This window comes from Ambystoma mexicanum, chromosome 1q (assembly GCF_040938575.1).
Source record: "Ambystoma mexicanum isolate Mex_15411 chromosome 1q, UKY_AmexF1_1, whole genome shotgun sequence".
Classification (NCBI taxonomy): Eukaryota; Metazoa; Chordata; class Amphibia; order Caudata; family Ambystomatidae; genus Ambystoma; species Ambystoma mexicanum.
In genome coordinates this window covers 1,410,999,726-1,411,071,814 of record NC_090922.1, presented here as the reverse complement: position 1 = coordinate 1,411,071,814, position 72,089 = coordinate 1,410,999,726, and positions in this window count along the sequence as shown.

Sequence of the window (72,089 nt, the reverse complement as noted above, 5' to 3'; positions counted from 1 at the left end):
CAAAATACCCATGGAGAAAAGTTGAATAAACAATTACAGTTCAAATCCCCAGCTAGTAATACATGACCTGAATCATTAGCCAACATCCACTCCAAAATAATCTGCGAAATAAGAGACACAAACAGCTTAACTTCACCAACCCCTGAATGCCAGTAGATGTTGATAATTAGTAATTTTAGTTGGCCAATACTAGAATTCAGAACTACCCCCAGTGCCCCATAGGGGAGACCCAATAGAACCTTGCCGGCTAGCCCAAGGCAGTTATCCACTGCCACCAGTAAACCACCCGAAGGTCTACCCCTCAAATTATATTGGGCCGTCTGATCGAAAATTTGGAAGCCATCTAAACAAGGGGTTGAGGTCATCCAAGTCTCGTGAATACATATAACATTTGCATCTCTCAACTGTTGTAGGCACTCCAAATTCGAGAAAAGGTGTTGATTGCCTCCGGAGTTCCAAGATTTTATACAAAGGTTCGACTGAGTATCAGAGGTCAGATTTGGGGGGGTAAGCCTACGGCACAAGTTTTTGCCACAGGGTGGAGATGATGGCGGCCCAGTCAACATCTTTGTTTTGTTGATTCAGTGAGATTGTTGGTATGGGCAGAGAATCCAGGCCACCTGCGTGGGCCCCTATTGGTTTAACTGCTGATTGTGAAAAAGAGGGCCCATTGGTCGACAGTTCCCATGCTGCAGCCGCTTCAACTCTGAATCCCAATTCCTTCAGGGAGTCTTTTTGGGTAAGAATCAGTTCTTTGACAAGTGGTGACGCAAGGAAAATCATGCTCATATCCAAAGAATTACAGTCCAGGAAGGCCACTCTATCAATATCCTTAGAGGAGATGAGAGCGAGAGCTGGGATTTCAGAGAAGATAGATAATACATTATGCCGGTTCAAACAAACAGGCTCATCCAATTTCAGCAGGCTTATAATCTTTATCAAGTGTAAAGATTTCGGTTTCTTATTGTTCGTAAGTTCTTGGCGTGTTAAAGTGCCCACTGATAGATTTTGAGAACCCTTCATGGTTAAATCAAGATGTTTGACAGCAGCGGGGGGCAGAGGTCTGGCCTGTGGTTTATGTAGGCGATCCACCAGGTTGCGAATCCCGGCAGAGATTGTGGGGTGGGTAGAGGCATGCTGATAGTTGGTATCCTGAAAGAATCCCCTCTCCAATCCCCGATCCAAGGGAAAGGCAGGGAGCAGGGGCTGGTTAGGTATTGTGTTCGTAAGAGGTTGCAGTTGAATAGGGCCCCATTTTACCGGGATTTGATTAGGCCTTAAGGCCGACGAGCTCTGTAAGATATTTAGATCGATAGCTTGAGTCTTAGCATGGGGTAGAAGAGTTACTTCGAAGTTTGTAAATTTTCCAGTACCACACCCCTGTTGTGATTTGGTATGTTTTACACCTTGTGGAATCGGAAGAATGATAGGAAGATCTTCTCGGATCTTAAAATTGCCAGTGCCACTAGCCAGAGCCACGCCAGGAGCCAACAGAGCTGCTTCGTAGGTTTTGAGTTTACTAGTATCAGCTCCAAGTTGTGATTTGCTGGGGTTTGCAGCTTGTGCAACCATTGGAACCATTAGAGTTTGCTCACTGGATCTAAATTTGCCTGTACCACATCCTTGTTGAGGTGGTAACAGAGGGCACAGTTTTGGAATAGGGGATGCATGTAGAGTCTCACTTATAGACTGATTTGGGGGGGCCAAGCAGAATTTTGAAGGGTTTCCTGACCATATGTCTGAAACGTAAGTAACTGAAGGGTTACAACTATCGGTTTGAGCCATAGAATCAACCAATTTGGTCATTGGAGGCTTAAAGACATTCGGTGAATTGCCCTTAGAGATGGAGGCAGTATTTGAGGAAGTAGAGACCTTTGCAGTAGATTTAGTGAAAAGAAAGTTGGTTTGCTTTGTAGCCAATTTCCGCTTGATAAGGCGCGTTTTGCGTGGGGCCGACATTTTCTTGAGGACTGGGAGCTTAGAAGCATTGACTTGTGTATGTTTAAACACTTGAATTGGGATCAAGCTTGTTATAGGGCTGGGCTCAGTCGACTGAGTAAATTTTATAGTATTAAATAGGTCCTCAGCAGTATTGCGGGGAATAGCCGGTGAAGTGGGCTTAGTTAGTTCAGAAAGAGTTTTTTTACTAATAGCATTTACTTTATTAACTGGGGGCCAAATAAGGTTAGATTGGCCCGGATTGGGGATCAAAATAGGCAAACTTTGGATAGGGTCGGCCATTAAGCCTGTAGAAATGACAGGAGTGTCAAGACCAACAGGAATTGCTGGTAAATCCTGATCATGAGCAGCAGCAATATTGGAGGGTTCCACTGGTAAGTTGTTATCCGATATCTCTATAATATGGGTATTGGCAATGGGTGTTTGGCTAAGGGGGGTTGGAGAACTTTCGCCCTGTGGAACTTGCACCGGCCACCTCTGAGAGATCTCAGTGCCGATCCAATCCACTTTATTATTAAGATCCACTAAAATATCTGTACCAATACAGTCAATTTTCAGATTCAGTTCTGTCATTGCAATTTTGACAGATTTAAGCTCGGACCAAACATTGTCATAAAGCTCAACAAAGGAGCTCAGAACGACGTTGAGGGCTGAGACTGTCGGGTGCGTCAATCGAATCCGTTCATCCACGTCTTTTAATGTATGGTGTAATTGTGGGGAGTTTACTTGGTTCTGATTGATAAGCCCAGGAGCTAGGTCCGGATCATAATCCGCTATGTTGTTTTCAATGCCTTCCATAATGTTAGTTAGGGCGGTGGGTGTATTATCAGCCATTGGCACTTGAGAAGAGGATCTAGAGATTTCCGGAATTCCAGTAGTAAGTGGCAGAATCAACGCTTTATCCGCACACTCAATTATGCTAAGATCAGTGATATTATTATTTCCACCAAAAAAAGCTTGTGTGGTCATTGCTGAGTGATCTAGCATAGCATTGCCTCTAAAAACTTTAGGAAGTTTTATTTCTGTACTAGTTGAGGTTGCTTTTAAGATATATTTGTCCATGTATGTCTGCCCAAGTACTTGTTGGTGTAGTTTAGGCTTTCTAGGAGTGTTATGTACTACAATATCACCTGCTGCAGCAACACTGGTAGTAACATCTGTAGTCTCAGGGTTATGGATCATAGCTTTATGAGTGACTAATGGAATACTAGGTTCCAGGGTGTTTAGCATAATAGGCTTTATCGTAGTGAGGCTACAGGACATGGCATTATTTAAAAAAGGGGTGGAATCCACCGGGCATGAAGCAATGCTTAAAGACTTAGAAGTAATTGAGGGCACAGTATAAGGTAATTTAGCCATGATACAAGTAGAGTCAACCTGTGTAGCCGGATCCACTAGAATAGCGTCTGATAAAAATAGAGGGCCTTTTTGGCTGCGCAAACCAGATCTCATCGTAGGGTTAAACAGAATCAGTGTTTAACACTGAGATAGCGTTTGTAGAAATAGAACTTTGCCACCAGCTACCCCCAACAGTAATATATTGAATTAATCTTAGGTGTGGGGAACCAGAGAATGAGTGTGGCCAGATGTTAAAAAATAGCAGTCGATATGTATGTTATTGATCTGCAATTCCACTGTCTCTAAAAGCACAATTACCTATTGTAAAGAGATGAAAATAGTCAATGACGGTAACTTTATAGTTGATAGTATGTCGGTGCGAAAAAGCAGCCCGACAGAGTGATAAGTCTGGAAGAGAAAAGGTCTTACTAGTTGTTATTCGCCATCCACACCGAACAGCAGAACAGCGTCTCCAGCCCTTACAGCCTCCAGGGCTTAACGCCACAAGGGTGGATATGCCGGCAGTAAATGCTGGAATCAAATCACGTGATCGCTCACGTGAACGCGAAAGTCCCCGCCTCCTCCAGGAAGCAAGGGAGCAGCAAGAGCTCGGCTCGCAGTGCTGCTAGGCTCGGAATGGGCTGCAAGCAGTAGAAAATGCTTCGTTCATGAAGCGCACCTCCAGGTAATCAGAGACACACGCCACTCGGGCGGATATGCCGGCAGTAAATGCTGGAATCAAATCACGTGATCGCTCACGTGAACGCGAAAGTCCCCGCCTCCTCCAGGAAGCAGGGGAGCAGCAAGAGCTCGGCTCGCAGTGCTGCTAGGCTCGGAATGGGCTGCAAGCAGTAGAAAATGCTTCGTTCATGAAGCGCACCTCCAGGTAATCAGAGACACACGCCACTCGGGCGGATATGCCGGCAGTAAATGCTGGAATCAAATCACGTGATCGCTCACGTGAACGCGAAAGTCCCCGCCTCCTCCAGGAAGCAGGGGAGCAGCAAGAGCTCGGCTCGCAGTGCTGCTAGGCTCGGAATGGGCTGCAAGCAGTAGAAAATGCTTCGTTCATGAAGCACACCTCCAGGTAATCAGAGACACACGCCACTCGGGCGGATATGCCGGCAGTAAATGCTGGAATCAAATCACGTGATCGCTCACGTGAACGCGAAAGTCCCCGCCTCCTCCAGGAAGCAGGGGAGCAGCAAGAGCTCGGCTCGCAGTGCTGCTAGGCTCGGAATGGGCTGCAAGCAGTAGAAAATGCTTCGTTCATGAAGCGCACCTCCAGGTAATCAGAGACACACGCCACTCGGGCGGATATGCCGGCAGTAAATGCTGGAATCAAATCACGTGATCGCTCACGTGAACGCGAAAGTCCCCGCCTCCTCCAGGAAGCAGGGGAGCAGCAAGAGCTCGGCTCGCAGTGCTGCTAGGCTCGGAATGGGCTGCAAGCAGTAGAAAATGCTTCGTTCATGAAGCGCACCTCCAGGTAATCAGAGACACACATCATAGATCTATTAAAACTACCCCTGTAGCTGTAACCCCCTATAATTCCTTCCAAGTATGAAAAAACCAGTGTGCCAAAATACTTTTTGTAAAGGAGACACAAACTCCCCTTGAAGGGATGATCATGTGCGGATCTCGAAACTCATGTCGTCTTTGTGATGCTGGAAATGCACTGGAGGGACAGGGCCTCCTTGTCCTTGTATTATACCTCTTTAAACTGTGTGTTATGCTCTTTTCTGCCCAAGGGAGTCCAGTTTGGACCCCTGTAAGTGCAGCTCTTCATTTTGTTCTTGGTGGACAACGCCCCATAGGATACCCTGTCAGCATCCATGGGTAAGGGTACACCACTGTACCCCTAGTGTAAAGTTTTAGGCACATGTGTGTTGCCCACAGAGCAGGGTATTGGCTGGTGGCAGGTACATGCTGACTTGGCAGTGGCTCTGGGCATCCTTCATTTTTGGGATACCCAGGCCCTGCCGTAGGAATCAATTAATTCCTACAAAAAGGCAAGATGGCCACTGGTGGCCTCTTGGTTTCCTTTGCCTTTCCCCTTTGTTTTCAAAGTCCTGAGAAGCGCTGGCTCTGTTCCCTTCCCCTGAATGGCTGTTGGGTGGAAGGACCATACATGGCTCTGGGGCTGGCTCCTGACAGACTGGCTGGAGCCTTCCCAGGGACTACTTGTTTTGGGTACACCCTGGGGGGGCAGCATGAATGAATGGAGTAAGTAGTCAATATGCATTTTGTGTTGTGAGTGTCTGATATTGGTTGTGCGACACAATGCCTGAGACAGCCCTGACTGAAACTGGAATTAATGCAGTGTGGTGCACTGAAAGGCTATGCATTAGCCCCCAATCCGCATTCTGTGTTGTTGTCTGGATTCTGGTGAATGGCCTGAAATCCTGTGAGCCTGATTGGGTGCCGCCTGCATGAATGCACTTTTGTTTGATTGGCTGCCTGAGCCTGGCTCAGCCTGAGTGATTGGGGAGTGTTTTGTTCAACAGGAGGCCTCACACTCACCTCCTTGTCAGAAGCTGAAACAAGAAACCTGAAGCAGAAGCTGAAGTCATTGTAAGTTTGCATCCCAGAATCCAGCTGGAGGATGAAGTCTGCGACTACGTCTCTTCATCTGATCTGAAAGCTGTCATGCTGTTTCAAGGACTTATTGTAAAACAACAGAAGTAAGAAAACCTAATTTTTCCATTAGGTACTTCAAATCCCATGATTCCATAGGTACTGGAAAGAAGAAGAGGGCTGAAGAGATGCAATGTTATAGGGGTGGTCAGCTCATTAACCTGAGGGAAACAGAGAGGCTTAAAAGACCCCCTCAGGTTGTAAAACCAGATATTGTATGAAGAAGCCTGATATGTTATCATTAGAGAATCATTACCCATTTAGGGATTCATTTATCCATCATTTCATCCTGAGTATGTATCCATCATCCATTCTGATCAGTAGTGACATTAGATTATCCATTATCCACATATTATGTAGCCATTTGCATTTGCTATAGAAAGAGGCCTGTTATATTAAGTGCCTTGCTAGAGACATGTAGAGATAGACTGACTGTTATGTATTATGTATGCATTGTAGAGACATGCATGAGTGTGCACTTAGAAGTATGCATTGAGCTATGACATAGCGCTTGGGGTTGCGAGAGAGAAGGAGTAAACGCTAGAATGATGAGGCCTATGGCATTCTGAAGCCATCCTGAATGAGACAGAAGAGAAGCGCCACTTGGTTCTGCGGAAAGATGTTATGGTACACTGTGAGCGAGGAATGTGTAAACAGTTTGGTTGTTCAGACAGAGATAACGTGACTCTTGCTCGAGTGGAAGCAAAGAAGCTGGCTTTATTATCAAGCCCTGTGGTGCTCGCCGACAAGAAGGTGGGGGCAGCAGGGAGTGTGTGCTTTGCACAGAGACACAAAGAGAGGGATTTAAATGGAGTGAATAGAGGACTATGGATGGATATGGGAGGATGGTAACACGTAACACAGATAGCATGGTACAAGATATGATGTACAAATGTCACGATGACAGAACACGCATGCATCACAGACTTTCAGGCGCTTAGCAAGAGAAATGCTGGTTTGACAGAAACAAGTGAATGCTTTATGTAAGCATAGAGGTTTATGTACGTCATTGAACAGTTTATCCAGAGGTGAGGCTTTGGGAGTTTTTAGATTTAGATGGAGATGAATCTGAGATTGAAGGTAGGTGTTTGGTGTAGCATTGATGGAGGCTTCGAGAAGTGTTTTTGGAGCAGCAGAATTGGATGGCTTTGGGAGTTCGGAAACTTGGGGAAGCATTCTGATGAGAGCTGATGCAGATCGATCAAGCAGGGAGACTGGCAGAGAGTTGGCAGGAATACCAGACCACTGAGAGGCCAAGGAAAGGCCCTGACTGACTGGCTTGTTGCAAGTAAGCTGGCAAGGAGAGAGACGAGATTGGGAAGCTTGCACATGGCAGAAGGGGAGTATTGCTGATATAAGGCCTAATTGATCTGAATAAGACACGTGCAATGGGGAATTAGGACAGACACTCACACAGAGCTTTGGGTTTGGAGAAGGGGAAATCAGACAGGGATTGTCTTAGAGATGAAGTGTGAAGTGTGGTGTGGATTGGAGAGGAATGTTCAATGCTGATGCTTGCATTAGGCTGCATTAGACATGATAGATCCAGCAGGACTGGGTACATTGCTATCAGATGGCTTAAATTAGAAGCCTGTAAGGCTTACAGTTATTGCATTGCATTGTAGATTTGCACCCAGAGCATAAAAGGGTGAAAATTCAGGATTTGCATTATAGTAGTGTTTGCATCATGTCTAAAAGTGTTTTTATTGTTGAATCAATTCAATGTGTTTTCTTTATGTCTTGTATTTGTGTGTCGCTAGCATAGTAGCTTAGGTGTAACACAGTGCACAATCGCCCTGAGATACAAGAGCAGGGGGGGGCATAGTGATCCACACCCCCCGAGGTAGATTAGGAGAATAGAAATAGTCGCCCATGTGGGGCTAGACCAAAGGTAAGTTTGTTTAGAAACTAACAAGGTGAAGGTCATATAGATGGTGTTGTTGGTGAAGTGCAGAGGAAGTGAGAAGCAGAAGCAGCAGGGCTCGTGTTGGCAGCCCAGGCAAAAGCTGGAGGAGAGAGAAGATGCTGGGACCGCTACTTGGCAGTTATTAGCTGCCAGCCCTGAGCGGGCCTGATCCCCCAGAAATCTGAAGAGATCATGCAGCAGGAGGCTTCCCCTCTTGTGACCTCTTCTGCAGAGGCTGCGCAGCAGGAAGCAAGAAGGAGAATGTTTCAAGTGGCTGCCATGCACCTGAGGGCCCGATGCTTTCTTTGGTGGCTGAGGTGCACCACAGGACCTCAGGAGCAAGAGGTGCTCCAATTGGAAGTGGTGTGGGTGAAGGCAGACTTACAAAAGCAGTTTGACGGGTCACGAGGACTCACAGCAGCAGAAGGCCTGTGAGTGGCGAGGGGGAACAGAGGCGCATATCTGATCTGTTGAGTTCACAGGTTGTCAGTGACCCCGGAGCGCTATATCCCTGCTCGTGTGTTTGAACAGGTGTTCGCGAGTAAGAGGTGCTCGCATAGAAGCAGAACGCATGCAAAGCAGCAGAAGCAGCACTCGCGTGTGAAGGAAAATTATTCACACGGTGCTTTTGAATTCCTAACTATTGTAAAACAGCAGAAGCAGCACTCATGTGTGGGTGAAAGTGATTCACAAGTTAATTCTAAATACCGAACTAGGGAAAAGCAGCAAAAACCTAGTATATCAAGCCAAATCACTGTAATCTTGAAAGTATGAGTTTGTGGAAAACCAAACCAACTGTAGGGGCGATTTTGTTAAGAATTAATGCCAATAAGCATTGCCCAAGCCAAGAGAAACTGAAACCAAGGCAAACACAATCTAGCCAATATTGCCAACAGCAGAAGGGGGCTGATGCAAAGTCTATAAATTCGGAAACTGGTTGCCTATATTGTGTACAACATCTGGTACAAGTTGGAATACCCACACATAAAACCAGACAGAATAGTTCCGATAGATGGGGTAGATGTAAAAATGCTAATTGATTCTGGGTCAGATTATACCATTTTAAACAAAGAAACCTGGGAAAACAAGGTTTGCAGGGGCAGTTTGAGACCCTCACATATCAAAGCAAATAGGTATGGTGCTTCTAAGATTACCATGCTTGGGGTTTTTGTTGTCAAACAAGAATGCAAAAACAAATTCACCAAACCAAATGTTTACGTGACTGATTAAGGTGGATGCCTGTTAGGTTGGTATCAACAGAGCGACATGGGGTTGACCATAAACCCCAACATACCCCCCAGTGTAGCCACTGTTGAATGAGGTCATTTTTAGACAGAAGCTAGGTTGCCTCAAAGGAATTTGCCACAAGATTATATAAATAAACTATGCCATTCCAGTATTATCCAAATTAAGAAGTGTACCCCTCGCCCTGAGAAAGGAGGTTACCAAAGAAACCAAAAGACCAGTAGAAATTATATGATATGATATGGCATTCATAAAGGACCTGTACACAAGTGCTTCTAGGCGCCACAAGAGAGGGAAGACATAGGGAGGACAAGACAAACAATCTCTCTACGCCTTGTGTCATTTGGATCGTGCAAGTGTGACAGTGGAAGTGCAAGGTGAAGGAGAAGGGGGGTGCAAGGGAGAGGGCAAATCGGAAGTGCAATCAGGGCAGCATGGCTCTGAGTAAGTGCAGCCAAGGCAGCACATCTTTAGGTAAGTGCAGGATGCAGGGGGGCTGCAGGGGTACTTCTACAACTGAGGTGGTGCAAGGAAGTCTTGTGGTGGAGGAGCCAGGAACCAAGAGAGACTCTGAGGGAACCAAGCAACACGTAGGCGCAGCAGACAGGTAAATTAGCAAGTGAGTAAGAGAGAGAAGGCAGAGGTGAAAAGGAGGGTCTTGAGCTGCTTCCAGAACTTCAGGTGGTCTGGCTTAAGTCTGAGAGGGGCACAGAGGCTATTCCAGAGATCTGTCTCCACGCTCTGCCTGGAGAAGTGTCTGACCCTCAAAGAGTTAGAGGTAGCTGAGCGAAGGGCTCCAGAAGGACAGTATTTTGGAAGAGAGAGTTGGATGTAGTGCAGGCCCCGGTCCCAGAAAGACTTGTGGACAATGCTTGAACTTGATCCTTCCATCCGCCGGGACCTAGTGGTGAGATTTCAGGGCTGGAGAAATACAGTCCCTGGGTTTGAGGCCGAGGATATGTCTCGCAGTGCTGTCCTTTTCTGGGCGAAAAGTAGAGCTAGGCAGATGGAGAAAGAGGCTGTTGCAGTAGGCCAGCCTAGAGAGAACCAAGGCTCTGGAGACAGTGTGCTTCTGGATGAAAGCGAGGAAAGGTAGAATACCTCTGAGGAGGTGCAGCTGGAAGTGGGCCTTTTTGGCAAGGTATGTGATGTGAGGAGAGAAGGAGAGGGTGGAGTCAAAGATGATGCCTAGCTTTTTGCCTCACAGGACGGTGAGGGTAGAGGGCCCAAGGAGGACGGCAAGAGAGAGATAGGGAAAGCAGGAGCAGGGATCCCAATTAAATGGATCTCCGTCTTACTGGCATTAAGGCAAATTTCGTTGGAGGCGCACCATTCCTGAATCACAGATAGACAGTCAGGATTGACCGAGGGAGGAGACGGGGATGAGGGTAGCCTGAAAGAGAGCTGAGTGTCACCCACATGACACTGAAAGTTAGAAGAGAAGGTGGAGATCTTGTGGGCCAAAGGGGCCAGATAGACATTGAAGAGCCAGGGTGAGAGGATAGAGCCCTGGGGTACACCACAAGTGGAGAGAGAGGTGGTGGAGAGAAAGGACCCAAGTTGGACCTGGGAGGGACGCTCCAGAAGGAAGATATCAGCCACTCCAGGGCCTGATCCATGATGCCCAGGTTAACACAAAGTCTGTTGATCAGGGTGGCATGATTGACGGTGTCAAAAGCAGAGGTAAGGTCAAGGAGGATGAGGAGAGAGGGAGAGCTGGAGTCGAAGTTAGAGAGCAGATCATCATGGATATTCAGGATAGCAGTTTTGCGTACCTATGGCTGCTCTGAAGCCAGGCTGATGGTCATGGAGAAAACCAACAGATTTGGTATGGAGGGTAAGTTGGGAGATGGCTATCTTTTCCAGGAGTTTGCCCAGGAAAGGAGTGATAGTTAGCCAGACATGTCGGATCGGCAGAAGGCTTTTTAAGAAGGGATGCACAAGGGAGTGTTTGAGGGGAGAGGGCAAAAGAGAGGTTGCAGAAATCGGCCAAGGCTGGAGCGAGGGTGGTAATGTGGTCCTTGATGGTTCTAGAGGAGCAGGGGAGCAACTGTTTGGATGACACTTTCATAGATCAGACTTGTCTAGAGACACTGCCAGGTGTAGTCAGAGTGAAGGAGGAGAAAGGAAGAGGAGAGGGTGAGGTGGCCAAGGCCAAAGGAGGTCTGAGAGTGGAGAGGGAGAGGAAAAGGAAAACTAGGGCGGGATGTCCTGAGTTTTAGCCGTGAAATGAAAGGCCAGGGCCGTACACAGGGCCTGGGAGGGAACAGGATACGTGAGGCTGCAGTAGGACTGGCCAGCTCCTTGCAGATTTTAAAGAATTTGCCATGTTGTTAGAGACCGCCGGTATGCGTCGCTTGGATGTGGACCCTCTTCTTTGAGAGAACGGAGAGTCTGTATTGCATTTGGAGCAGGCAGTAGGCCAGTTTGTTAGGAGATATGCCCGAAACCCCCCACTTCCTCTCAGCAACCCTGTACTTGCCTTTCAGGACGGTGAGGTCTGAGGCGTACCAAGAGTTGCACTTGGAGGTAGGCTTCCGATTGATTCTCATGATAGGGGGATGAATGTCCACAGTGTTGGAGATAGAAAGATGCAGGTTAGAGAGGGCTTTGCAAGAGAGCAAGTCAGCTGCAGGAGTAGGAGGAGCAGAGAAAGTAGAGGCAAATGTGTCCACCGACGCCAACTTCATTGGCCGAATGATCAAGAAGGAAGGTGGCATTGCTGGGGTAGGCTTTGATTGAAGGTCATGAAGTTTCAGCTGCGAGGAGAGCACAAACAGTGAGTCCAAGAGAGATGAATGGTGAGAGGGTTAGAGAGATGTATATCCGAGGAGATGGGAACATTTGTGGTGTGTCCAGCAGAGTGTGTTGGACCTGAGGGTACAATGGAAAGGGAGAGAGAGTCGCATAGGTTGCAGAAAAGCCCAGAGGAGGGATTAGATGTATCCAAGTGGAAGTTGAGGTCTGCGAGGAGGAGACGTTGAGAGGTTGAGACAAGGAGGGAAGAAGAGAGGTCTGTCCATTCTGCGAGGAAGAGGGTGAACTGGCCAGGTGACCTGTAGATGGTGGCCACAGTCAGTGAGAGGCCAAGAGAGATACAGAGCCTAAAAACAAGGCATACAAAGGAGGAGTAGGCCTGCATAGGAATGACAGATGCAAGTACCCATTCCGGAAAGATCAGAGCCACTCCACCTCTGGGCCGGTGAGTTCTGGGCTTGCAGAGGTTCTTGTAGCCCTCAGGGAGGAGAGTGTCAAAACTTGTGACAGCAGAGCAAGCGTTGAGGGTAGCTATGTGGAGCAGGTTGCCACATTTGAAAGTCTTCCGGGATGGGGTGCAGGGATTTGGCAGACCTAGCAAAGGTGGTAGATGGGTCCACAGGCAGTAGACATAGGTGGCATAGGGGCCAGAGAGGTGTTAGAAGGAGTGGCAGGAGAAGGGAAAAAAATTGATGAGATGTGGCAGATGCCTATCAAGAAGAAGGAGATTAGGTTGGGAGCCCTGGACCATGACGGTACCATTTGTATAGACATTGATAATGGTCTTGGAGAATTGGAAGGGGGCCATGAAGACCTCCCACCGGGTGACAACATTAATGGGAGAGGAGAAGAAAGGAGAGAGAACAGAGACCATATGAGGGGTCCATAGATTTGGAGAGGGAACGACAAAGAGGATGCTGGTTAGAGTCTGCCTGGAGGAAGCGCTGATGTGGGAATCAGTGATAGGGAGGCCTGGGTTTCAGACCAGGATATTCCTCTTGAACGCATTCCTTCCAGACTTAGTGAAAGGGATAGGATAGGAGACAGAGTAGCAGTGTGAGAAGATGGGAGAGATTGAGAGCACCACAGTCGGTGCGTGGAGGCAAGAAAGGAGAGTGAGGGAGAAAAGAAGCACAGCTCACAGCCGATCACCACAGGAAGCACCAGAGGGGGAGGGTTCACACAGAAGGAGGCACACAAGAGGCAACAAGCAGGCAACACAGCACAGGGGAACGCAGGAGCAGTGTGGACGGAAGACCGGGGGGAGGACAGCGTACTGCAAAACACCTACATTAGACTTTCCAAAAAAGAGCGAAAAAGGCCTAGTTTCAACGCAAACAGCAATGCAAAAAACACCTAGATTTGACTTAGGGGAAAAAGGCCTGGTTTTAGTACAAACAGCAATGCCAGAGGAAAAATCGACTTTACAAGAGAGATGTGAGAGATGGCTGACCATGAACCACCTGCACTTCCGTCGCTTGTTAAAAACTCTGCTCTTTCATTAGTATCCTAGATTGATGTAGTACGTCTGTGACTTTCATCACACCAAGATGTCTTTGGATGTACGTGAGCGTTATAAATCTGAGTAACATAACATAAAAGATGGCCAAGCAATATAGTTCACTGAGATGCTTATGAGTGGTGCGATAAGGAAAATAGACTACAAAGGGCCTGGTGCCCAATCGGGTCAGGGGCTGGAAGAGGTAGCAGGTGGAGGAACAAAGAGGTGGGGAGGAAGGAAAGGAAAGAGGCCATGAGTCAGCAGATGTTAAAACAAACTAGTTTCAATTTGAATTCAATGGTATGGAACAATCCTTTCAACGCGAGGCGCAAGATGTTAAAACAGACTAATATTTAAAAGCACTGGAATGGAACAATCCTTGCAACGAGCAGAGAGCTCGACAACCTCACTATGTGCTTTAGGCCAGCTGATGGAGTACGCTGAGCCCAGCACCACGGTCACTAGATCAGGAAATGTTCCACAACGGGCAAGTGCCGAATCAGGGTCAGTGGCAGGCGGATGGATCAGGAGGAGGAACAAAGGGGTGGGAAGGAAGGCAAGGAAAGAGGCAGCGAGTCGGCCGATGGTGAAACAAGCTAGTTTCAATTTAAATGCAATGGTATGGAACAATCCTTGCAACGCGAGGCAGCACATGTTAAAATACTTGGTTTTCTGAGGACATCATTGTGGCTAGGCAGATCAAAAGAGCCTTAGAGAGAGCTTGGCGAAAAAATCCCAATGAATCAAGCCTTATGGAATACAAACAGTCTGTTTAGAAATATATCACTTCCACTAAAGCTACCTACTATAATAAGAGAGTTATAAATGCTCAGTCTAATGTAGGGGAACTCTTTAAAATGCTTGCTGAATTCCAGGACTCTCCTCCCACCAACAGCGACCTTGTCAAAAACTCTGGTTTCAAGAGATCCACAATGGCTACATGTCATAAATAGCATGTCATGAAGAAACCATCTTCTCGGTCATCCGGCCCATGAAGTGTGTATCAGTTGAGGCCTTCGCCGCCACTTTCTCACCCCTCCTCCCCCTTTGGCTGACTCACACCCTGACACAGCCCTTTCCATGCTCCACTCTGCTATATCCGAGACTCTCTTTCTTTCCTCTCCTTCCCCCAGAAGCTCACTGTCTCCAGATCTCTGGTTCTCTCTAGGTTGGACTATTGCAACAGCCTCTTTCTAAATCTGCCTGCTTCTAATCTCTGCCCTCTGCAACTCATCCAAAACAGGACTGCAAGACCTGTCCTTGGCCTCAAGCCCAGGGATCGTATCTCTCCAGGACTGAAATCTCTGCACTGGCTCCCAGTGGTTGCGAGGATTAAGTTCAAAACGTGCTGAATTGTCCACAAAGCCTTCTGGGGAATGGGGCCTGAATACCTTCAACTCTCTCTTCCTTCTCGAGATCTTCGCTCATCCGCCTCCAACTCCCTCAGGGTCAGTCGGTTCTCCACGCAGCGAGTTGGTGATAGATCTCTTTCTTCAGCTGGGGCCTCCCTTTGGAACAGCCTACCTGCCTCCCTGAAACTTGAGGAGAACCATCTCCGGTTCTGGAAGCACCTCAAAACCTTCCTCTTTGCCTCTGCATTCTCTCCTCCTCTCCCCTGCTGAATTCCTGGCTAAAACTGAAACTGTGCTGGTTACCTGGCCACCCTCTGATATCGGGCCCAGGCCACCTCCCCTGCCAGTTGCACACCTGCACTGCCTCCCTGGGAACTCACGCACTTGGGGACTGTTTTCTGTATCCCTACAGCCCCCCTACCAGCTCTTATACCCTATGTCTGTACTTACCCTTGCACTTTCCACCAGCTGGCCTTATTATGTTTTATTTATTGTTATATTTCTTCTATGTATCGCATGTACTGCACTGTCCCCTCCCCTTTGCCCCACAGTTTTCCCCTTCCCCCTTCCCATGCACTTGTGCGATCTGAATGACACCTGGCCTAGTAAGATCGTTGTTTCTGTCTCCCTCTGTTACCCCTCCCTTGCCTCATCGAGCCTTGAAACACTTGTGTATAGGTGCGTTACAATTGCCTTATCATATCATATCATATCTAATTGGATAGCTTCCTTCTTGGGACCTCAGACTGTTCAGGTTTTTTTCTGTGGATGATCACTCCTCACCTGTTATCCAAACATGTGGTATCACCCATGGCGCCTGCTTGTCTCCGCTCTTATTTAACATATACATCCGGCCCCTGCTCAACCTGTTAGGCCCCCTGGGTGTCCGGTATACCAACTACACCGATGATACCCAGGTTGTTCTTCAGTTTAGTGGACATTATGAGCAAGATCTTTGTACCCTAAATACCATCTACAATGCCACCCAGGATTTGATGGCTTGTAACTCTTTAGCACTCAACTGCAAAAAGACCGAACTTTTGATTGTTGCTTCTAAAGCAGGTCTGAACAAGCGAGCACCCGAATATTCCAACTTTCAAATTGTGGGCAACACTATTTCAGTCTCTAAGTAGGTTAAAACCTTAGGAGTAGTTCTGGACAAAGAACTATTTATGAGGCCTCATGTGTCTTACATCCGCTCCACATGCGGTCTCATTACCAAATGTATGCACTACATTCGCCCCTTCAACACTGCTGAAAACTGTGCATTGCTGTCCATGGCTCTCATCAACTCGAAACTCGATTATTGTAACAGCTTATTAGCAGGGACTACTGCTCTGAGCATTCAAGCTCTGCAAGTTACCCAAAACATCGAGGCCCGAGCGACTTTAGGTCTCTCTCGTTGCGCACGTTTCTATATCAAGGAAAGCTCTGCTTTGGCTTCCCATTAAGCAAAGGATTACACACAAAATATTGACATTGGCTTTTAAATGTCTCTCTCACCCCTGTCCGGCTTATCTGTCTGATCGCACTAAGCTTAACATCCATACGAGGAGCCTATGATCCTCTACGGCACCTACATTTGCCCAACCGAGATTAAAACTAGCTTGCTTTGGTGGAACCAACTTTGATGCACCTCTTCTTTGGAATTCTCTTCCTGCCTCTATGCATCTTACCAGCAGTCCCTTTTCATTCAAGAACGCAATTAAAACATATCTCTTCAACCTTAGTATGGACTCATTTCTCTTCAGTTGACTAATCTGGTATGATTCTTTTCTTATGCTTTCTTGTCTTGTCATGTTTTTTGTGTGTTCTGAGGCCCATGGGCATGCGGCGCTTTATAAAAATTCAACGAAATAAAACACACTTGTTACAATTTAGATGCAATGGTGTGGAACAATCCTTGCAGTGCGAGGCGGCAGATGTTAAATTACAATTTCAATTACTGATTACAAATTACTAATTGCTAATTACAATTTAAAAGCACTGGAATGCAACATTCCTTGCAACGAGCATGATCGCCCGACAACCCCACTGTGTGCTTCAGTCCAGCTGATGGAGTACACTGAGCCCAGCTGTGTTAGGCAGAAATCTGTGCAGTTCCCTTGGGGAACACTGCAAAAAGATTAAGACTACCGGAGTAAGCAGTAAACCCAATTGGTAGCAGTTTGCACCACCCAGATTTACTAGGCAGCTGTGGCTGAGCAGTCAGACCTCTCTCAAGAAGAGTAGGGCAGTATATAGAATATACAAAATAGGGCTAAAAACACAGTAGAGCAAACAAAACCTGACCAGAGCTTTGTATAAAAAGTATATAATTATTTATTTACAACACACTTTAGGCAATATACTAGCACTCTAAATCAAAAGCAAGTTAAAACGCAGTCAGGTAAAGTATACACACCTCCCTTGATAACTATCAGATAAGTCAGAGTTAAAACACCAAGATTTGTTAAACAGATGTGAGCACATAACTTGATGGCACTCCAATAGTTCAGTTAAAGGGAGAGAAAAAGGCAGACATAGAAATAAAAGAGGTCCCAACACTTTTAGGAGTTCTCAACAAGGGAATAAAGGCAGTATATACTGTAGAGCCAAAGTTCATAGGCCAGGCCCATTTTAAATGGAGCAAAGCAAAATGTGCCCAGGATCACACGGTTTAAAATGTACTAAAAGTCTTTGCAGAATGTTCAAAGGAGGTTGGGGTGATTCAAGAAGGTAAAGTTAGAAGATCTGGGGACAACCCAGTTGGAAAGCCAAGGATTTAAGGGTCACCTTGGGCAAACCGAAGAAAGGGAGGCCAGGCAGGACACAGTACCTTAAATGGAGAGGAAGCTCCAGCGGTGGCAGTTATTCCTAGCAGTGGTTGCAGTTTATTGTTTCGACCAGGGGAAGAGAGGATCTCATCGAGGAGGAAATGTGGAGTCGTTGCACTGCACAGGGATGAAACCAGCCGCAGAGTTCATCGATAAAAGGTGCGTTCCTTTTATTCACGGTCAAAGTGGTGAAGCTTGGCTATTCGGCCGCCGGGGTGCTTGGCACAGGCGATTCGACCAAGAGACGTCTTTGGAAGGTGAAAGGGCAAACTGGTTGGTCCCACCAGCTCAGAGGAAGAAGACCCGTCCAGCAGAAGATCTTCTCTTGTCGTTGGGAAAGTGGTGAGTTTGTTGCAGCAGGACTCGTTGCAGATGGATCAGCTTCTTCCCTCTTCGGATTCTTAGGTCCTGTGGCGACTTCTGAAGTTCCAGTCCCAAAGGCCCTGCTTTTATGCAGAAAAACCCCCATTCAACAGCCTAGCTGTCACTCAAACATGCTAAGTGGTGAGCCGGGTGGCTCACCACTGGGCCAATCAGAATAGAGTGCGACTTGAGTTGCTAAGGCAACACAGTCCAGGGTGCAAATTCCCCTCCCCACCCATCCTGTGGAACCCAGACAGAGTGGCACCATTTAGAGGGCTTCTATGGAGAAGCCTGCTAAAAATTGGAACAAAGGGCTCGACCTTGGTCAGAGTTACAGAGACGGACACGAACGCCATTTTAGAAAAGTGTTCTGGCAAAAAGACCCAACCGTGAATTTAATATTAAATAAATAAACCAGTGGTATCTTTAACATTGCACCAAAAAGTGGTGCGTTTAAAATCAATGGGAAAATCCCATAGAGTAAATTCTGGTGGAATATTTTGCGTGGTAACAACTGCCACCAGCCAGAAAGTCGGCAATGGGGGACTGGATCGTGCCCCCTTGAAAACAGACCCAGGGGCAATATAATTAACCCCTTCCAGCAGTTCCACAATATGATGGTTTGTACTGGTTCTGTTCACAATTTAAGACCAGTAAAGTCAGTGGTGACTTTACATGCCCTGGGAGACAGTAGTCAGTCCCAGGGAATGGAGTCTATATTTGGGAGTCACTATGACACCCCTGTGTTACTGCACCGAGGGTGCTGTGTAACACATACACAAAAAACAAATGATACCCTATGGAGTAAAAGACCCCATAGCCCAAAATAACACAAACAGTCAGAGACATACCTCAAATCATGCCTAAGAGTGGGAGTAAAAGAGTCTCACTCTCAGCAGGAGAAAAAAACAAACCCCAACAATCCAGCAAAGCTGCTGGGGGACTCACTAGATTTGGGAAATTAGCCTTATAAGAGAATTCTCCCTAACAAGCAGCATGGTCGCTAGATCAGGTAATATTCAACAACGGGCCAGTGCCCAATCAGGGTCGGAGCAGGCTTCAGGAGCAGGAGGAGGAACAAAGGGGTGGGGAGAAAGGTAACGAAAGATGCTGCGAGTCAGCAGATGTTATAACAAACTAGTTTCAATTTAAATGTAATGGTATGGAACAATCCTTGCAACGCAAGGCGGCAGATGTTAAAACATACTAATTACAATTTAAAAGCACTGGAATGGAACAATCCTTGCAACGAGCAGAGCGCTCCACAACCTCACTGTGTGCTTCAGGGCAGCAGCTGAAGACATTATTGAACCTGTTGATTCAACAGAGTGGAGCTCGCCTATTGTAGTAGTACGTAAACCCAACGGCAGTGCACGCTTATGCATTGGTTTGAGAGCGCTTAGTAAGCATGTTAATGTTGATCGCTTCCCACTTCCAAAAATTGGTGAAGTTATAAGCCTCACTGCTGGTGCCAACGTTTTTTCAACTTTAGACTTGGCATCTGCTTACCACCAAATAAAATTGCATCATGATTCTAGAGATTTTTTGTGTGATATATTTCCTTCATTTTTCATAAACAAAACATAACAATCAGTTACAGAATAATGTAAAATATTCATGTACTAACAATAAATCAATCCATAACTGAAAATCCTTATCATTTCAGGAGTATTCAACTAAGCAATTAACAAACTAAACTTATATTCAACTAATCCATCAAATGATTACCCAAGTCACCAAAAGACAAAACACAAAAAGACACTCATCCATACACATACACCACAAACTACCCAACATTCAGTAAACTCAACCATCCTTCATACTCATAATCAAACTCCAAGTTTAATAATACATGACGTTAAAGCAGATTCCACGTTTCAAAATATCTCTGTGTCATATCTTTTCTATCAAACGACTCCTTCTCAAAACTAGATAAGACCTGCAGCTCATAAATCCAATCCTATACCTATGTTTTTTTTGCATCTTCCAGACCTTCATTACTTGCATATCTGCCACCACCAATTACTTATCCATCCAACAACCATTAACCCTGACACAGCAAATCTACTAGTCTTTGATAAAAATCCGGCTGGCAATGGCAAGAAACGAAATGACATACCCATAAACAAATCCAACTTCTTTCCAATAATCGCGCACCCTCACACATTCCCACAACATATATAGCAAAGTACCCACCTCCAAACCTCAAACCCAGCATATATTATCATCTATCAGCCCCAACTTATGCATGTGTACCAATGTCCAGTATAGACGCCCCACTATCTTCTAATGTATTAACCTCACATTCAAGTCTAGCATTGCTTTATACACAGCCCTCAATCTAAATTCCTAGTGATCCGATGTGACCTTGCATTGCAGCTCCACTTCCCACTCATGATGCAACTTATCCCAGTGCTCAACATATGCTGATGGCACATGCATCAGTTTTAAGAAAGTCAAAGCCATACACAGTGGGTTGTCAAAATAATTACATAAACCATACCTCCTCTCAAGTGGATATTGTAACAAACTTAATCTGTGTTTCACTAACTTCCGGAGTATCCTATATCTATCATGTTCCTGCGACCTCAAATGAAATATATTTATGTATTTATTTATTTTTTACATTGATTTCAGCACACTGAACACAGGGGCATCTGGGTGCTAGTTACAGGAAGTGCATAGTACATTGGTTACAGGTAGGTAAGGAATGACATTGGCATGGGTGCACAATTTGGGAAGCCTCACCTCGGGGTACGGGGTGCTACATCAAACATGCAGTTACAGATAGGTAAAGTGTGACAATGATTTAAGAGCATAGTTTGGAAAGCCTCACCTGATGGTGCAGGGTGCTACATCAAACATGCAGTAACAGGTAGGTAAAGAGGGACAAAGGTCTAGGAGCAAAATTTGGAAAGCCTCACCTCATGGTATGGGGTGCTACATCAAACATGCAGTAACAGGTAGGTAAAGAGGGACAAAGGTCTAGGAGCAAAATTTGGAAAGCCTCACCTGATGGTGCAGGGTGCTACATCAAACATGCAGTAACAGGTAGGTAAAGAGGGACAAAGGTCTAGGAGCAAAATTTGGAAAGCCTCACCTCATGGTACGGGGTGCTACATCAAACATGCAGTTACAGGTAGGTAAAGAGCGACAATGGTTTAGGAGCATAATTTGGAAAGCCTCACCTGATGGTGCAGGGTGCTACATCAAACATGCAGTTACAGGTAGGTAAAGAGCGACAATGGTTTAGGAGCATAATTTGGAAAGCCTCACCTGATGGTGCAGGGTGCTACATCAAACATGCAGTTACAGGTAGGTAAAGAGGGACAAAGGTTTAGGAGCAAAATTTGGAAAGCCTCACCTCATGGTACGGGGTGCTACATCAAACATGCAGTTACAGGTAGGTAAAGAGCGACAATGGTTTAGGAGCATAATTTGGAAAGCCTCACCTGATGGTGCAGGGTGCTACATCAAACATGCAGTTACAGGTAGGTAAAGAGCGACAATGGTTTAGGAGCATAATTTGGAAAGCCTCACCTCGTGGTACAGGGTGCTACATCAAACATGCAGTTACAGGTAGGTAAAGAGGGACAAAGGTTTAGGAGCAAAATTTGGAAAGCCTCACCTCATGGTACGGGGTGCTACATCAAACATGCAGTTACAGGTAGGTAAAGAGCGACAATGGTTTAGGAGCATAATTTGGGAAGCCTCACTTCATGGTGCAGGGTGCTACATCAAACATGCAGTTACAGGTAGAAAAGGAGCGTTACACAGACAGGCAAAGCCTAGTAACATGGTATGATGGGCTACATCTGGTAGCAGTGAGGGTCAAATGTATTATATTGGTCGAGGGGGGAAGGTAAAGTTTGTAGGGCACACCAGAGTTCAAGTTCTGCAAGATACGCTACGTGCAGCACAACATAAGATAGAGTTGTGTGGTCTAGGTGTGATTTTCAACCGATATAAGAAAACGGGCACGCATGAGGAGGTGAGTTAAGTGTGTTTGAGCAAACAACAGCAGCAGAGAGTGGGAACCCTTGTGTAGTGTTAACAGGGGTTAGAATTAGTCGGGATGAGAGAGTGTAGCCAGACCCTGGGAACTATCAGAGGTGAAGGGGGAAAGACTGGTGAGAACTGATGAGGCTGGGCTAGAGAAATGTGAAGACAAGTTGTTCAGGTGGGAGGGTGGTGAGGTTTATCACTAAAGGCTGCGCTCACAGGGTCACGAAAATACAGGAATAGAGGCTAGAGTACAGGGCTAGAAATAGGTTTACCATCAACAAGCGGCGAACAATCCGGAGTATGCAGCCATGGCAGGTGGTAAAGGTGGCCCCCCAGAGCCCTCCAGGGCCCGGACAGGCCCAGACAGAAATCACAGTGCCCCTTATATACAGCCCTTAGATAGAGGCCGCCTTTCGCCTTCCGGCTCCATTGGCAACCAGATTTGTATTATTTCTGGTCCAATCATCTTGTACTTCAATGCAGTAAAATGCATACATTTTTCATTCCTGAAAACATCACCAATTTTCAGAACCCCGTCAAGATTCAACTCTGCCAATTCAATGATGAGTTATTCATCTGAAACATCAGATTAGACCATAAAGAGGCCTCATAGTTTACCCACCAATCTTGTTCATTGTCTACAAACCATAAGACCAATGCCACATGTGAAGCCTCAATTGAAGGCAAGTTATTGCATCCAGATGTCTTTTTTTGAGAGAATAAACATTATCTAAATAGTATGGGTGCAGAATCTCAATTTACAATTCCACCCAATCTGGCGCCGTATTTCCCGACAAACCAAAATAATAAGCCTACTTTTTAAATGTAACACCTTTCCATACATTTTCCAGGCCAGGGTAGCCAAACCCACCTTCATCTACAGCTTGCGATAAAATGAATTTTGTGATCTTAGGTTTCTTCCCACTACCCCAGAGGAATCCCTTAAAAATGTTGTCTATCCTCCGTACATTATTCTTCATAAACCTCAGTGGTAAAGACTGTATAACATAAATCACCTTAGGGAGCAGTGTCATTTTAATCGTATTAACCCTGGCCCAAATACCCAATTGGAGTCTCTCTCATCTCCTCAAATCACTTAGAAGGCCCTCAATCAGTCTATCTACATTAAAATCCATAATCTTATTCAAGTTTCTCAACATATGAATCCCCAGATACTTCACATGTTGATCTGCCCAGTTACAATCCCAAGTTCTAAAATGCCCCCGAGTACAGCTAAGAGACAATGGAAAAACATCAGTCTTGTCCCAATTTATCTTGTGTCCAGATAATCACCCAACCTCAACAAAAATGACTTTCAGCAATATACTTCCCACTCTAAGTTTGGACAGTACTACAACCATCAGCATCGGACAATACTTTAAATTCATGCATACCACGAATATTCACCTCCTTCCTTATTCTAGCAGTAAGTGGTTCCAAAGGTATGTTAAAAAGGAATGGAGAAAGGGGACAACCATGTCTGCTGCCCCTCAACATGGTAATTGTTTTCACAGTACACCATTTAACCAAACTTTGTCCCAAAATGTAAACCACCTATTGCACCCAAAAGAACTTCACCAAACCCCAACTTCCGCATGGTACACTCCCAAAAGATCCAATTCACTCGATCGAAAGCCTTTTCTGCTTCCAAAAGAACACTGCAGCACCATCTGTTATGTTCTTTTGCAGTCCCAACATGTCATTCACTGTTCTAATATTATCATAACCAAAATGTTGACACATAAATCCAGACTGACATTTGTATGGTCTTCCCTACACATATATCCAGCCTGTTTGTCAAGATCTTCGTAAAAAATGTCAGGTCAACATTAAGTAGTGATATTGGACGGTAATTACCACATTTTGTATGATCCTTGCCTGGTATCAGGATTAGAGTAAGTAGAGCTTCCTCCATAGGGACAACTTACTCTGAAAATCTTTATAAAACTCTCCTGACAGACCATCTAACCCTGGTGATTTACCAATTTGTAAATGCGAAATAACTGTTAAAACATCCATGTTCAAGATCCCCGCTTCCAAGGCCATTTTACTATCATGAGTCAGCTTTGGTAAATCAATCATTTGAAGGAGATTATCCATTTCTTGTTCTTGTAGAGAGTTCTTTTCCTCATATTAAGTCTCATAAAACAACCAACAGCACTGACATATTTCGGAATTCTTCATTTCGAACACCCCCTGTCATTTTCCACCCCTTTGATCACTATCCTTTCCGCCATTTTCTTAAGTGTGCTCGCCAGTAACCTACCACACTTATCTACACATTCCCAATATTTGTGTTTCTGATAGAAAAGGCCCTTCTCCATTTGTGTGTTGATAATATTTTGCAAGCGGTCTGATACCCACTGCATTGATAATTGATTTTTCTGATCACCAGTCAGAGCACATATCTGCTGAAGATTTGCTAGGTCTCGTTCCAACTTTGTAATCTCTGCCAACTCTACATTCCGAAAATGACAAGTACGACTAATTAGCTCGTCTCTTATTGTGGCCTTGAAGCTGTCCCACACCACTGCCAACTCTGCCGCTTTTTTATTGTCCGTAAATCCGTAAAGTAAACCTCTATGAAAGCAGCAGGAGACACCACCAATTCCTGATCTTTCAGAATCCCTGTTTTCATTCTCCATTTATTATAATGTCCTATTCCCTGCTGCAAGTTAATCACCTTCACTACTAGTGCATTATCTGAAATACCTCCTTCTATAATCAATGTACCCTCCACCTTCTCTACAAATGTGCCAGTTCCTAAAAATAAATCTATCCTTGAATATGAGTCATGAACTGGTGAATAAAAGGAATCCTTTCTATCTATAGGGTTTAGCGACCTGCACACATCAAATAAGTTAAAATATTACATAAAACAAGGCCTTTACATTGGTATATCTGCAAACCGCTGAATGATACAATCAATAGTCTGGGACACAGTTAAAATCTCCCCCAATAATGACTCTCTCACCCTGAAGGTTCATCATCGAAGCTGACAAATCTTGAAAAAAATCCCCTCCTGCTGTACATGGTTCATGCACCCATCCAATTGAAAATAATACTCCATCAAATACGATATCTGCCAACAATATCCTTCCTTCTCCATCTCTATATACTCCTTCAACAACTGCATTCAACCCCTTGTGAATCAGAATACACACACCTCTAGATTTAAAATTATAATTATTCAAAACTTCCTGCATATATTTCCCATTCTTCAAGCAAATCTGATCTTGGTCTATTAAGTGCGCTTCTTGTAATAAAACTGCACGACCAATTAAGCCTCACAGTGTGCAGATCAGGCGCAGTTGGTCTGGCCATGGAGAAGGGGCCCACTTTGTAGGTTTGGATGCCCTGTATTTCTTGAGCTGTTTCGTCATTACTCTGTTCGTTACACTCTACAGCGCATTTAGGGAAGGGGTACTAGTAGCCTAGCCAGAAGTTTGATTCGTGGGCAGACGGAAGAAATCTGCCCGGGCCAGATACATGCATGATGCTGCCCCTTGAACAATCATTTGTCAAACAAGGATGAGTGTACATTTCCTGCAAGGAGGTCTGACTACCCTATGAACAGAGTCAGACTCACACCCGGTCACTCATTTGCCACTTCACCGAGAAGCCAGGGTTCCAGGCCTCCTGCCTCAACCTTTCAATCCATCGTAATGCGACATTACATTCCAAGACTACTTCCCCCAGAATGCATTAGGTTTTGAAATGACTGCCCACAAGCGGATATATGAAGGTCACTGTGACACAGAGCCATTTGGTTGGCACGCTTACAAACTGAATTAATTTGTTCAAAAAAGGTGCAGATTCTAATAGTAAAACATAACACAACGTAAAAAACTTCCCTAGCGGCAGCGTGTTTCAAAAGGCGGATTTTCCAAATTTTAAGACTGACTTTTTCTGCTGGATGATGCGGGTAGGACTTTAAGATTTTGCCCACCTTTATGGTGCCAAAAGAAATTGCCATGCACCTCATAGCGCTATTACTTTAAGTTTTGCACCTGTATTCTTTGCTGCATCCATGTTGATAGGTTCAGCAACAGGTGAGCATCAACTACTTTAATATTTAACTAAGCACACATTACTGTATAATTTCTGCAACAACGTCAAAATGCCCAATTCTCTCTCATGCTGGCCAGCTGACTTTGCAACTCATGCTAATAAGCCATGCATTTAATTCACCTGCTCCCAGGGGCAAGGTGCAGCTGGCAAAAGGCCCCAAATAATGGAAAATATGCATGTCTTAATCTCAAATGTAGCATAAACTTTCATTTCAACTTGCAAACATTGAGAAACTGCATTCATTGATAGTGACGTGCAGCATGTGATTAGGATAACCTTTACCCAGTCTTGCCTCTTTACCCTCCAGCACGTTGCATGCTGGGACTTGAAAAACGGGCCATGCAAAGACTTTTGTTGTGAATCTTATCTATGCCATCTACCAGGGCGGGTGACTGTCTGTCAGCAGTTAGTGGTATAGTCCATTTCAGCTAACATTCCACATTCATGCATGGAATGCCACAGTTCTGGGGAGGAATGGTGCTGCAATCCACAAGTGTGGGTCAAGCACAGCAGCGTACCTCCAAGGGTTAGTGCAAGTGGTGTCATCCTCACCGCCAGGCAGCACTGTTTCCTCATAAACCAAACGATAAATAATACTTTTTGTCCGGCTGTGTGGGAGTGCCAGGTTTAAAACACGTTAGCATTTACTCCTGTAAAATCCTCCTAATTATATGTATGTATGTATGCTATAAACACATGCTCCCAACTGCTTCAGGAATGTGGTTGTTGGTCTACCTTTGAACGAACGTGGAGTCTTTTCACTTCTTCCACCTTTTCTGCCCGACCCTCCACCAAGCAATCACTGATTTGCTCATAGCACCTCGAAGTGGGATGCTTCTCCCTGTGGCGCACTAGGAAACACCACAAGATTTAAACAACACTATAGAGAATGTACTGACACACTTGGTGGCATATTTACTGAACTTCCCTGCATCACCCTTGGTAGTATATAGAATACACAGATGGCATATTTTTCTGAACACTCTTACCCAGCGTTACACTGGATGGAGATTTAATTGTCTAACTTGCAGTCCCCCTTGTGCTTCTTGTATATCCATAGGAGCTAGCAAGGAACTTAATGCAATTAACCTCTTCAGGTTGCCTGAATGTATCCAGTGACTAGTACGATAATCGCTCTGGTGGGCCTGCTCAGCTGGCACAATTACAAAGTTTTAGATGGTCAAGGACAGCAGATGTATTTGCAAACTGAGGGAACAATAGACCTATGTAACTAGAACCACCACAATCGCACGAAGATTAGTGTTCAAAGGCGAGAAGTAAAATCTTATATGTGTGTTGAACGATCTTGAGTACCACATGTAGAGCACCCGCTGAAAAGAAAGCAAATGTTCAGATATGTGTACAGCATAGCAGGTGGCGTGGCATCTGTGAAAACACCCCTGCTGATATTGCAGGTCATATGTAAATAGTGTCCAGTTATAAAGGACCAATGCCAGTTTCCTTTTTTTTTTAAAATCTTACACTCCTTTTGGTTAAAGTATATTTCCGCTCCCCATTTCTCTTTGGCAGAAGGACAACACAAAAAATGCTCTCAATGGAAATGCCAAAGGTGGCAGTGAGCATACTAGTATGGCTGACCCCAATTGTGAAATAGCTGCCTCATAGAAACAGATTTGCTGATTAACAGAACGTCAGCAGCTCCCTACCAATTGCTGAATTATCGAGGTGGTGTGGGTGCTGTAGTCAGAGCAATGTGTGTATAATGTCCGGATCAGGGAGGTTTTAAGACAATCAGGCAGACTTGGTGTTCAGGAGTATTTGTGTTGTCCGCTTTACACACAGAGTGAAGTTTGGCATGTCTTTCACAATCCAGTACATGACTGTAGACTGATGACTGCAAGGTTTTCAGTGAATCAAAAAACACTGTCAAAGCTCTGGCCAACTCTCGAGACCATCCTTTTTAGCTTTGACTATTAGATGGCGCTAAAGCACAATCTATATGCCAAAACTATTACGTTTGAGTACCCGTAGGGAGAAATGGCATGTGAGGAGGAACACAAAGCGTGTAGGCATTGATTGGGTATTTACCCAATACCCAATCATTGACTGCCCATGGCCATGCTACTCCTTACAACTGACCCCACTTCCTGACCCTCCCCACCCAAAACACATCCTCCTGGGATCACATTGAACTAGCTTTATCAAGTCTTACAATCAAGGTTTATGCTCCAAGTGACTGCCAATTTTTTTCTGTGCAGTATTCTGAGAGTTAATGACTTCATTGGACTTGTAAACGCACTACTGTTATAAGAAATGTCTTAACCAGGTCTGCCTCAGCCACTCGATTTATAAGCACTATGCATGTACTTCACTGAAGTCCTGTTAAAAACAAGCATTGACAAAGCAAAGTATTAGGCATTTGCCTGGCACTGCTATTATATCTTAGGTTATGTTATGTTATGTTAATTGGTATTTATATAGCTCCTTATGTATCATTGGTATGACCCCAAAGCGCTGGTAGGTTGAACGCCCTTGGGAACCACAGTTCAAGTCAGTAGAGAGAGAGAGAGTGTCGTATGGTGCGTTGGTGCACCGGAATATGTGTGCAGCTGGTGTGGTTGTTGCATGATAGCTGCTTCTTAGCGGTAGGTGAGGTGCTGAGGAAATCAGTTAGATGTATTCAGTCTGGAGGGTGGACACCCAGATTGAGTTCTGGCTCCGTTAGGCCTGAGGAGACACCTAAGCTAGCCGGAATGTGCTCAGCTAGCTGTGTTTTATTAGGATGATGAGGTGTTAGGGTCATGTTAGTATGAGAACAGCTAGGCCGAATGTGTCATAGCATAGCTGTGTTCTAGTTGAATGATGGTGTATAGGAGAGAGTAAGCGTAATAGTGGGATATAGTCGTTATCAGTAAAGCGCCTGCGACCAAGCACGAGAGCAGGGCAGGGCGCGTAGAGAGCGGCGTACGTGTATAAAGCGACAGGATGGATAGGGGTAGACATGTTATACAGATAACATGGGGATACGGGTACATAGCATATATACATAGCATATATAGGAGATACAGAGATATACAGAGATATATTTGCTCCATCCTCTCCATCCGCTCTATCCACTCCAAGCACTCCATGCACTCGGTGAACATGTGTTGTCTCTATCCGCACCATAGATGACGCTATTAGGCATACTTTCTAGATTCAACTTTAACACTGTGATGCTATTAGGGCATACTGAATGATGCTGGGGATACCTTCTGAGTTCAATTTTAACACAGTGATGTTATTAGGGCACACTCAATGATGTTGGGAATACTTTCTAAGTTCAACTCTAGCACAGTGATGCTATTAGGCACACTTTCTAAGTTCAAACTTTAAAACAGTGACGCTATTAGGGCACACTCAATGATGTTGGGAATACTTTCCAAGTTCAAACTTTAACACAGTGACGCTATTAGGGACACTATGCCCAGATACTTACACCATTTTGCAGCTGCTACCCTATATGGCCACTTACAACTGCGGTTGTGTCTTGCAAATGCATTTCCCATGCCTAATAACAAAAGCCCAAACTGTTGGCTGCGTGCGTGTATGCAGAAATGGAAATTCCTTCATGGTTGTGGTGGTGTGTGGCGTTCCTGCCTTTAATTAGCTCACGGTTCACCAGCGATAGATAACTGTCTGCTTATTACTGGTGGCACTGGGGACACCCTGTGCTGCTTCATAAAAGGGGCATACTGTGTCTGTGTGAGTGTGAGCGGTTAAAAATTCCTGCATGGTGGGAGGGGGCACTCTTTGTCAGGCTGTGATGCCTCTGTTTGAAACAGACTGGATCCTGATGGCAATGGCGTACCCCTCACTGATGAGGGTGGCAACCTCCTTCTTGCACCTAAAGCTGAGTTGCTTGCTACCAAAGTCTATTCTATTGTAATGCATGCACTTAGTGATAGAAGTAATCACCAGACCTGGCCTCTGTTTTGCCTTAACTCCAACAAAGCAAATATCAACTCAGAACTGCATCTTTCTTCCCGTCTAGTTTGTGCTGGGAAATATCGTGCCAGACTTAACATATATTGTGCCACTGCCCACCGTGTCCTCCTCCACTGCCCATCGCCCTGGTAATGTGCCTTTGCTGATCATTACGCATTAACCCTCCATAAGTAGCATTTTCTGTGAATTAACATGATTCACAGATGATGGTTTGAGGACATCTTTTTTGGAGGCGTAGAGCGGGCCACTTTTTTTCAGGTTCCTGGGCCTATTTGTTGTCCCAGTCCGACCCTGACACTGTGAGGGAGAGCAAGAAAGAGTGAGAAAGTGTGGTAGATTGGTGTATGATGCGCCGTATAAAGCCAGTATCAATATATAACAATTGACCACAGACCTGAGCCAGGATTAACATGTCGACTACTTATAATAATTTTAGATTTTATCCTCATTAGATTACATGCCACAAAGCTCAACTATAATATGCACAAAGCGATAATATTCTCCTATGATAGAATGCAGTGATTCATTTACTATGATGTATCATTCCCCACTGCTGCGGGATGTTTTATTACACAAGGGAAATGCAAACTGCATACAAGGAACATCATAGAGCTGACATACACAAGTAGCAATGACATTTTAGGCCTTACCTTTCAGGAAAATGCTGCTTTAGTGTAGATTAAAGATCCCATGAAAGACATTTTCTGCATCACAGAGCAGTTCAAATGTATGCATTGGCACACTGGTTATTATATATTATAACCGTGTTGGGAAGGAGCCTAGTGCTTTTCTTCATTCCCAAGTTTCTCAAGTGCTTTACAATGAGGCAAGACTTCTCTAAGCACTATATCACAGAGAAAGCTTTTTTCATGCAAATATAATCACATACAGACATGGGTGGCCACTAAATGAAATTAGTATTTAAATATCAAAGATGCAAATAACCATTAGCTGAAAACACTTTCAAATGTTATTCTGTGTAGTTTAAAATCTGAAAGCACAGTAAACAGCAGAATCCTCTGTGCCAAAATGAATGCAGCCTGTACTAGAAATAGACTACAAGCCATTGCATAGGGCACAACTAGCTCTAGCAGAGAGCATGAGGTTAACTCAGCAGCTGTTCCTGTCCATCACAAGCCAATTGAGACTAAAAAAGATTAAAGGCACGACAGAAATTACTGGACCAGTTCAAATATAATTGTATTGAGTGAAGTGGCGAGGGTATGGCGAGAAGATGAGTTTATGTATGAATGTTTATAACATAACCAATGATGCTAAGAGCTACAATGTATTCCTGCAGTGGCAGCATTATGTTAAGTAGCCTGCCCCAGACAGAACCCAGCCGTGCCAGAAGGAAGAACTGCAGCGTCCCTTTTAAGGAAGAGCAACAGTTTTGGATGAGCTTTGCCGGTATCCAGTGACCAAGTTGAAGAGTATATAAAGGCGCCTGTTTGCCCTTTAGTCTGCAGGAGCCAGGAGCCAGCCACTGAGACAGAATACTGGTCGGAAAGGGCAGAGTCCTCTGCCATACCCCCAAACCCTCAGGATCTGTAAAGATTAAAGTTTGTTATCCTTGCTAGATAGACTCATGTCCTTAATTCCCTAGAGGGGTGCATTTACTCTGGTGTGAGCGTGATCAGGGGGTAACCCAAAATATTCAAGAGGCACTCTGTAAGATGGGGTTCACTTTCAGTGGTGATGACTCGACGTGTTACTTAGTTTCTTGCCCCCGTACTTTGCGAAGCCCCAGGCAGGTTAACCACGCCCATCTGTAGTGATCAGACTCCTAAATCAAAAACCGATGTATCCTGAGCGACTTTAGTAGAAGCCATTTTAAAAGAAATCATTTCTGCTCACTGGAGCAAGGCGTGGCTCCAGACAGGCCAGCATGGGGACTTTGGAATGGAGGGAAACCCAAGTGAAGCACGCAGAGGTGATGATACTCTTGCACGTGATAACAAAATGGGAACAGTTATGTATGGTATTATGGTGATGTGAACGGTATTATGGCGAAGTGAAAGTTATTATGGTGATGTGGATGTTGTTCAATGGAATAGATGGAATAGGACTTGGTGATGTATTATGGGGTGGTTGGTCAAAATCTCGAAAAAAAAATCTCGACTAACAATAAGGTCGAAAAAAAAGACCGAAAAAAAAAGTAGAATTTCTCTTTTTTTAATTATATATTTATTTTGGGGTCCGGGATTAAAAAAAAATGGTAAAAAAAAGGGGGGGTGAGGAGGAACCCCCCCATTTCGAATAAAAAACGTCATAAAAAAAATTCTACTTTTTTTTTCGGACTTTTTTTCGAGATTTTTTTTTCGAGATTTACTTTTTCGGTATTATGACCATAAACCATATCAACATAAGCTTTGAAGTGAATTAGAATCACTTACAGAGCCTCAGATAAGAAACAATGGGCCTCATTAAAAGCATGGCGGTCCGGGAGCTACGGTACCGGTAAGCATGTCAGTACTGTAGTTCCCGGACAGCCATACTGCGAGCTGTGCTTGCAGATGCCTGTCAGCCCGCCAGGTCTGGCCTGGCGGGCAGAGCGGCACCCTAGAGCGCAGCATGTCAGATGCACCGGTGCATCCGACGTCCCCATTCCCATTGAGCCCTATGGGCCTCAAATGGGAATGGGGACTGACAGGCACCTGGCAATGCAGGAATTACCGGGTCCGGCAATGTCGGAATTACCCAGTAATTCCTCATTGACGGGTGCCATTAAATTTCCAACTCCAGTAGCAGCCATGTCTGTTTTACAGGCACGGCTGCCACCAGGGTTATAATGAGGCCCAATGTGATTAAATGAATTGGCCAGGATCACACATTTTGGTTAAATGGTAAAACTGGGATGTGGACAATTAAAGTAACTGTGCACATCTTCCCATGTTTAGTTGATATAGATATTTATTAAGGTTTTGCTTTACATTTCATGTGCTTAAATAATTATTATAGCAGTTAGAACTTTGAGACTGACCAGATTTGTGCACAGTAGTTGGTCACTGGCTACACAGTCATTTTGGGGAAGATTGGTCTCGGGACAGGAGACAAGGTTGACAATAGAAGTTGTGAAGATACTTAAAGATCTTACATTACTTGCGGAAAGAGGTAAAGCGGAGAAGACAAACACCTTAAACCTAGCTGACAAAAGACAAGGTGCTGGCTGACTCCAACTATCAATTTAAAATGTATACATAGACAATAAGCGCTACCAACTAAGAACACATGAATTGGAAAATAATAACTTTATGAACTATTTGATCCGCGATAGTGGAATTTTACATTTAAAAGAAATTGCATGAGTTGAATTTTAAATGTTGCCATATGGTATTGCAAAAAAGCTGATTGTGGCTAAGAAATACAATAAAAAAAAGAATTAAAAAATATATATATATTTATAGCAGTGCCTTGGAAGCAAACCACATTACATAATAATCTAGTCTACAACTAACTGTATACTATATACATTGTCATAGACATATGTTGAGGAATGAGAGTATCGCTTCAGTTTTATTCTCCCCATCCTGCATGCAAAGTCACCATATTATCATGTAGATTAACGTGAGTCTAACAAATCCCCATAGGATTTTAAAGCCATAGGCCCTCATTACAACCCTGGCGTTAAGGGGTTAACGGCGCCGCAAAAGGTGGAGGCGGCGTTAACCCCTTAACGCCTGATTACGAGGTCCCTTTGCGGGTTGGCGATTTTAACGCCTGCTTTTTGCAGGCGTTAAAATCCAACCCGCAAATGGACCTTGGTGCTAAGTACGGTGCCGCAATTTGCGGCACCGTACTTAGCGCCTTCCCCATTTCCATTGAGCCCTATGGGGAAAAAATGGGAATGGGGAAGGGCAATAGCGGCATGGGGAATTACCACCCCGCCAACCTCGGAATGGGGCGGTAATTCCCCATTCCGCCATGGCGGAGCCGGTAAGTTACCGGCATGGACCATGGTGCTACTAGCACCATGGTCCAACGCCAGGGTTGTAATGAGGGCCATAGTCATTATTTCATGAAGCTACAACGTTATGCACCCTTCTCACTTCAGATCACTCCCTCCCATGCACATTTCTAAAGGGATAGAAGTCCCTGTTAATAGTTGTCCCCTCCCTCCCATCAGTGCCTAATGGCTCACAGTGTAATGCTCTGTTGACACAGAGAAACGTGAGGACTCTCTACTTCCCGGAGCTCCTTGTGACAGGCAGCGGGACACCCCTACCATTCAGAAGTGTAGGGTGTCCTGCTGCTAGGGCAATAAGGATGCTGAACAGGTATTGCTTGGTACATATTGTCCTGCCAGTGGGACACCTTTTCCTTTGGGCACCCTCTTTGAGGTGCCGAATGGGAGTGGCATCCCACTGACAAATGTCCCGGTCTGGCCTCCCGATTGGTACACTAGTGCTTGGAGTCATTTGTACACAGGAAAACATACCTTCATTTTAATGAGTCAGAATGTTTCAAGTAATTAATGAAATCAGAATATGCAACCTAATGTGCTGTTTTAAAATCTTTCAGGCATCCATTTTGTATTATGTCTATATGCTTGTTTGAGTCAGTGCCCCAGCGGCAATAATCAAACACCAACTCCTCCAGCCTGCTTGGAGGCCCTCTTTAGGTAGAGGGGGCACAGAATTTTTTACTGTTGTCAATGCAGTGAATTCTTAAGACCAACTGTGGTGTTATACGTTTCAGAAGACTAGCGTATCCTTAGAATTGAATTTTGGAGATTCTCCACCAGTCTTATGAAAGTTATAACAGAGCAAAGTGTAGAACAATCTTACTTTCACAAGAGGATTGTTCACAGAGGACCTTTCACTAGGAGATAATTATCCTTTGTTTTCTCTGAATTAACACAAAAGTGTCACAGTAAGACATTGCTACTTTATTTGATCAAAATGTGATTATATATTAAATTGACAGAAAAAAAGTGTTTCTCAAGATGCATAGATATCAACTTTATGTCCAGTGCATAAACATTCCATCCATAATATCAATATGCTAAAAAAACAATATCTTTTAAATATCGGCCCACGTGCAAGAATTCCTTAGTAAAAAAGACTTACTGATGTACACAAACCGTACTCAGATCTACAGTAATGGCTGGTTTCGATTAGCCCAGTCCAGGCTCTGTATTCTTCTAAAGGGGTAAGACTCATTGGGCCTCATTACGACCCAGGCGGTAAGTTACCGCCTGGGCCGTGACTTTACCACCATGGCGTAAACTACGTTTACGCCATGGTGGTTGGCGGATTTACCGCCCCATTCCAACCTTGGCGGGGCGGTAAATCCCCATTTTCCCATTTACCCTTCCCCATTCCCATTTTGCCCCATAGGGCATAATGGGAGTGGGGAAGGCGTTAATTACGCCACCGTAAATTACGGTGGCGTAATTAACTCCATGGTCCCTTAGCGCCATGGATTTTAACACCTGCTAAAAAAGCAGGTGTTAAAACATCCATGGCGCTAAGGGACCTCGTACTCAGGCGGTAAGGGTCGGCGCTGTTTACGGCGCCGTAAACCCCTTACCGCCTGAGTTGTAATGAGGCCCATAGATGTTCACTGAGAATGTATTCTTTATCCTTAGTACACTGGTTTGTAGTTAACATAGTCACAATGGGCCTCATTAGAAATCTGGTGGTATCCCGTCGGTAAATCCACCAGGATACCACCAGACGGTATTACCATTACCGGCACTTAGTCTACTGGAAATACAGGCAGATTCCAAGTGCTGATAAGTACTGGAATTCCCAATTCCATGGAGTCCCATAGGGCTTCATGGGATGAATTGCTGATATTACCGGCACCAGTAATACTGCTGCTAGTAGTACGGGTAATACCGGTGCCAGTAATATCGGCATTTTCTGGTGGTGTGGTGCTAGCGTTACTGGCAGCTCTGAGCCACAGGAAAATACTGCCACCCCCACCACACTTGTAGTTTGCCAGCGCAGTAAGGTGCCGGTAAATGGTATTACCGGCATGTTAATAATGCACAAGCAAACATGTGAAGAAACCCAATGTCTTATTATAGTTTTCTGTTTCATTCAAAACAGTAACTATGATTTCAGTCAAAAGAATAAAATAATTTATAAAGTTGCAAAACATTTCAGTTCATCCATTTACTCTTAAAGGTCCATAACTAAATAATTCGACAAAAACACGACGTCTTCCTCTTCAATTGCAATATTTACTGCTTTTAATTTTAGTAAAACGAAGTAAACAAATAAGTAATAAAATAAAAAAAAACATACTTCATACATGTGTTGTTTCAAATGTTTGCATCATTTCAACCTCTCCATACATTCTGCACAATTTGTACATGCATTTATTAGAAAACATCACCATCTCATAAAACAGTCACTCGTTGATGTATTATTTCTCTATTACAATGTACAAAAAAAGGGGTTGGTGCTGTGTTATTCTAGTTTTAAACTTAAGCAAAATCCAAGTGTTGAAACTTTTATTGGACTAACAAAGTAGTATGCTAAGATGGTAGTTCCATAAGATTTAGAAGTCCCAGAGAGTTCTTAATCATATGGTGGTCTCACGATGAATGAGCAACGAGTAGGACATCACTTTTACTTGAAAATAAAAAAGAAAATGGCTATCCCACTTTAAACTCCATTGGCTGCAGGAATATAATATGCCAGTAATTTAGTCTTGCATGGCCCCTCTATCTGTGACAAATTGGATTCTGATCCTCAGAAGTACAAGGATGAGTAGGAGTAATATGTCCCACTCAGCCCTCACATTTCTACAAACGAAACACAATGCAATCATAAAGGTAAAACATAGACAGTCAAGAGATATACCTCCTTCGCCATTTGTAGTAATGTGCGCTGAGGGAAGGCTATACTCTCAATAGATGTGTGAGGGTGAACCAGTAGTGACCCAAAAAACACAGTTTCAGGGTCCAAAGTAAAAGAAATGTCCAATCAAGTTACTATAAAAAATATAAACACAGTGACAAATCCATAGATGTCGTCAATTCTCCCCGAGAGGGAGCCCCTTCCGATGAGGCCAGGGAGGTGAAACCACTACCTGATAGTCCCCATGGGGATGGTACTCACCAGGAGGATCTCATGGGGGGAGACTCCCCTCTAGGGACAAGGACAATCATCTAGGGAGAAAGCGGTGTGACATCCCTCGCCCTCCGCCCACTTCCTTTACTTTCCCTCAGTCCATGAGGCCTGCCTTATTTTCCTTCACTTCCATACCCCACGCTTCAATGTATATTTGCAAGACTGAATACCCTAAAGTTACTGAGATGAGGAAGAGTAGGGATGACTTAATGAAGATCTCCTTGACAAGTACTGAGATGAGGAGACAGTGGAACAATGAAGAGTCCTCATAAGAACTTGACTGAGCATGCTAGCTGTCATCACTTATATAACATAAAGAGAGAGTAAGGACTTGCCTTAGTGTCAGACCCTCCAAGGAGGATCGGCGAGTCTGGAGGACATCCAGCGTGGGAGAAATAGGCTGCTGCTAACCGGGACATGAGCGAAGGAGCCGAGGTATCCCTTTCTGGTCAGCTGTGCCTCGGCAGACCAAAGAACTAGAAGAGCGAAGGTTCGGGTGGAAGCAGTAACCAGACAGCATGGTTGTGGCAAGATGGGCAACTCACACAGTACTGCAGAGCCACTGCAGATGCAGCAGAAGCCGACCAAGACGTCGAAGAAGCACGTGACCGATTAGAAGAACCGACAGAGTCCCAGAAGGTACGTGCACTGTCAGGATTGAGAAAAGGGGTAAGAGAAACCTCAAACCCAGGGTCTGAGACCCAGCTATACCCAAGGAGAATATATTAAGGAATTGGCCATATGATAGTGCCTGGCAGGAGAGTGAACCAGGTATATCAGGAACGAAATACAGAGGAGTAAATAGGGTTGGGGACCTGAAACCTGAGGAAAAGACCCTCACTAGCTATCTTCTTTGTGGCCGTACCAGGCAGGCAAGTGAACCAGGAGTGCCCAGACAAGGCCCTAAAGAAACCCAGGGTTGCGACCTGCACCAACAGGTTTATATGTGACAAAGGCCATGTGAAGGGTGAAATTCCCCTGGCATTGTGAACTGTGAAGGTAAGCAAAGTAAGGCCAGGGGAAGGGAGTCATTCCCCTTGGTATTGTGAATTGTAAAAATAAAGCAAAGAAAGGCCAGGGACAGGGAGACATTCCCCCTGGTGTTGTGAACTGTGAAGGTAAAAGGCAAGACAGTGTGAGGACAAAGCCAAGGAAGGACAGCAGAAGGCAATCATTCCCCTGGCATTGTGAAATCGGGAAACCAAGTGAAAAGAGAGTCCAGGGGAAGGTAGTCATTCCCCTTGGCTTTGTGTGGGGAAAACACTCAGAGCCAGACATTAGGAGAAGGGAGTCATTATTCTGGTAATTGAGTTTATAAGGAGGATCAAACCAGCGATTCAGCAGAAGGGAGTCATTCCCCCTGTAGGATTTCCTACAGGGGGAATGACTCCCTTCTGCTGAATCGCTGGTTTGATCCTCCTTATAAACTCAATTACTATAAATAATACACTTTTTTAAAAAAAACTTTATTTAGTGCAGTGACAGACATACATCCTCAAGAACAAAGCCAGCAATCCTTTGTTTTGAAGTATTGAAGTCAGGGGAAGGGAGTCATTCCCCCTTGTGATAAACGGAATTGTGCCATCCAGTCCAGGAAGAGGGAGTCATTCTCCTGGACTAAGAACATCAGTACAACTTTAGTTTAGTTTTAAGTGTAAGGGACAGAGATAGGGACGTTTGACACAGGACGGCGGACTCTTTTTAGTTGCAACCACTACCTGACAGACCCATTAGCACTTTTAGTTGAGACAGGAAAGCCTCTCATAGTTATAGGCAAAGATAGGTTTTCTCTTCATTTTTATCGTACATAAAACTCTATAACAATCACTATCTTCTCCTTCTGCACCCTTATAACCCTTACAACACTGTGTAGTGCCTGTGAAATATACCATCTGCACATAGAACAAAAAGAGATTACAATACAAAAATGAGTTAACAAAGGAAAGAACAGGGAAGATGCAAAAGACTGTAGAAAGTAGCACTCTGAGTGTGGTTCCAAGGGTGGTAAGTAAGGTACTACAATAGAAAGGATATTGAATTTGAAACAAGAGCATTTGTGACCTGACCAGTTTCTAGGGGTCCCAGTGGACCATGGGGGACGTTCAGTGTCAACACTACCTGGATTCAATTCTTAATGGGCTGATGCATCAGACGTGGTGTTGAATGCTGATGCGAGCTGATCAGGCTTGGTTTGGGCACATCGGATTGTGGGGGCCCTGGCAGAAAGCTGGCATTGAGTAGGTATGAATGTGGGTGCGCTGTGCAGTCAAGCAGCAGCAGTTCAATGATGGAGGTTGGGTTGGTCCTAAGAATGTTTCAGAGTTGCAGGTGGAGTTGTGTTTTGGCTGATAGAAGGAGTCAGCAACGTCGAATCGGCGAGTGAAGGTCATTTAAGTCGTGATTGAGGATGCGTTGATGTGCGATAAATGAGGCAGCAGTTCTGACCCATGATTGTAACATCCTGGTTAAAGTTGGTGAGTGACTCCCAGGAGGTTATTGGAGGAAAACAGACCCCAGCACCCGCACCTTCCCTATTGTTCAGGATGCGGGGAACAGGGAGCAACTGGTTTGGTGCGATACAACAGGGAGCTTCGGCTGGTCTCGCCCTCTGGTGGGCCTGAGGCCTTTGCAAAGGACTCAAGGACCTGCTCCCATAGCTTTTGGTCAGGATTTGCTCCCATAGCTTTGGGAGATCTGTTGCAGAATAGTTGGTCCAGGTCCACAGCACTGGTCCCTCCTGATGTGCCCTGGGAGTGGCTAGGGGACAGATCTTCCTTCTTTCTTGGGTGGATCCTTCTTCACCACAGGGTGAGTATATTCAGAATGCCTCTTCGGCCTTAAAGGATCCTTGAGGAACTGAGGGAAATCTGCTGAAGGGGTGCGAGACACCTTTTTTTAAAGGCATAAGTCCTGAAGCATAAATCCCCAGGTAATTGGTCTAAAACTAGCCTTGTTTTGGGGACCAATCACTGCTGTTGGATGGAGTGGACTTTGCCCTGTTGATATCAAACCCAAAGTGCTTTGCTCCAAAGGAAGAGGAGGAGACAGTAAGAAACAAGATGGTGGAAGGCTTCTTCCAGTGTCCACTGCACTCCTTCCTATCCTACTCATGCCCTTTTCCTTCATACTGACAACAAAGACCTTTAGACTTTGAGACATGCAGCACTCACTAAAACTGAGAGATTAAGACATACAAGGACAAACTGTTCCACATGGTAACATAGATCAGTATAATGGTGCAAATTGAGTAAAGGAACATATAGAATAAGAGGCAGCTTGTCAAACGGAGAATGGTGATTAAACTTGAAGAGTCGACAAAGAGGGATCTCCTGATTTAATTGGAGATCTAGATTTGTCTCTAGCTGTATCGTGACTGCCAGTAGTGTTACCAGATGGAGTAGTGTCAGATCTGTTCTGTCATGAGTTACATATTACAAAGTTGGTTTTGTGACGCTTATATGCTTATATGATCTTCACGACTGGCTTTAGCATCGTAGAAGGAATGTGTGAAGGAATATTTTCATCGTATTTTGCATTGTTTTTTAGAAGTCTGGAGAAATAAAACCTTTTGGCCTGCAAAGGAATATCATAGATTGTTTCCTGGCTGCTGAGAGAACAAGTCGGGTTTGTTTAGCTTCAGAAAACATGCAATCAAAGGTCAGGGAGATGGCCTCTCCCTGACCTAAAACCAAGGTTTTATCCTGTGAGCTCTTTGTAGCTCCAGTGGAAGGGTGAAGGAAATGCCCAGTGCCTTAGGTATCCATTCTACAAGTTATATAATGTGATCATTCTGTTCGGATTTTTCAGGGTTACCTAAACAGTGGCATTATCTTTACTGTTCCTGTGTTCGAGTTCGGTGGTATCTGCTTCTAATTGCATTGATCTCTGTTGCATATTTTCCATTCCTTCTAATATATCCTCCAAGCTTGAGGGGCATTCTTTAGCATTTCCTAATCTACCTGACACTAATTTAATTTCATGTTTAAAGGGTTTAAAGTCTTCTTGCAAAGATAAAGATTGTGAGTCACGAAAAGGAATGGAGGATCGAATATTGGATAAACATACAATCTGTTCCAAACCCATGTTTAAAAAGGATATGTCATTGGGTAGAAATGTATATATAATGTTCATCTTTTGGTTCTGACATTTTAAGCAAAATTAAACCCAACTCTGCAGCCAAGAATCTGCAATTGGTGATGAAAAGTTAATACATTTTTTTTTAAAGTATGCTGTGACGATAATAATCAAATGGTCGATTTCACGACTATCAAAACTGCAGGAACCAAGTGCAGACTTTACCAAAGAAGCCTTTGCTTCCACTTTTATGTTTTGCCTTCTGCATCTTGTTGACATTTTTCTAAGAGTTTGATAGGTCAGGCTCCTGCATGTTATACCCCTGATAGGCTCAGCCGAGTTCCTGATTTACCCTGGGTTTCTGTCTGGATGCAGATCTGTACATGGCCAAACAAATCAATGCCTTGGCCTCATCCACGACCTACACCTCTAAGCTCATCTCCTTGAGTAGACAATGCATTTCACTGAGCCATTTCCTTACGCTCGCAAGAGCTATCAGCATTAGTAAACTGGACTACTGCAGTCTCCTCCTGATGGGCACCTCTGCAACTGACCTCTCCAAACTCCAACTTCTTCCAAACAAAGCCCTTTGTGCAGCATTGGGCTTATGCCGTTCAGACCACATCTTAGCAACCAGTCGAGAGGTCCACTGGCTGCACATCAAAGCCTACATTGAATTTAAAACTATGACCATTGCACACCACTGTATCTACAAAGAGGCCAATGCTCTACCTCAAGAACAGCATTGCTCAGAAACACCATGTTCGCCCCCTACGATCATCCGCCAGCCTCACCTGCCTCACACTCTGATACAAAAGTAATAGAGCAAGAGGCGTGAGTTTCAGTGTCACAGTGCACTCGGTTTGGAACGCTCTACCACCCAATATCAGAAACAAGCGCTCCTAACCAACCTTCAGAAAACCTGTGAAAACTTGGTTGCTCAACAAATATGATTAATGTCTCAATTTCTGTAGCTTCCGTTTTCCTACCACTGTACAAACGCTTTGATACCTCTGGGTTCGGGCGTTACACCAATGCCATAAATAAATAAAAGAGGCCCTGGAAATAATTTTCAAAGTGGCCCCATATGACACATTTCCAGCGAGCCCAACCCTTTTCCTATGAGAAAATATGGAAATACAGTACTTTAAAACCCAAAGAAGGCCCAGTGTGCAGAGGGATACCAGGAAGTCTCCAGAGTTGCCGGGTGGGCCAGCCAACCCCTATGCGACTCTCATCACTGGCATGGGTTTGTATCCCCCTGACACAGACTCAGTGGGAAAGAGTCAAGTATCTTTACCAAGCCCTCCATGACGTTTTTATGCATTTTCCTTTACGCATGTTGCTCCTTTGGACATATTGTGCCTCATGAAAAGTTGGGTGGTGCCGTAAAAATGCAGTGGTATTACAGTAAACACTGCATTGCCACACCTGAGCTGTAAAGTTGGAGGACTCACTGCCAGCTGTGAGCTGGAGGTAAATCTGCAGACTTTCCACCCATTATTGATGCAATTTCTGCATATCCGCCACAGTAATTGTGCCGAAAATGCCCTATTGAGTCCAATAGGGACTTACACCGCCACTTGTAATCCGACGGTAAGTGTATGTGCGTTGGGCAGTATTCTGGCAGATTTACTGCCGGGTTACCGCCCAACTCGTGAAGAGGCCCATTGTGTTGAGGTGTCCTTCCTCTGCATTTTGTCTGCTAACCAAAGGTGTATATCCTGTTTTTTATTCTCTTAGCAGTTGGATTTCTCAGAGAAAGCTTCCAAGGTGCCTTGTGACTATGTGCCGGTTACTCATGTGTCTCTTCGCTCAGGCGCTTTGGCTAAATAAACTGTAATACATCTCCCCCTCACAAGCTCTACATGATGGGGCCGTGAAGCAGTAAGCACAGCTGTCAGAAATGCAATACATGTTGCTTCGAGTTGAAATCTATGTAGCAAGCATTGGGAAAAGGCCAAATGTTCTGGCGTTTTGGTTAGGCATGTGGTTGGTCTTTGAAAGAAACTTCCAAAATACTACTGCCCTGCTATACCGTGGCAACAGCCGAGACATTGTTTGAGTACCTAGGAAAATGCCACTCTCATGCCATTCCAAGAGTCAAAGCTGTTGGCTTTGTCAGTGCTTGCCTTCTTTCCCCTTCCAGGTTTGCAGTTCCAGCCTGTATTTATTGCCCCTCCTCTGAGTACCCTCCCCTGGCTGCAGTCAGCCCAGCTCAATGTTTCAGGACTACCCAGGCAAGATGCCATTTTGTTGCCCTGCTCCTTTACATTGAGGTTTCAGGATCACAGTGGTGCCCCCCCCCCATTCCCTATATCCTCCCCCTCCCATCTACTGCTGATGCCCCAGGCAGCCGCCTCGATTCTCTTTATTTTTCCCGGTGTGTGGGTGAGCTTAATTCATCTTCATTTCCTCTGCCTCTGAAGCGTGAGCGGCGCTGTGAAACCTGGCGCCATTTGATTCATGCGTCCCAGGTCCTAGAAAACCACAGGTGTTGCTTCCTCCTCGGGCTACGGAGGTATCCCCCTAGCACAGCTGACTTCCGTGCATTTGATTAACCAGCCGATTTTGCGCAGTGTGCATGAGAAATCGCTGCTTGTCGCTTACATTTTCCAAAGGCTCCTGATTACTAACCTCACAGCTTGATGCAAAGCTGAACTGGGGCACAAAATGAATACGCTTATCTGAGGAATGCTGCAGAGAAATGTGCCAGGCGTTCCTGCCCTCTATTAGGAGAGCCCAGCGTTAAATTCCCAGCCCTGATTGCTGTGACCTCCGGCTGGTGCCTACCATATATCTCTTGGAGAAATGGTAAACGTCTGCTAATGAAACAGCAGCATTTATCTGGCTCACACCGTATTGGAAGGGTGGCACTGTTCATTCGAGAGTTGGATGTGACTTTCATACCCCCTGACCTCACCCATACAACCCACACTCTGCCTTTCATTCACTCACCTTATATGCTTTGTGCTTCCTAATTGTAACCTTGACCCCTTCTACTGGCTTCAGCAACCATTCCTGATCTGTATTTTCACCAATGGTTGGGTTACACAGATAAACTGTTTTAAAAACGGCTAACCCCTTTCCCCTTTTCCAGCATGGTTTTATTTGCAGTTTCTGATGGCGCTGGCACAGCGAGGTGCTTAGGCTGCTCATTTTCCTGGTGATAACCTTTCTGAGCTGTTGAGTTTTGTTTTACATTCGGTTTGGCAAGGTTCTCTTTGTCTCCTGTTTCCCTACATTGCCTTCTCCTCCCAGTTCATTTTCTACTGTCCCACCGTTTGCCTGTGATCTGCCTGCAGTTGGTTGGCCAGGTGTTGGGCGTCTCATCTCTGCCTGACAAGAAGACTTCCAGGCCATTCCATGCTTGTTTTTGATTCTGTTCTCCATGCTCTGGGTTTTCTTTGTTGCTCACAGGTGCAGTCAGAAAAGAGAGAACCCTGGATACAAACAGTACTGGAGGGCATTAGGTGACAGAGGATGTCATCGGCATTGCTACTGGTGGACACATTAGAATGGATCGAGGATTGAACCCCCTCCACGCCTCCTCTTCGCCTTTGGGAAAGAGCTGGCTTTGACGTATGACATGGTAGCCCCCCCCTGTTCTAGTTTGGGAGGCTTACTGGGTCCCACCTGACTGGGTCAGGCAGCTGTCCCTTTCACACTTCCAAACAAGCAGCAGAATGCTTGATGTCATTTGGAACATGGATGGACTGTTAAGAACTTTAGCAGCAAATACATAAAGCCCAATACAGGAAGGGTGCTAATAATAAGACAAACGATTCAAAATCAACATGAGAGAATAGACTTTAACGCATTCTCAAAGTACATTTGGTTTTGCTTACCATTATTTAAGACAGAAAAGAAATCTAACAAAGATTCCAAAATCTGCAAATAGTTTTAATAGTTTTAATTTCTACAAATTATTTTGCCTACCATTTTCGTAACAGAATACATTTCAAACAAAAGATTCCCCAAAACACCAAAAGGCTATAATATCGCTATATTGGCTATATATATATAGGCTCAATAGGTCCCTGTTCTTACAGCACAAAGTACATTATTACAGTTTTCAGTTGTTAATCAAGCAGAAAATCTATTTTCAAAACAATTGCATCATTATGGAATAAATTGAGAGGCGATAGCTCAGGCAGCAAGAAAACAGTGCAACACAGGTTCGAATTCCTGTCCCCATGCTTAAAAAACAATCTCTGGTATTAAGTGCTTTATAAAAGAACAATTATAAATATGTTAGGTTCAAGACTTTCTAGGTTAAACTCTTTGAGTTACAGAGAGCACTGACCAAACCATCATTTAAGTTAGCCCACCCCACCCTTGACATTAGTTAACTCAAGCGTTTCTCATTATTTGCTGGCCGATTCACCCAACCCACGACCTTATTTTGGAAAGGCTAATAGAACAGTATTAGCTCAAAATTGCGTTGTATTTGTGTTCATACGGGTCCTTAGACCCAGCGGCCCTCAGAAACAAAAGTAAGTCTGCCCTGGAGTGACAAACATTGCAACCATTTTAACCTCATATGCCACACCTAAAGGTCTCAAAATCAATTTATATGGGTCATGGTTACATATACTTTAATGTAAAGCTTAATGTTGTGAAAATTGAAAAGAGCACCAAGACCAGTGTGCATTATGTGCTTTGTGATTCGATCATACAACTCATTCTTATGACAGACGTATTTTTCAAATAAAAGCGTTATGGTAATTCTTATGTTCCCAAATGGTTGTTTGGTGTTATGCAAACCAGCCGGCAACCCTCATTCGTGCAGTTTTTCCCCTTCTTCTTTTTCATTTCAAAAGTTTAAAATAGAAGTGTACCAGAATGTCCATTCATGAAATAATGTCCTTCTTTTAATAAATAAATAAAATGGTTATTATAGGTTTTGTCAAAGTGCTTTTCCTAGTAAGACAAGTTTAACCTTCTCATAACAACTACAATACATACTGGAAGTTATCATTTGAAAGGAGCATTGTAGAATTATTTTGAGAGCCATTTCACAATCTTAGTACAATATTAAAAAAACGGTCCTTTTATTAGAAGCTGCTTTTGCTGGGAATACACACCATTTAGTCTCTCAAAATGTTGTTCCTTTTGCAAAGGGTTGAGATCACATTAAAAGTAATTATTTGTTTCTTCTGTGAGCAACATGACAATAATAACTGCATGTGCTGGCCATGGATTTGTTACAATATCACAACCACTAATCAGTACCAAAAAATAGAAAACAACAAACACAATTGTAGAACGTGCAATCTGGTGGTCTTGTCCCTTACTAGGTCGTTCAGAACCTCAGAGCCACTTACAGATCCCACTCAAATCTCCCTCAATTCCCCCATACGGAGAATATGCACTAATTATGATGGCAACATTCCTGCCTGCAGGGTGCATGCAATGATAATGTATGTTTCCAAATGCCAGGCTCAGTCCGCCCTCAGTCCTGCTTCTGTCACTGTTGCTCTCATTCAACTTGTAACCGCACCCCTCTTCGCCCAGCGATACAGGGGAGTTAACATTCCTCGTTCTTGCTAAAAAAATATAGCTACGCGTAAAGAATTGTGGTTAGGGCTAAGTCATTCAGAATGGTTTGATATCGAAAATTGACAGAATATGGGCAACGTGAGTACAATTTATTTTTAACTTGTCCTGTAGAAATTGTCTTTTTCATAACCAACTCAAACGTTATTTTTTTATTGTTATTAGTGCATATGGTTAAGACAAATCCTTTACACTATAGATAATTACAAAAGAGAAGAGGAAAAGAGAAAACATTTAATCAATCATTAATCAAATCATTAAAATCAATCTGTAAAACTATTCATGAGTTAGTAGCAATTAAGTTTGATAAAATCAATTTCATGGTTCAATGCCTATAAACTCTAAAAATCTAAGCGTGCCCAAAATTAAGGTGACATATGCTTCTCTATATACCATTGTCCAAACCATTTATACTGGAAGGTGAATACAATCTTTAAAAATCTTCTTCAAAAATGTATTCCTTTGTTTGTTCAACTTGGTGCAATGTTTTAAAGATTCAATTTCCTCACCACAAAATCTACAACGGTTTGATGTTTCTTTCTTTCTATCCCTCATTGCTATTACTTATTTCGTTGCCCACAAATTATTGAAATGAAATATTAAAAAATGCATTTGTTTCCGTTTACGTGGGAAGTACTCTAGATATGGTGGCAGTACATTCCAGGCTTTAGGTTCTTGTTGCAAGTAGGCAAAATGTTTATACTTCTGACATTCAACAATTGTATAACACCAATCTGCTCATCAGACTTTAAGTTTACTAGTGCTTACAGTGATGCAATCACTTCATCTAGCCAAGTTAGGCAGTGTGCCTTCCATTTGGATGTCAGATCCTCTAGTGCAGCAGCTAAGATCCCCAGGATTGAATTTTGGTGACCAGTAATTATTTTTCTCTAGCAGGATGAACCCTTCCACTTCACAAAAGCTTTTAGGGAGAGTAATCCGAGTTCATATTTTAGGATTTGAATGGAAGTACTATTTAGGATTCCCATTACTCTCTTCCAAAGTATACCTTCTATTGGATTCCAGTTAATCTTATATCCAGCCAAGTTACCTTCTAATCCATAGTTAAGGGTTGGGACTACCTTTTGTTAGTAAAATAGCAAGATTGGGAGGCAAGAGAAGGTACCATATTTTGTTTGCAGGATCAAAGCTTGTGATGCTGCTGTTTTGTCGTTGTTCTTTAAATCTTCTCTATAGACCAGCTCAGAGCTTGTTGCGTTTAATAAAAGACCCACATACCTATACTCAGATGTCACCATTAGGGGAGTGGCATGGTTTTTCCATGATAATCTATTCAATTTTCTACAAGATCTTGAAGTAAAGATCATAATATTTGATTTTTGGATATTGATGGTAAGATTATTCAATTGGCACTATTCACCTAAGATGTGTAATTGTCGTTGCAATCCAATGGGAGTCTGGTCAATAAAAGCAGATCGTCTGTGTATAATAACCATTGGACTGCTACAGATCTGAATTTTGGGGGAATGTTGCGACCTGACAAAGTTTGTCACCCATGTCTTTTATAAACAAATTGAATAATGTTGCAGCCTGGACACATGCCTACTTTAGTCTGCAAGTTGTTTTTATCTGGGGGGTCAGATGCCCTTGTTGATTCATGCAGATTTGTACCGTGGATTCTGAGTACAGGTCCTTTATAATCTCTAGCAGATGTAACGGAAAGCCCCACTGTTCCATTTTTGCTCATACTATCTCTCGATCTACTGCATCGAAATCTAATTTAAAGTCAATAAAGGCTAGGAAAATTAGTTGGCCAGATGCTAGTGCTGTTTCCTTGACTACGGCTAGGGTAATTAAGTTAGGAGCCATTCCTAGTCCTACAGGAAACCCTGAGTAAAAGACATCAATTATTCTTTCTTCCTTCACATCCATTTCAGAAGGTCTCTTAGGACCTGTCTTGCAAATACTTTGCCCACAACATCACTCAAAGCTATCGGTCGGTAATTGGCCAGACTCTGACTGTCTCCCTTGTTGAAAATTGGCATAATTATTGACTGTTTCCATGATTTCGGAATTTGTTGAGTCTTTAATATACGGTTAAAAAGTGCAGTCAATATCTCAACCCACATCCCCAGATATTGTTTTAATACTTTGTTCGATATCCCATCAGGTCCGACAGCTTGTGAGTTGGATAATCTTTGTATAATTTGTTCAAGGTCCTCAGAATTGAAATCTAATTTCTAACTTGACGTTAACTGAGTGCAAATAGGCCTTTATGCCATTGGGAGGATTGTGAATAATATTTCAAAGTGTGTTACCCAGATAGGGTTAATTTGTAGCACTATCTGGGGTGAGGTAGTTAAACTCTTCAATAATTACCGTATTCCCACACTATTTTTAGAAATCAGTGCAGCTAGCATCTCCTCTGCTTGTTTCTGGACCATACTTATCTTGTGGCTCTCAACTCAATTCTTACGTTTTTGTTTAAGCTGCTTAGTTTTAGATAAAATTTCAATTTCTATTTTTTTTATTTAGTGATTTTCTTCTTCATTTGTTTCTTTTCACTAAATATTTCTCTATCAAAACTGTGCTCATGTCCTAAAGACTGCAGCCGTATAGAGGGTGTTTGCTCATAAATTGATGTAGTTTCGTAAGGTAGTCCTTTTTTTGTTGTGGATTAGCCATGAGATATGTGCTCACGCACAATAGTGAAGTGCCAGTGCAGCGGAGACGATTTCCCGCTGTAGACACATCTACATGTTCTGTGTATTGTTCATAATTCTCTTGGCTAATTGGTAACATCCACGAAGTAGTAACTAAAGGATGGTCACTATTTTGTTGTGGAACCACAAGCAGGTTTTTAATGTACCAAAACGAGTTCTCTCGATACAAAAATATAGTCAAGGGTGGCCTGTTGGGGCCCCCTAGACCATGTTGGTACTGCTGGTACATCTCCTGGTAATGAACCATTTACCAGTATTGTGCCGTTGTAGTTCATCAAATCCATCCACGCATCTTTCCTTGATAGCAAATTACCATCTGAAGGACCTATGCAGGTAATGTTAAAATCACCCACAATAACGTTATCCAGTAATTTTAAATCAAGGGCGTAAGCGGTTAACAGAGAGGTTGCATTGGATAAAAATGTAGAAGTCGTTATTCCCATTGGTTTTCAATATAGATTTATCAGACCTATAGATCCCAAAGAGTCACTACCATGCATAGGCCAAGATAGTTTTACCAACTAAGAAAAGGCATTTGGGGATTTTCCATGATATCAATTCTAACACCAAACCATTTCTACAACCTATCAACAAACCCGCTGGTGGGCTGCTTTTTAGTCCTTTAGAGTGTGAGACATGGCTACATGTATACCATCAAAGATAGGTGCTACTAGTAACCATGTCCCTTGTAGGCAAAAAACATCCAAGTCCATCAATGGATTATCACACTTTTGTAAGAGATGCTTGTAGCCACTGGTGCTCCAGCTTCCAAATCATATGGATATTGGACCAGGCTCTTTTGTTGGCTAGTTGATTTTTCTATAGGTTTGCAAAGCACCTGGGAGCCCGGCCCAATCTTCAGTCTCGTTCTGCCTCATTTGTATTTGTTTCAGTTCTATGGTTCGCAAAGTTTGTTCATCCTTCCAGGAGCAAGTTATTCTTAGTGGGTGGCGATCATCAAAATGAGGTTGATTCATAATATCTAGAATCTGGGTATTTCTTTTAGCATACAAGTCCTCAGTCAATGTTGGGTATGATTAGGGTAGATGTTTAACTTGCTGCATTTCCCAGTCAGAAACTTCGAAGATGAAATAGCCCAGAGCACATTGAGGAAATATAGAGAAAGACCTGATCAGGCAAATAAGAGGTTACAAATTCAACTCATGGGCTATCTCCCGATGAGACTTGATGCAAAGCTGGAATTAGATGGAATAAAGCAAGGACATTTAGTCTATTTCAATTTTTCTGATATGGGTTTGTATCCAAATGCTCAAGTAAAAGATGTCAGATCTGTCTTGTTGTTCATATTATTTTTCGCAGTGCTCATTTCTTTACCTTCATATATATCTCTGCTGTTTGGTGTTTCATAATTCTCGTTTATGCCTAATGTGTGCAAAACATGTAAATGATCATAAACATTGGTATTTCCAGTTGTCGTAGTTAGAAGAGGATCAGGCATTGGGAGTGTCATTTGTCCACTAAGTTCAACCATTGAATTCTTCTACCTTCCAATGTTAGAAAATGACTAATTGGGCCAATTGGATGAGGTACTAATAACTGTACTCTTCTTAGTAATTGTGGTGATATGGTGGTCATTTCCTCATCATTCATATAAACTGATAATTCTGCTAGATCAACTGATGATTTTATATTTGCGGTTTGAGACATTTGAGTTATAGGTGAGTCCAAACAATTATCTCCCATTGGTAGGTTGGATACAGTTATTGTAGTTCTCTTCTTTCTTCTTTTTAAACATTTCTGCTTCACAGGGGCTTTGAGTTACACGAGAGATTCCCATATTCCGAAACAAGCTTTTTGAGGTTACATGAGAGTTTTTACATGTAGTTCTCACATTTTTCGATTTCTTTATCATTTTTTGAAGGCTTGGCTTTTGTTTCTCCTCCTGAAATATTTAATTTAGAAGGTGAGTTGGGTCCCCCTCCAGTAACATCTCTTCCCTGGTGATAGAATTTTCAATGATATCATTAGTCTTTCCATTGGCCGATTGCAAGTGGTGAATTATTGAGGGGGGTGATGTAATTAGAATCACTTCCCCAGCTGGCCGGAGTGGGGTTAAAACCTCCAGCTCTCTCTTTGGTGATTTTAAACTATTAATTACCTGTTGTCCATTGCTTTTAAAACAAAGGATCTTTGCAGTTAAGTTTGTAAGTTTCTCTTCAGAGACTTTTTGCATCAGTTCTGAAAGAAGATCCGTTTGAGCTGTGGTTTTGAATTGAAAAGTTCATACAATTTCAACAATGCAACAAGTGATGTATTAATTGTAGTAAGTGTCAGTTCAATAGGAGGGGGGAGCGGATTAATCAACCCAAATGATCTCCGTGGTGTTGGATGCACAAATGATGTTGACAATGTTGTTCATAAATCAGAAGAATCCAACGAGTTTTGACCAAATGTCTGAGATGCCAATAATTAAGGACTCTGATTTACAACAACAGAAGAATCAGCTGGATCTTCGGTATGTTCTTCTGGAGTGTCACTTTCTTGATCATAGTGGTTGGCTACTTTCATGTAAGTTTATTAACTGAGATTCAACTCCAGTCCTGTTACTGTAGAGTTGATTGGTACAATTGACTCGGAACATGTCAGTGGTCTCTATGTTTGGGTATGGAGTGTGGGTTGGTTCCTTATACCATGGACATGCAGTTGTAATGTCTAGCGATGTGAAGATTCCCTCCATTATCTTCAAGTATAGCATCTGTGGATTCAGCTCAGGGGAGTCCTTGTAGGTAGTCCCATTTTCCAATTGTAAAGTAGAATCGTCAAAGAAGGCATTTCTAGGTTGATTGGTATTTGCATAAGAGCAGAGTCCGTGATATCAGTAAACAATATCAGTTGGCCAGCAGGGCAAGGAAAAGAAGTTATATCTGAATACGTTAATGCAGTAGTAGTTAAAGCCCCTTGTTTTTTCAATTTACCAGAGGGTGTAGGGTTCAAATATAGTCTAATATCCTTTCATGGGATGAGGGGGGATATCATTCTTTTTGTAGCTAGGCCTGATGGTAAGAGGGTTGCTGAGTCCAAGTACTTTGGGTGTGTAAGTGGGGAGGCTTTATTTATTTTAGGAATGGTTGATTTCAAAGTGTACAGGCGGGACATTTTGTGTCAAGACAATAGTAGATTTGGGGGGGGTGGTCAGAACAATATTCTACGTGACAATTGAAAGAAGAATACAAAATCAGGTAAGGAAGAGCGTCTCGCCACAACTTATTTGTAGACGTATTCGCCGATCGTTTTATTTATTTCATGCTGTCCTTGTACTTAGTACACATAATCATTCATACCATATTCAGCATTTAAAGTAATAGAACAGTGCACACTAGAAAGTCTCCCATTTATAGAATTGTCAATCTAAAGTAATTGTCCAGTGATAGTGCTTTTTTCCGTTCTTCCAGTTGCCGCTATCGCTGCCCCATAAACAACCAAAGTCAAATGTAAACAAAACCTTGCGGTCCAGCTTAACGATTCCCCACCAGCAGCGAGATAATGGCTTCATAAGAGTCTTTTCACCCGGTACACAATGTGTTTCTGAATAACCGAAACACACCAGAACACAGCAAAACACTTCCCGATGCAGTATGCAAACGCTTTGTGTTTTGGGAGTGTTTTTTAAATCCCTTGGTCCTTAAAGGTACAAGCACCAGCACCGCGGTCTCAAGGATCAGCAACATGTGACCTGCAGCGTCTGCAGCAGGCACAGCAAAACACTTCCTGATGCACTTCTCCGGTTACGAGTTTGAAAGGTCATTTGCAAGTAACTGTTAATATTCATTAGAAGGTCACCCATAAAGAATTTTATTTGAAGGTAAACCATCTAAGGACAAGGTTATATAATGCAAAACATATGCTTTTAAAGTAATATGTGAACGTTTCACGCTATAAGGGAATCAACAGCATCCTATCTAGATAATTTCCTTTTATACTTTTGTTGTTGGTGCCCATACAATAGTGAAACATGGAGACTATAGGGAACTCATATTTTAAGAAGAAATACTAAACTGCATACAATATGCTTAAAGGTTACGGAGTGTTTTGTCATTCATTTATTTTTATCTTTATTTTAATTTTATCCTGATTTTAGTTGATAGCTAATAGAGATGTTACAAGTATTTGAAAAAAAAGACTGTCATTTAATATAACATTTAAAAAATATATGTTTTTACTGATACCTAGTTATGAGTTGCTTTGGATAAAATAAATATACTTTAAAATGCTATTGAATTCAGAATTGGCCACTGGAAGTTGAAGTCTACGGCAGGAATATAAATTCTTTAATTTGTTTAGAATTAGATGTATTTATAAGAATGCTTAGAAGTATTAACTTTAGGTTCTCAACGGTCTAAGCATTGCTTTCTTATCTGTTTATAATGTTAGTCTTTAAAACGCGTGGAAGAGTGTAAAACAAGTGGTGGCTGTGAAGCCTTTATTCAATTCTGACAATAAAGGCTGTGGAAGCTTTAAGTACTTGTTTACTTGCCATTTACTGTTTATTAGATTCACAACATATACAGTTCTTTTTTTTATTTGTAGAGAGTCGAAAGCTTGCAAGCAGCAGGGCACTACATGCACACAGAGGACTTAGAAAACAGTACAAACACATAAACACCCAGGAAACGAAATCAGTTAGGTAATGATCAATAGGTAATCAGTCAAATAAATGTGTTTTTTGATGTTTCTGAAACACTAGATAGCGTGATTCCAAGTGAAGTGCCAAAGGTAGTGTATTCCAAGCTTGGGCAGTAAGGACAGGAAAAGATTGTCCAATACCTCTGGTTTTGTTGGTCTTGGGAACAATCAGCAGTCCATTCAAACTGGAACGAAGTTGCCTAGAGGGTACACAAGATTTAATTTGTTCCTTTAGGTAAGCAGGAGCATTGCCATGAGCACAACTGTGGCCCAAGGAAAGGGCTTTGAGCTGTTTTATTGCTGACACAGACAACCAATGAAGTTTCTTTCTAGATAATGAGACGTGCTCTCTCTTAGGTCTGTCATAGATGAGGTGCACAGCTTCATTTTGAGGAACTTGCAGTCTCCTTACAGAGCTGCTACTGGCACCAACCAGGAGGGCATTACAATAGTCTGGACAAGGTCAAGACATAATGATTGCCCTAACCAAGGTTACCCATTTGGTAAGAGACAGAAGGGGTTTAGCATTCCTTAATACTTTCAGATGCTACTGAGAGCTACCAACTACCCCATCAACATGAGTATCAGAGCTAAGGGAGGCATTCATATGCACAGCCAGCATTTATACTGAATGTACATGATTATTTTGTTGATGAACATTTCAAATACGAAAATCATGAATTCGAAATACCCGTCATGAAATAATCACGTACATGACCCCGGGCTACTACCCATCCACCCTGCACCCCCTTAAAATGTACCTCCTGCTCCTCACCTGCTGTTCCTCTGCATGGCACCTTCCCTGCGACGTGAGTTCCGCCTCCCCATTGACGGGCGGAACTTCCATCGCAGGGTCAGTTTTTATATGTTATCTTTCTTTGTCCTGCGCTTACCTTTTTATGGAAGCGGGTGACACCCCTGAATTCCCTTATTGTCGATCAAGGGTAGTGGGGGACACCCCACTCCCCTTATTAGACATTTCAGTTTTTCTTTTTGTACACTGCCAAATTCGTTTTCGATTTTATCTTTCCACTATTTTCTGGAGATACCTTTTTACTTTATCCATGATTTTGATATAATTATGTTTGATGTTTATACATGAGTATTCAGAGCTTAAGTTAGCTCTTGCTTGTGTCAAGCTAAAAATCATTACTTCAATCTTAGTTGGGTTCAGGCACATCCAATTGCGGGACATTCAACCTTTCACAAGGCTGTAGATGTTATTAAGCCAGTCTAAGCCGTACTCGTAGTCTCCACTGAACTCCGGATGCAGACTTCTACGAAAGAGTGGTCGGACCAAGGACAGGATCTAATGTTGGAAGTTTACAGAGAAATATTTCTCGAGGTAACCCAGTCTAGGATATTGGCTCAGTGTTGAAGATTATGGAGTCCATGCTTTTAAGGAGTCTTTCCTGCTCACAAGCTCCAGATCCAGTCTTCCGGATTACCCAACCGTGATTTGTATCTCCAAGTACCATAGTAGAACTGTTAGGTTTATCGAGGGGAGCAAGTAGGTCTAGGCCCAGTAACACTGAGAATGCGCAAATACATTTTGATAACAGTATGTTCTAAAGATTTAACTGTAGACCTAGTTTGCTACATGTCCTTTATTTCAGTGTTACTAATGTCACCAGATTGTGATGTGAGGTTCAATGTGTCATAGCACGTTTTGTTGTAAGGATCTGATTGGTGACAGGCAGTTTGGGCAGTGGGGGAAAGATCAGCAAATTGCGAGGCATCAAAATTAACTTTACAAGTGGAAGTGGCTGCTGGAATAAAAGATGATAACATGTGTAAAACTTCCATGATAAGCCTTGTGGTTTTTGATGTGTAAGACTCTTCCTGAAGTTTTGGCACTACATCATAGTGCGTGTCTGCAAGATACTTTTTAACTAATCTCTCGCACCGTAATTTTCGGGCAGCGAGCAACAAGGCAAGTTCAGGATGACGACTCATAACTAGGAAGAAAAAGCAACAAGGCAGATCAAGAGTATACTAATACCTGTGGCAAGCAGCACGTCTGGCGTGAGCCAGCGAAGACCGGCTTGGCTTTGAAGCGCCGGCACTGAAATGCTGGTGCTGAATAGCCTGACGTTTCATTTTGAAAGCCCCAGGGGAGCTGGGGAAATGTTCTGCTCCGGTTATGAGATGAAAATATAATGAGAGTGCTTTATCTCTCTGCAGTCTGCTCACAGCAATGTAAATATCAATATCACACAGTCATTGCTCGAAATTCAAGAAATTCTATTCCCTGAAATACCAAAATAAAAACGTGTATACGGTTAAAGCAAGATTACCTGTTGGTTGTATTTACTGTATAAAATGTCAAAAGAAAAACAACAAAACTACATCAGCCAATGTGGTAAGATAAGGCAAAGGACAACAAGAATTGAAAAATAATATCTCAAAGATTCCAAGGCATTACAATTGGTAGGGCTGTAATAGTAGTCAAGGAGAAAGTAATTCTACCTAATACATGTAGATGATTCGTTCAATCACTTAACTATCATAATAATGTAAAGGCACATAAATCATGACCCCGTAGATGAACAAACTGAATAAAGGGGTTCCAAACGTCCAAATATTTAGGCATCTCACCCCTCACAGAAGCCCCAATTTTACACATTGCAGATCCATATCAAATCTTAGCCCACCATTCTGGAATATCAGGTGCATGGTTTGTTTTCCAATTCCAAGCTACCATGATCTGGGCCACCACCAGAAAATGCATAAGCAATTTGGAAGATTTCGAAGATTTCGAATTCAACCTATATTGACCACCTGGATCTTTATTACCCAGAAGAACCACAAGAGGGTCTATTGGGAGTTCAATTCCAGATATTATTTGAATTTGTGTCAGCACTTCTCTCCAATATACTTGGATAAGGACCACCAAATATGGAAAAGTGTGCCATGAGCATGTTCACATCTCCATCAAACTGGAGGAACTACGGGGTTAAGTCAATGGAGCCTCTACGAGGTGAGATACAAGTGAAATATTATTTTATAGCAGTTTTCTTTCAACTGAATTGAATCAAGTCTTAGCTGCTTTAGTCTAGATGTTATACTATGACAATTCATCAATAGGATATCCTAACTCGTCTTCCCATTTAGGGATATAGGCATGTGGAGGTTTAAATCGGCTGGCTTTTAAGATCTTATATAATGATGAAACTCTCCTTGTGTGGGGATCACCAGAAAAAAAATCTTCCAGTTTTGTCATTTCTTTATTAACGTTCAGAGAAACTTTAGCATCACTAATCAAATGCCTTAGGTGTATATACCCAAATGTATCAGCTTCACTTAACAGGAAAGCCTGTTCACAGTCATTTATTTATTTATTTATTAATTTCTGCCGCGCCGTAGCCCGCAGGCATCAGGGTGCCACATGTATACGCAGAATCAAAGTCATCAAAGAATAAAGGCCTACCTCCCATAAAAAACAGACCTAAGCCAGTCAGACCCCCATCAACTCAACAAGGATATCCACTGGGCAATAACCCAGGAGGCAATTCTGGATTCTTCCAAACTGGAGTTAAACGTGATGGAGAAGTTGTACCAGCATATCTCTTAATTGCCCTATCTCAAAATATCATCAGTATCTTAGTCATCAGGAGCATGTTAGGGTGGCCACGCCAAACCTTCGGAGAGCAACAACACCATTTGTGTAATGGAACCCTGAATTCAAACTGCTCAATCATTGCTCATTGCTTACTTTCATTATCAGTTACTAGGGGGTCATATTGTGCTGCATACAAATAACTCTCTAAATCCGGAATCCTCAGGCCACCATTCTCTTTAGCAACTACCATTCTATTGTGAGAAACACTAGAAACTTTTTTGGACCAGATTAATTTAAATAAATGCACTTGAAGCCCTATTACAACCTTTTTTGGGATTAAAACCAGTAAAGATTGAAAAGCATTCAAACTTCTGCGTAAAAGAGTGATTTTCACCACTGCAACTCAACCCAAGCATGAAATATCGGCTCTCCACCAATGTGCCAAATCATCGTTGAGATTCCTCCATAGCCCAGGGATATTATATTGATATAATAATTCTTGCTGCAGAGGAAGGTGAACTCCCAGGTACCTTAAAGAATCCAGTACCCACCTAAAACCAAAACCAGTCTGTAGATTTGTAACTGTTCTGTGCGGTTCTGAAACATTAAGTATAGAAGATTTTGTATAATTTATTTTAAATCCAAATAGCAATCAAAATGATTCTAAAAGGGATACTAAAAGAGTTCCGCATTAAAAAATAAAAGGTAATCTGCGTATAGTGCTATTTTATGAGCAAAATAAATAAGTCTGTGAGAACAACCTCTGTGCTAGCGGCTCTATGACAAAGCAAATAATAAAGGGTATAATGGGTATCCCTGACGGGTTCCCCTAGTCACGAAAAGCAGTTTATAAAAAATGCCCCATTAAGCTTTATTCTAGTAGATAGATGAACAAAATTAGCTTACACCATGTTTAGAAAACTAGCCCCAAATCCAACCTCCTGTAGTACCATGAGAAACACCCAGTTGATCATCTCAAATGCCTTCTCAGCATCCATAGATAATAATGGCAAAGAAAGGTTGGTCTGCTGTACCCATTCTATAACATGTATTGCCCTTTGTATATTGTCTGGTACAATTACAGGAATAATTGCTGCCAGATTGTTAGCCACCACTTTTGAATAAATCCAGGCGTAATAATTAATAACCGCTATCGGCCTATATGAATCACATTTCGACATATCCTTCCCTAGTTTTTCCAGGAGCGATGTAACAGATGCACCCATCGTTGGGGTGACTGCTCCTGATACTACAAAGCTATTAAATAAGAAGACAAACATGGCATCAACATGGGGAAAACCGTTTATAAAAAAGGTCTGAAAAGCCATCTAGACCAGGTGTATTATTTTTAGGGAGAGACCGTATACAATGGGAAACCTCAGAAATGTATTTTAATCTCATGCCAACTGCTAATTTCCGGGCTTCTCCGCCCAATATTTGGTCTCACCTCACTGAAGATATGCATATTCACCTGAGGAGGGACTTGACGGATACCCCTCGAAGGAGTCAACACCAACCACATTTTACATTATTTGCAAAGCCAAGGACATTCTCCTCAGGTGTGAAACAGCTAAAGAACTAGGGTTGGTCCATTTCACACTTGTTGTCTATGAAGAGGATATAGAGACCTCCCAAATCTCTCTGAGGGAATAGACTGTTAACTGTGTCGGAAGCGGCCTCTGTGTGTAGTGGAAAGCGAGGTGCGGCTTGACACATTGACCAGGAGCACGTAGGATCATGCTCGTAGGTGCTTTCCTCTAATCCTCGGCTCGGATCGGCTGGTGAGATTGCGAGCGAGCGAGCGAGTGTGGAGGAACGCGAGGAACGCCGATCGCGAGGAACGCACCTGTGGGTAAGCAGGCTAGCAGGGAGGCAAGGAGGCTCCCTGCACCTTGCACTCAGTTCTGCTGCCCAGCAATACAGCTACTCGGTGGCCCTCGGTGGCCCCCCGTACTGGCCTCCGGTGTCCCATACCCTCCCATACATTCCTTTTGACTTGCCCGCTCAACACTGAGCTGCCGGGGTACCTGCCTGGAGGACAGGTGGGTCAGAGCGGGAGTGACCGCGAGGAGTGGGGATTGGGAGTTTGGAGGTCGGGTTAGGTGGGGCCAGTATCCCTTGGTATCCGCTCCCCTAGGGAACATGAATACTTGTAGAAGGGGAGTGTGGGGAGTTGGAGGGGTTTAGCGTGGCTGGAACAGGAATTACATTGTCTGCTTGCACACCCGGCATTGGTCCTGGAAGCGGCCGCTTTGGGGTGGTGGTAACCTCTCAGGCGGCTCCTGATACTAAGGATTACATCGAGGGTCCCACTCCCCCACACCGGGGCGCCTTCAGCTCTCTTCACGCAGGGGTTACCTGCGGAGTACCAGTACAGTGTTCTGGCTGCCCAGAGATTGTGGGCTTTAGGCCTTGGATCCGGGTTGAGAAGAAAACAAACGCTGTCTAAGTAACAGCAGCACATATCACTCAATTAACCTTCAAGTGAGTGATTGCAGGGATTAACTTCTTTGTGCCCTCATATTTTGCCCCAAGTAGTACTTCTCCCACTGAGGCAGGATTCTGACAAAGGAACCTCCTACGGTTTGTGTTGTCACTTTGCAGACATGCAGCGGGGGAATTACAACCTGCGGAAAAGCAAGGCACAACCTTTGAAGGAAGGCAAGGAGAATAATAAGAACGGCAAAAAATGCAAGAAGAATATAATAGACCCCGTGCCTGTGGCGCAAGGAGCTATCACAGACTTTTTTGGTGTGAACCCACCGCCGGAAAAAAATTCAACAATTAATGAGGAAACAGCTGTACCAGGCATAAATGGCAGCATCTCATTAAATTCCACGAACTTTGATGATATTGATAATAATTCATTACTTGACCTCTGTTTGAGTATTCAGAGAGGAATGGCATGATAGAATCCACAGAGGGCAGCTAACAATTTAACTCTCCAGAAAGAAAGCATCAGTACAACATTGGAGGTATTTAATCCCGAGGGTAGCAGTGGTCGCCTATCTGCCTCTCCAAATCTAGCGATGGCCTCCATGGAGGATGGCCCTGAAAATGAGGCCGAGGAGGAAAATAGTCCGCACACCAGTATTACGGCGATAGCCGAGCTTCAATCGTCGGTAGCCTCTTTACAATTTGCACTCAAAATACTTGCAAATGTCAGGGCGCATATTGACAAACACTAATACCATCACGATGGCACTGGAGATTAAGGACTTCCCTCGAGACAAGGTGGAAGTGAATCTTTCGGATGCAGTGCATATTGTGGAAGAGATGGAAGAGCCGGAAAAGATTCTTGAGGAAGCCGCTGAGTATCCTGTACCTAGTGGTAATGCCCTAGATGAGGAACCTTCAGTAGCGAATGTAGAAGATCCAGAGATAGCACAAAGTCCTGGGACCTTTCCCACACGGAAACAACGTAGACTAGCCAAAAGGGCACTCAAAAACAAGAAAGCGTCAACGAGCACCCCACTTCCTATCGCGGGACCCCAGTCTGCCCCTGACTCGCTCCAAAAAAGCCAGAAAAAGACTGGCACGAGCGGCGGCTCGAGCTACAAAGGCAAAGGGGCCTCTGTCCGACTGGCTAGTACCGGGAGAGAAGTCTAGTGTGGTGGATCTAGAAGAAGTCTCACGGGTGGACTCTGAGCAAGGCCTAGACTACAGTGCTACTCTATATCCTGAGGATCTCTTAGGGTCGGGGGTAGTAGGAGAATCACCTGAGCCTACGCGGCCCGTACAAAGAAGCTCAGATGAGGAATGTAATTTGAATTGCATCTGTTTCATTAAGAATCACTATCCTAGTGGAAAAAATCCCTGGTTGTCACGTTCAGAGTTCTTAACCAGACTCCACTATATTCCTCAACTTCGAGTTATGAAATCTGATGACTTCTTGTTTATTGAACCCCTACAGGTGCCTAATTCCTATGTCTCTGCCATACATTGCACCTTTTTGGCTTCTGCGCAAATGATTAGAAAATTTAAAGAAGAACTGATAGCGGTAGATATTGCCATTGACGTTGATCCGCAGGAGAGGGACTCAAATGAGGAACCAGAGGCTATTGATACACAAGCCCCCACGGACAAAGAACCCAAATCGGTGGCACTGGAAAATTCTGCGTTGACTGAAATACAACAAGCTCTTAAAACACTACTGGAAGCTCTCCCGCGAATCACACAGAACCATTGAAGTTTTTCTCTTATTTCATGAAACTGTTGAGGCTTTGTTCATCTTTTGAGGCAAGAGGGATCAGTGGATTTGCTGTCTAAGCACAGTTGCATATGTCTCCAGGAAACATGGACATTTAATCCACTACTGCTTGATGGTTTTGTAGTATACCAGTCACTTGCCAAAAGGGGGGATAAGGGTCGCCCATTTGGGGGTTTACTCACAGGGGTGGTTAACACAGTCAACTCTCGGAAGATACAGTGCAAAGTTGCTGATCATCTTCTGGCGGTAGAGGTGGACTATCCAAATGAATATGGACAAAGTAGATTCCTATTGATTAACCTCTATAATCCCCCTGGAGCATTGTCAAGAGAACCACTACAAGATGCTATACAGGAGTTATTGTCATCTTGGACACAAAGGTCTGGCAATATAGCGGTAGTGGCTATGGGGGACTTTAATTGTCATATGATAGGCGATCACCTGGTATCTCCTAACCCCGTCCTGAGTGAAATATGCTTGATGACCCATGGGAGAAGGGAGAGTGAAGGGTTAGGGTGGTTGCAACTGTTCGATACATGGGAATTAACCATGATTAATGGTCGAACATTGGGTGATCGGCCTGGGAAACATACATGTGGCCTCATTACGACCCTGGCGGAAAGGGGTTTGCGGCAGCGTTAGCTGCGCCAACCCCTTTCCGCCAATTACGAGTTCCCTTTCCGCCATGGCGGTTTTTACACCTGCTTTTAGCGGGTGTAAAAAACCATGGCGGTAAGGGAACTTGGTGTTAATTACGCCACCGTAATTTACGGTGGCGTAATTAACGCCTTCCCCACTCCCATTATGCCCTATGGGGCAAAAATGGGAATGGGGAAGGGTAAATGGGGATTGGGGATTTACCGCCCCGCCAAGGTCGGAATGGGGCGGTAAATCCCCTTACCGCCATGGCGTAAACGTAGTTTGCGCCATGGCGGTAAAGTCACGGCCCTGGCAGTAACTTACCGCCAGGGTCGTAATGAGGCCCATGGACTAATGGCACATCGTTCAGCACTCTGGACTACATATTTATGCGCCCTGAAATGCAGTCCAGAGTCACTGATATGAGTGTAATGCCCAATAAATGGAGAGACCATGCGTTACTTCTTTGCTCACTCCGCCTCCCTCTCCCCTCTGCCTCTTATTTGAACATTGGCAGTATCCAAGCCAATTGCCCAGGATCCAGAATAGTCTGGTCGGAGAGGAGCATTAGAGCGGCCACAGAAGCACTTAAACCTGCGCTCATTGGACTATTCCTCACTTCGAACAGATGACTGCTAATGATATAGAAGAATGGATCCTGGGATTCTCGGGTTTACATGCCACTATAAAAAAGAGGCATATGCTAAAACTGGGAGGTGCAATACTCCCTTACAATAAGGGTATACGTGATGCCAAGAGAGGGCTAAGAGCAGAGATTCGGGGTCTTAAGCACTTGTACACAGTGGGAGCAATTTATTATGGTAAAGTCAGAAAAGCCAAAAATAGATATAGAGCCTGTATTAGGAACATCAAAACAACAGAGAGGAATAATAGAAATCAAAGGCTTGTCAAAACCATCTGCTCTAGAAACTCGCGTAATATATGGCTACTTTTAAATGAGAATAGAGAGAAGGTTAAGGGCCATTTAGTCAATCCAATTGGTGCGGAAGTATGGGTTAAATTTTTATTAGGTCGTAATTCTGGAGAGGCGTATGATCCTAATATACCTGCAGTGAAGGCTCCCTTTCCCCCGCCTCTTGATGTCTCAGAGGAGGCCATATATAATAAAATAGCCACACTGAAAGCTTCCAGAGCCCCTGGCCCTAATGGGCTGGCCAATGCAGTAATTAAGAACCACCCTGCTTTTTGGGCACACTTCCTCTCTATTCTTTTTAAAAAAGTCCTAGCCCAGGGGACGACTCCCCGCTCATGGCAAACGGCTATATTGGTGCCGGTGTTCAAAAAGGGTAGGCGCATTGATCCAAATAACTACAGGCTCCTCTCCATGCTTGATACCAAGGGAAAACTTTTTGCAGCATTACTGCTTTTTGAACTGCAGAAGTGGGTAGAACAGACCAACATTCTTAGCAAATTCCAATGTGGTTTTCGCCAAGACTTCTCAACCGCTCATAATCTTTGGGTGATGGATACGCTCAGAACGCGGGCGCTCAGCAAGGGGCAGCCCCCGCTTTATGCGCTATACATTGATTTCAAGGCTGCCTTTGATTCCATCCCAAGAGTAAGGCTGTGGACTAAGCTGGAAACCATGGCCTGTCCGCCTGGTCTCCTATATTATCTAAGACAGTTGCATCACAATACCACGGTGTGCCTCAGATTAAACCAAGAGGGCAGTATGACTAGACAGGTGAGACAGAACAGGGGGGTGAAGCAAGGATGCGTAACGGCACCCCTGGTTTATAATTTATACATTTATGATATCCCAGCAGTACTTGCCGAGACGAACAACTGCCCACCTAAAATTGGGGAAGCACCGTGCACTGTCTTAGCATACGCAGACGACCTGGTCGTTTTTGATAACACCATAGCTGGTATTAGGCGCTCTGCGATTACTTTATGGGAATACGCCAAGATCAATGGCTTGACCATTAAACTAGACAAGACAAAGGTGCTCAGATTTACGAGGAAAAGAGTATCCCGAGTCGAGCTGTGGGTGTATAATAACAATATACTCTATGCTCCATCTTATCGGTATCTAGGTGTTGAATTTGAACCACTGGGCGACTATTCCCTGTGCAGACAAGGACGTATAACCAGGGCGCAGCAAGTAACAGCATTAATAACGTCATTTACCTGCAAGCAGGCCGGTTTTACCCTATGGGGGACGAGACACTTATACATCCAAGTGTTTGCACCCATGATTACGTATGGGCTTGAGGCCCTTACTTCATTCGATCTGGCCTGGCTACAAGTGATGGAGGGTAAATTCTGGCAACGGATACTGGGATTACCTCCGAGTGTCCCAGTGGCCCTGATTAGGCTTGAGTTGGGCCTTCCCTCACTTAAAGCACTGGTACTTAAAAAGAGGGCGGGTTTCTATCTTAAAATGAAGATCAGTTCTCCCAACCCGTTATTGGCTGTTATACATCAAGAAGTGAGTAAAAAACACACCACTTCCCCCCTCCAGAAAGATATGACCAAATTTCTTAGAGACATAGGTTGGACTCATAGAGGGGTAACTGCCTCCCAAAAAAAGCGCTTGGTAAAAAGGTAGACCTTTGGGATTGGTTCGAGAACTTTTCACACTTGAGCACCTTAAAGTCTTTTTCCTTTGTTAAATATAGACTTTATAATTTTATGAAACCCCAAGCATATTTGTACCTCTGCCCTACAATAAGGCTCAGACGTTTTATTACTCTGTTCCGTCGGGAGCAATTACCCACTCTGTATAATTTAGGAGCCAGGAAAAAGATCCCTGCTATTGAGCGAGTATGTCGTCTATGCAAACTCCCTGAATGCCTGGAGACCGCTAAGCATTTATTGACCGAGTGCTCTATATTGGGTTCCTCAATTTCTAAATATCTTGGGGAATTTGTGCATGATCCGCAAACTATATGTGAAAGATCATTCTGGCTCTAATGTACTAATACTTCCAACATGCATCTGTTTATTGCGCTGTATAATGTGTGGCTGCAGACTGGAAAAGTTATGGGCGCCTTGATTTGAAATGTCTTAATAGGGTGGGTCAACTATTAATTGAGTTATTCTGATTAGGAAGAGGTCCTACATCTTTTACACAGTTAATGGGTTTTGAGGCATGGCGGCTCTTGTAGGGGTGTATAACTCTTGCATAAGTCACCACTACGTATGTGCTAATTTGTAGGCAAGGAGAATTTGCCATATATCATTGTGTATCTCACTTTTTTGTTTTCTCCTGAGTATTTTGATGTATGTAAAGGAATTATGTATTGATGTATATGTATTCCTTATTTTAAAGAGTATATTTACCTATGTAATTTGTAATATGTGTAAAGTTTGAATTATTTTCAATCTGTATCACATTAAAGTATTATTTATTTATTTATTTATTTATTTATTTATTTATTTATTTATAGTTTGCCTAAAAGGGCAAGAAGTTTGCCATCATATCAATAAGACTGCACAGTGTGATGAATGCTGCAGAGTCATCACTAAACCCCAGCCTAAAATCTCCTCCCATGTGGCCAGGGGAAGGCAGTCCCTTCTTGATCCTACCCCTGGTGATGGTAACATGAGGGAGGACCACATGGAAGGAGATGGGTGTCAGGGGGAAGTGGGGAGCCCTTCAGGAGGAACACAGTATTCATTCACTTCTGAAGTTGAGACTCCACTAATTCCTAAATATCTAATGGTAAGATGTCAATGTACACTTCCCTCTCCCAGAAATACCCAAAGTACAGAAAAAGAAAACTCTTTTAACAAGCTTAAAAGTTGTGCATTGGGGGTTCATGTCACAACTTCTAGTTGTTCAGATTCTGCCTTATATCAAGGTCCTAAACCCATGGGTAAACAACCAACTCCTTTAACACCCTCCCCTAAGCTTGAACACTTTCAGTTAACCGATCAGATTAAGTTAACTGATAATAAAATAAACAAGAACTTTATGGACTTCAAGTGCCAGTATGCTTATAGTACTGGGACGAGGAAGAGGAAATATGAAATGATGAAGTGTCAGGAGCGGTCTAGTCAGGGACGGTGTTTCACCAAAATGCCAGGGGTAGCGGAAGTGACATCACACGACCCTTGACCCCCTGATGACATCAAAGGAAGTGATGTCATTTGACCCCACCCCGAAGTGATATCTCAGGGAGCGATGAAACACGGCCTTTCACCCGTTGACAAAACAGCGGCATCACATAGCATTGTACACTATGAAAAATAAGGTTACGATATCACTATAATGTGATGTACATTTCATACAAGAATGGATCACCATATGTATCATTAAGATCAGTGTATATAGGCCCATATTACCAAATTACTGTCAATGCAAGCAGACGTCCATGACCAAATGATAATGATGTGTTATTCTATGGCACTTACGCTTAAGCGCTTTATATAGAAAAAATATACACCCAATATCACCCAACCTGTGTTGGTACTCATTTATCGACCTCAGAAGGATGAAAGGTTGCGTTGAGGCATTTAAGAACAGACTAAATCAGTGACTCATCCCCTGAAGTGTGCCTGAAATAAACCTTTAATGAGTCTAGCAATTATTGTATAGAATTCCAGAAAGACACATTTGGTATTCCTATTCTTTCTTTTTTAGAGTCAGTGCTGAAAGTGTTAGACTTGTGGCTCTCCTGTTCTTATTTTTCTTCTTTTTTTTTAAGAGGCCTGAACAAGAAATCCAGCCACTCCAGAAGTAAAGAGCCATATGGTGCTGGTCACAGCCCAGGAGCCTGCATTACAAAGGGTCTCCAGGGAGGCCACAGAGGTCGCAAGGGAGACCTCAGAGGTCACAGTTGCAACCTCTGGCGACCCCTAAATGACATTCTAGTTGTTGGAATAGAAAGCGCCTGAGCGGGAGCTTTAAAAACTTAAATGGACTTCAGGTGCAGGAGCAGGGGGGAGCAGAAGCTGATGGTGCAGGAGTGTGGTAGATGTTGGAGAAACGGGGCCATGCAGAGGATGTGCAGTGGGAAGCGGTTCTGAAGCAAGCCATGCTGTGTGGGAGAGAAGCTTCCCGACATGCCGTGAACTACTCTGGTATTGAGGTAACACCAGAGCTTACACCAGCGAGTCAGAAGGAGACGCCAAGGCATTTCCCACTTGTGGCAGCTAACCACTAGAACACCCTCCTGTCTCACCTAAGAGAAGAACCCTCCTACTTGACCTTCAGAAAGGCTCTGAAAACCTGTCTATTCGCTTAGCACCTGGACCTTTACTGGCTACCACCCTGGTCATAAGTACCTGAATTTCTACCACTTTGAGTATGATTGGTTGTAACAGTGCTGTGATGCACAAGGGTTTTGTGCGCATTCTAAATGTAAAAAATAAATAAATAACTAAATAAATACCGGTGAGTTGGCCTGAAGCAATTGACCCTGTGTTACTCCGAAGGAAACCTCTAGGTGAGAACAATGATTTTGAATACTGAACAATTGAACTAATGAAAACTGTGCGCAATTCTCCAAATGAGGGATTCCAAATAGGGGAACATTGTAACCCGCATTTCCATAGGCAAAAAGGAGTAATAATCAGGCAAACTGGGTGCAGCACTCCTAATGAGGGATTCCGAATAGGGGATCATTTCAACCCGCATTGCCAAATTAGCAGAAGAGTGATACAAAGGTAAACTGGACACCACTCTCCAAAAAGGGGATGTCAATCAGGAGATCATTGTAGCCTGCATTGTCAGCAGCCAGGAGGTTGAATAACCAGATAACAAAGGCTGCAGGAGTACCCCTCACCCCCTTGTATGAGAGAACTGTATTCTGCATTGTCTAAACCCAAACGAAGAGCAAGAGAACATTTATCCGTTTGTGCAATATCAATTTTGGAAAAGATGTAACACATTTGGTTAAGAGTCACAAGACTATCAAGAGAAGCAGTTGTTGTTTCAAACCTCCTCATTTATGATTCTGGTGTGGAGAGTTTTGGAACCAGCATTACCAAAGAGTTCACTTCTAGTAGTAGAAGTTTTATCCTGGCAAGTGAGTGAACTAGGAAAGTGCCAAATTGTGGTTAGTCCTGGCAGGCAAGTATGCCAGGAAAGAAGAGGATTTAAAGTATTGTGGTTGTGGTAAAATGGTGTGGTGGAAAATAAGTATTCATTCCATTACCTTGTCTTGATGAACTGTTACATTTCAGAGAGTGATTATAAAGCCATCATGACTAAAGTGTTTCTTTTGAAGAAGAAGAGGTATGATGTGCTAATCATTGCTTGGCCTTGTCAGAAATGAACATTGCATTGGAGGGGGGATAGCTCAGGGGCAACGCGTTCGCCTTTGAAGCAAGACAATGCGGAGCAAAATAGGTTTGATCCCGGGTCTGCGCTTCGAAACCTCTGGGTATTAAGCGTTATAAATAACCAATTATCAATTGATTTATGAATTTGTGTTTGGAGGAAAATACTTTTGTTTGCCAAGCAGGAGATTGTGAACAATTAACAATGGCTTTGATTTATGAACACACCTTGTGAAGAAAGATATTCACTTTGGCAAGTGAAAGAATATATTGCACGAAAAAGGCTTTATACATTTTACTTCTGAATGGAACGTTTTTTATTGAACAGAACTTTCTTGAAGGTGAACTTTATTCCAGGTATTCCTGAATTGATCCAGGGGAAGGGAAACCAACTCTCGTCACAAGGATTACTGTTTAAAGCTTTTGAGTTTGAATTACTGGGTTATTTTATGGAATTTGAGACAGCCAAACAAACCTTGTATAATTTGTTTGTGTATATTAGCGTGAGGATCAGATACTTTTTGGATACTAGGTCATTTTTCATTAGCCTTAGTTTGTTAGACAGGGACATTCTTGTTAGGTTATGGAAATTAGGCGTTTGTCGCACCCCTTTTTATTTAATAAAATGGCAACTTGTGAGAAAATGATACCTGTGTGTCTGTCTTGCATCTCTGACCCCTCACAGCAGCCGGTAGTGCTCAGACACCATCAAATCCCCTTTCAGATTAAATGGAAAATGGACACAGCTCTCCAATCATTGGAGGATGAAGATAGCATTGAAAGTGTTGAGGGCCCAACTCCGTGAATGGGAATGTACTGGCTCTCTGTCACCCGTAATATCCTGGTAATAGTGGGATATCGAGTGGTGGATACGGTAAGGGCAGACAAGCTTAGAATGAGGGCCATAGAGCTGTCTCATAAAGGCAATCAAGGGAAGAACAAGATCAAAGCAAGATTAAAACAAACGGTCTGGTTCTCAGACCTAGGAAAAGAAGTAGACTCATACCTGGTAGGCTGCAGGTGGTGCCAAGCCTTTGTCACTCCCCTATGGCCAATCCCCATTGAGTCCCCAACGCATAGTATCATTCTATGTCAAGCTCCGAGCATGCACTGATTCTGGCAAAGTACTACAATGAAGACACGTCCTCGTTGTGCTGGTTGTTTTCCTGTGCCCTCAGGTAAAATTAAGTTCTTCCACAGCAGCAAAAGTAGTGTTAGCTTTCCTTTAAGACCTCTTCACAGCACATCATGGCATTCCAGAGACCATATGGTCAGAGAATGGCCCACCATTCAGGGTAAGAACTTTGAAGACTTTCTTAAATTATATGGCATCAATCGTAAAAGGATAACTCTATGCTGCCCCCACACCATTAGGTACGATAGAATGCGTTTGAGGACCTTAAGCAAGGCATTCTGAATAGCGCATGAGACAGGGAAAGTTAAGGAGGCCTCACTCATGTCCTTATTCATGGCGTATTGAACCATGCTGCATACAGTAAAGGCGTAGGGGTTGTGGAATAGAAATGTGCAATCACTCATTCCTGAACATGTATCCAGGTCAAGGGCTGATATCAATGCCAAGAGTATCTGACACAAACAGATTGGGATGAACTAGAAAGAAAAAACCATGAGAGGTTGTCTAAGACAAACAGCAACAGCAGTGGGAGATCAAGCACTAGTGCACACTGGCAACCTGAAGCATAAGCTGTTCCTCCCATATGAAAGGACTTGGGTGGCTGGAGGAACACATGCGGGACACTGGTAGTTCTCACCTGTATTACCAGCCGCCTGATTGCTGAGTGCCCTTCCCTATGCTGGAATATGTGCTAGAATAAAAACATCAGTACACTTTATCATTGAAATTTCAATATGCTTTAAGGTGGACGTTGTGATAAAGGATGCCCCGTACCTCCAGAACTTCTACTGTCATATTCGTGTGCAGTGAGACATGTGATGTAGTTAATAGATGCTATCCCTTGTCTCTCTCTTTCTTTCTTCTTCACACTCCTTGGTCTCTCTCCTCCCTCCTGCCCTTTCACTCCTCCATCCTATTGTAGTATCTAAACTGTCTATGCACTCTCTCACCTACTGTGAGGTTTCCCTGCTCCAGACTGTACTGTGCTTTCCTCTCCCTGCTATTCAGCTCCTTCACCGTCTCCTCCTTGGTGATACTATCTTACTCCAAACTCTGTACACTCCCTTCCTCATTCTTCTCCTCTGCCACCTGCTGTACTTTCTTCTCCTCCCAGATGTTCTCCTCCTGCAATGCTTTCTGCAGCCTCAACTCTCTCTGCATTTCTACCATCTCCCAGAGGTCTAGCGACTGCTCTGAGTTCTGCTTGCGTGTTGCGTCAGCCACAGGAATGAAATCACATTGATAACTATGATAGAAGTTGGTAGTCCTTACTCTCTTGTTATCAATACCAAACTCACACAAGTCGTCATAGCTTGTGGTTGTGGTTTGCCTCACATATGGATTGATTTAAAAGGTCAGAAACAGAAGCAGAACTAATGGGCTGTTCCTTATAACCTGTGGTTGTCTTTGCCCCAACATATCAATTGATTTAATGGATTGATTTATAGGGTCAGTAGCTTAAGCAGAACTAATGTGCTAGTCCTCATTACCTACGGCACTCTTTGCTTCACATATGGATTGATTAAAAGGGCCAGTAGCAGAAGAAGAATTAATGCGGCGTTAACACCCAATCCGGCTGCCCTTATCATGTGTTATTGGAACGGGGCCTTTAAAGAGAGCCCCTGGATGATAACATCTGATCCGGTGGGCTGGATAGGGTGTCAAGGCCATTAGCACCCTGGGTTACCAAAGCGCACGTCCTGTTAAATGAGGGAAAACCTTTATAAAGATGGCCACCATGGAAATGGAAGGCGGGCGGTTCCATGTGATAATATCCCTGCAAAAATATTGCCATACAAAAATGGCTGTTTTTTTGTGGTGATATTACCCCATAGAACCTGCATAGTTATCTGAGTAGGGGCAGTGGGTATTTCCTGAGCATTCATCTTCACCATTACACTCCCCCCTCTGGTCCAGTCATGGACCAACAGTATATTTTTGCCTTTTCTGGGATAGTCATCTTTAGGTATCCATATTTTGCTCACCCCCCTCAAGCTAGCTCCTTGTGCCACATATTCTTCAGGACCACAAGTCATGAAGCAGGAATTCCCCTCAGGTTCACAATCCACCCAATATTCAATAATTGTTGGTGTCAACAGGAGATTCAGACACTGTCCCACAAGCTCCAACGAAAAAGGGTCTATGGGGTACATTACAGGTAGTTCATCTGTTTGTGTATACCCATGTAATTGAGTTTCCACGTTTATCATTATGGTCATCTCCACTGCCCTTTTAACAGTCTTTTTGCATTGGCTTATCGCTATTCTCAGAACCCAGAAAGCCAACAGTACTAGCACCAGTAAGGCCACTAATAGTTGGAACAAATTAGCCAACCAGGCGGATATGCATG